Consider the following 72089-nt stretch of genomic DNA (forward strand, 5'->3'; position numbering starts at 1 on the left):
CCGGCCCGTCGCCGCTTAGACGGATAATCTCCAGCTGTCAGCCGCTAATGCGTTTTAGAGTACGTAATTTGAACCGTCGAGATCGGCGGTAATTAACGGCCGCAATTAAGTTAAGTGATTATTAGTAAGTACAGGCGAAAAACGTTCAATGCACTTGACATGACGAGCGCTATAAATATTGATGAATATCTCATTTATCTGATCGCTCTGAATCTCCAAGCCATGTTTACTTTAAATACTTAAGTTTAAATATTGAATAAAGCCCAATAGCTACAGCTTATTAAATGGACCCTCACTTAATACTCAGTTGTCTAATACATGGCGTTTGCAAAGTTGTATGAAGTGGTGTTTAATCGAAAATCGTGTTGAGTTTGAATCGATATATGAGTAAGCTATGTACACGCACAACGAGCTCACGTATCATGTGGCGTTAGGTGGTTACCAGAGCCCATATATGTACATCACAGAGTCACCCATCTTGAAACATAAGACCGAAATAATCGCTGTTGATACCTACTCTCGCGGGCTTAGAATACTCTTTAAAGCCAGTAAATGCCTATTGGTAACTTATACTCAGTACACTGAGAGAACTCCGTTGCCGATTCTCCAATGAATCTCTTAGTCGCTTTTTACGACACCAAAGATGATGGTCTTATGATGATATTTCAATTTTAAATATGTATTTGTAAGTAAAATACCGTTGAATCTCTTAGTCGCTTTTTACGACACCAAAGATGATGGTCTTATGATGATATTTCAATTTTAAATATGTATTTGTAAGTAAAACACCGTTTAAAAAATGTTAAACCTACCATAAGCTTAATTATACATTCAAATATTAATAAAAATGCTAATAACGAACATTAGATTTATTTGTTTACTTGGGTTGTGCTAAAAACGTTTGAAATAATATTTCAAGCTCCCAATAAAACGTAATTTAAGTGAATATTCACAAGAGAGTAAAGTGATGGCTTAACGTCACTTCAATTTGTGTTAGAAATAAGTGTGCGCGCCTCGAGTAACCCGGAGACAGGGGTAATGTATTCCCATACATACATAAGTGAAAACATTTTAAGAAGCTCTACGGACCCACTGCATCACCCCCGGGGTTAGGGCCTAAAAGCACTATCTCAGAACCAAAGCCTTACAACTCTTCTCGAATTCAACTTACTTTTCTCTGTATAGGTGCTCGGGTATTTTAAGCGAGAATTAATTCGTTTTGATACTTTGCGATCTTCGAATTCTTCAATAAAATTTCTTTATTTAATAACCATGCACTATACTGGTGGTAGGACCTCTTGTGAGTCCGCACGGGTAGGTACCACCGCCCCGCCTATTTCTGCCGTGAAGCAGTAATGCGTTTCGGTTTGAAGGGTGGGGCAGCCGTTGTGACTATACTGAGACCTAGAACTATATCTCAAGGTGTGTGGCGCATTTTACGTTGTAGATGTCTATGGGCTCCAGTAACCACTTAACAGCAAGTGGGCTGTGAGCTCGTCCACATATCTAAGTAATAAAATAAAAAACTATCTTGCATATTTCTGCCGAGAAGCAGTCAAGCATTCTAGTTTGAAATGTCGGATAGTCGTTATAGAATACTATTGAGGAGCGTTTGTTCATAGCGGGCTCCGTCAACGGTTTTACAGCAAATGAGCCGGGACTTCCTTCATTCCACGAACAAATAAAGAAAGTAAAAAAAGGTCTATTGCCCCCGAAGGAGATCTAACAACTCGAGAGCAGCTGCTTCGCGGATGAATCTACCACCGGATTGGAATCGCGACCCGCCGATAAGATCCGGTAAGAAACTCAGCGGGCTGTTGCATGGGTTAGGTTAGACGTCGAACTCTTTGTCGAGTTCGACTAGTACGGTTACCGGGGTCCCTAAGCCTACTGCTAGGATTAGAGCTGAAGGCGTCTAAGGCAAGGGTTACCTGGTATAACATACCTGGCGTACGGGATACCGTGATCAAAAACTTGTTATGAAATTTTGAGGTATCATTGGGCGGACACTAGATAATATAACGAACTATCTTTCCCTCAAACACTTGTGCAAGATGTTAAGAAACATAGCAGGTACTTCAAATAAATACTCATAGAGAGATATACAAATTTTAAATAAGCCAGTTAATCAAGTATTAAAACTGTTTAAGCGAAGTATGACACAGCGTAAGTACGTAACGAATTCAAGTTTAGTGCCACATAGGATTGAAACTCCTTAACCGAAGCTGCACCGGTCTCCAAGACCGGACCGCATTCTGGGTACTCAGCCAATTGACTAGAATGTGACTCTCTAAAAATACCATTTTTTACTAAAACAAAATATTCAACTCATTTCACAATAGCAACGGAGAGATCTATAGCACATAACAAGCGCCTAGCTACAAATTTTAATACCCATACATTCTTGATATTTATTTATTACCTCGCTATAGACTATTAAATTAATTGAAAAGTTTTAAGAGTGTAATTCCGTCTTCGCAGGCGTCAGGCGTCAGTTCGCGCCCGCGGCGGCGCGGCGTGGCGGAAGCGAATCTCGATGTTTTGTAATGGAGCTTTTTAAAATGGAAGTCGAACTTTTGTCAGACACTTTTAGCCGCGCCGGAGATACATTTAAGCTTTTTAACTTTTCCACTCCAGTAATGTATCCCGGCTTTCGTATATCTGTAGTCGAGGTGTCACATAAGTTTTTTTTTTATTTACTCCATTGAATTGAGTTGGTAAGTTTCTATTCCAGTTTAGTCTTATTCCATCCGACGTGATAAATACTTAGAAGTTGTTCATTTCATTGAAAAATTGTTACTATAACGTTTGACGGAAAGTAAACAGACCGATGTAAATTAATATTGCATTCGTAACTACTGCCTCATTTCCTAGAGACGCAACCGTAAATCCGCAATGAGATGAACCCATCGATAATTAAAATAAGGATCAAATAAGTCATATATTTCAACATTTCAAACTTCGGATGTACTTATGATTTTTATTATTAACTACACGTGCACCGTGGTTTCATTAGCGTTGAAATTACTATTCAAAAAGAGTGAAATATTTTAAAGGCTTGCCTTTAAAGGTGTCACTATTTAGTTCGTAAACCACTAGTCATATCACAAGCTATTCCGATCCGACAATAGATTCAGAAGCCGTGCTCCTGCGAGGGCTAGTATTAGCAAGCCTTCCGAAAGGTGAGCTCACCTATAAAACTGAGCGTAATTGGAATAGCCCCTTAGGCTACCAACTATTAAGTAGGAAAATAATATATGGCAACGGTAACCTTATCTATGTCGCTATTCGGCTCATAAACTTCTAGTCTAGTCTATGCGATGATAGATGTAAAATCTACACTATGTATACATATTTAGTACTTACGTAAATTCGAACGAGCGCCTTCGTTGTCAAAGTAGTGGTTATGCCAAATTTAAACTTCTTCGATCGGATAGTTTCAGATGTCTCGTGAAGGGTGTGCTTTTGTTTTATTATATAGATTTGAAGTTATGAATTTAGAGGAAAATTATTATGAAGACGTTAGGTATAGTTTTTATCAACAATGGCGGCAAATACGTCACAGGTCCCAGCCGTTGAAAATTAATAGCTCAATAATGATGCTACCTTTCTCCAGATATTAAATAATCTCTTTGAAAATCAATTGAAGGAGAACATCTCACAGCAACTGTGCACTTCCGAAAAAAGGATTGGTTGTTTGAGGAATAAATCAGGATTTTGAAAACATACTATACGCGAGGTATGTAACTAGTCAGGTCATAAGTATTGTCACACTGTAAAAACTTTTCTTTTAGAATGCCGGCCACAAAATAGTTTATTGAATTCGAATTTCGAATTGTTCATGAAAATAAAAATGTATACTTTTAGAATTTTACTCATTTTTAAATATGGAGTGGACGCTTAAAGAAGACCGTGTTGCAGTTATTGCGTTGCATCGTTGCGGTTACGCGCCAATTCAAATTTTTAACAAACTGAAAAAATTTAATATAACCAAAAGATTCGTTTATCGTACCATCAAACGATACAATGAAGACTCTAGTGTAGATGACAGGTCAAGAAGTGGTCGCCCTCGGTCTGTTAGGACTCCAGCAGTGATAAAAGCTGTGAAGGCGCGAATTCAAAGAAATCCCGAACGTAAGCAGAAATTGTTGGCCCTTCAGATGGGGTTAAGCAGAACCACGGTGAAAAGGGTGTTAAATGAAAACTTAGGGCTTCGGGCATATCGAAGAAAAACAGGACATCGTTTGAATGCTCGTCTAATGGACCTGAGACTGAAGAGATGCCGCGCTTTGTTGAAGCGGTACGCGGGAAAAAAATATCGGGAAATTCTTTTTTCGGATGAAAAGTTTTTTACCGTAGAAGAGAGCTACAACAAACAAAATGATAAGGTGTACGCACACAGTAGTGAAGAAGCGAGCAACCGTATTCCGCATGTCCAACGAGGTCATTTTCCATCCTCGTTCATGGTATGGTTGGGAGTTTCTTATTGGGGCTTAACAGAGGTACATTTTTGTGAGAAAGGTGTAAAAACGAATGCAGTTGTGTATCAAAATACAGTGCTGACGAACCTTGTGGAACCTGTTTCTCATACCATGTTCAATAACAGGCACTGGGTATTCTAACAAGATTCGGCGCCAGCTCATAGAGCGAAGAGCACACAAGACTGGCTGGCGGCGCGTGAAATCGACTTCATCCGGCACGAAGACTGGCCCTCCTCCAGTCCAGATTTGAATCCGTTAGATTACAAGATATGGCAACACTTGGAGGAAAAGGCGTGCTCAAAGCCTCATCCCAATTTGGAGTCACTCAAGACATCCTTGATTAAGGCAGCCGCATATTGACATGGACCTCGTTCGTGCTGCGATAGACGACTGGCCGCGCAGATTGAAGGCCTGTATTCAAAATCACGGAGGTCATTTTGAATAAACTTTAGTGTCATAAGAATCTATGTTTTGTTAAGTTCATTTTGGTATATGAATGGTTACATAATGAATAAACTTGTTTCAATTATTTTACATTAAACATGTGACAGAATTTATGACCTGACTAGGTATATAATTGTTGTGAGCTGCGCCGTTTGGTTGTAGTGTTGACCGCGGTAACCCCCTCACCTCATCCGGGGTCTGACCTCGGAGGGGATCGGACGCTTGGGCGAAGAATGCAGGGGAGTCGTTTAGTAGGTAGGCTCTGAAAACATCCTTGGGCCCGCGGCCTCGCAGTTGCGGACCAGTCCCACATACCACGCGCGTCCCCTAGACGCGGGGACCTTGTAGGAGGTTCGGCCCGCGGCCTGAAAAAAAAAGGTTTGTAAATGATTTCAAATGCATTTCGGAGGGTAGGGTGGTAAAATGATAATTATCCTTACATTATCTGTAAATATGCATCGGTCCAAAAATAAATTCTTTTTTATTGCCTTGTAGGCAGAGGCACATACGGCTCACCCGTTGAGTGGTTACCATCGCTGACGGAAGTCAGTAATGCCAGGAGCAGAGCCAAGCCACTGCCTACCGTAAAAAATGCTAAGAGGTTAATTTGGATATCTAGGAGACACATTGAATTAATTTTCATATACATACACACTAATCCCACGCCAAAAGACAACTGAAATCAATATTCGATACTAAAGTTTTCAAAATAAATAATTACATGAAATTCCTAAAAATCAATAAGTGTTTGTAGCTAATGTAAGCGCTTAACGAGGCGCGAGCGGGACTCTTGAGCGGATCAGCAAATGGAGTGCTTCATGCATAATGTAGCGCAGGCTGAGTGTTGTTTTGAAAAGCGTTCTGAATTTGTTATTTTCGTCACACCAGGTGATGCCCAGGCACCTCATGAAACATTTATCGATGTGTGTGAACGTAATGTATCAATATGTGTTTGCTCGAATTTAACGATTAATGTTTAAGCCCATAAATTAGTGCAATTTACCACCTGAGAACTTGTCCGTCAGACTCTCCTGATCCTAAATAATTTAATGAAGTAACCATTTTCAAGTCTAACATTATGGAACATGAGAAATCTCTAAAGCCTCAAGATTGTACATGCTTCAATTTTCATGTTAGAAAGATATAATGTTAAAAGAAAGAAGAGCCTTGAAAACATAAATGAAAACAAAATCGAGAAAATTACCAAAGAATAATCTGTTTGCCGTAAAGCAAAATTTCTATATAATTACGTACTATATTAAATGATAACAGAAGATAACCGGCACCTCAGAATTAATTAATCCACTCAGAGATTGCATCTAAAAGCCCCGCTGCCCGCACCCCCTTGCAGGGTCGATCCGTTTCCAGCCACTTAAACTTCACGCGGCGCTCTCTAGCTTCCGTTTTAATTACAAAATTAATTCAAAATGTAATTAAAGTTAACAATAAGCCAGCAAACAATTGAAGTTATTTATGTTAGTTTATGCTTTACGGCGAGTGCTGGTTCGTTTCAAACACGATTTAGTCTAGGGTTTTCATTATTTCGATGAAAGGTTTTTCGGGAGCGCCACTATAATTTGGTCTTATTTTAAATATGAACGAAATCTTACTTTAAAGAGTTAAGATTGAAAAGTGTAAGTAGAACGCGCTAGAATCTAGAGTTGAAGTTGTTGAAGCAATGAGTGAAAAGGGTTTCGGTAGATGTAAGGGCCGCAACACAGCTCATACATTCAACGTCACTGTACAAGCAATAAAGCTCTGTTGAAAAGCACTTAACGGGATTGATTCAGACCATTTACCATTCTATAAACAAACACAACCTTTCCATTATGGTAAATTATAAAACCTTTTAGCAAATCGAATTCAAAGAAAAAGGAGTGGTTTTATTGACAATTTTGGTATAGCACGACGGGAACAACTAGGTATAGTAGGAATAAAATATATTTTAAACGATACTTGATGACTTGCGAGGGATGGTCAGCAAGAAATAGACGAGTAGAATGGAGAAATGGTCTCACTCATATAAATTGGGTGAGACCTAGGTTAACTAGACCGTATGGTCTGATAGTAATAATGATAAAGAAAACTATACACCTTTATCCGAACTTTATTAATTTAACATTTACACGGATCATTCATACATGGTATTCACTAACCTGTAGCCTGTCCGGGATACAGACGATCCCCTAAGCCGCAATGGGAATAAGCTAGGTACTAATCTAATGTCTACATTTGGGAAGTGAAGCGACTAAGTTCAATATGTGTGATTTTTTCAGTTCATTACAACGTAAATGTTCTATATGAGATGAGATCGATTTTATTTTAATTCTCTTTTCTCCAATTTTATTTTACTTGTAACGGCTAGCCTGTCCTATTCTTCAATTAGGCATGATGATATTTAAAAAAAAAGTACTTTAAATTGAACCAAATTGAAGTCTTAAGAATCGATTTACAATTAAAAAAAGTGCGTAGACCGATTTCTAAAACATATATATTTTTAAAATTCATAAGACATTAATAACTCAACTAACCAACTAACTAATTAAGACATTAATAACTCAACTACTACTATAAGAATCAATAAGCAAGGACGCAATATTGACCAACATAACTCCAACTACAGATACTTTTACACAAGCAAAATTTTTGGTTTTCCTTAATCTGCTAAGATATTTAAGATGACAATTTTATATCTGTAATTGGATGTGATAAATAAATAATAGTTACTTATATCGCAATGAATTGGATTGAAATCAAAATAATTGTAAATTATTTATAGTCGTGTTAAACTACTACTAGGTATAACCATACCCATATAATACACAAAAAAATTATCCTCGATTTTGATTTCGCTTAAATGGTTAATATACATTTTGAAACGATCGGGGGGTCGGCGATGTGAGACTTGACGTCAAACTGTAAGGCCGAATCATCTGAACTATGTTTGCTTCGGTGGGGTACAAATCATAAGCCCGCACCAATGTTTTTGGCTCATGGTTGCCATACGTCATCGAACATTTTAAGCGATGAAGAAAGTCTCGGACTACTGCTTGCTTCAATGACCTAAGTCCAGGGATCCTGCGCCTAGGAGGTGCGCGGATATGTGAGGTTCCGTGGTCGAAGATGGTAAAACCCCACCCCCCAACTTCCCACTAAACGACGATATACCGTCAACCGGTCGCTCTTCCATATCATTTCTATACTCATGCAGCGCGCTAGAGTGCGATAAGCTAAACCCTAACGAATGATAGCTTCGGTACAGAAATATGCAGGATGGTGTAAGTGACACATGCCGCACAAGTGCATTTGGCTCACTTATTTATATATGTTCCACAAACTAATCTGAAACACACACCTCTTCAAGGATACGTCAATTACTAAAACAAATAGAAAAATGGTAGTTGGATGATATTTTCTACATTCTGCAATCAGATTTCATTAAATTGAATTATTTAATTTCGATAAGCGTACTTGCCGTAACAAGAGTGAACTTGATCATTTTTCGTTTTCCACAGTGTTGAAAGGTTAAGCTCTTTGCCAATCACTATGAAAACGTTTCTAATTTTTAAAATACCTACACCTAACTATTTAGAAGCAGTACGGTCATATTTCATTTTGCAAGTAATAGGATTATAAGAATTGTAATATACATATGGTTTAAGTTTTACGATCAGTGCTGTATGAGAAGTTCCCTGTTGTATTCAGTTGAATTAGTTAAAAAGTTAGATGTAGCGGATTTATTTTTTGGCCTACTAAGATTTTCTATGCTCTAAGAACCAGATACTGATCGAGATATTTACCTACACATTTACTTGTTACTAACTTCTTAAATGTACCTATACATTCAATCAAAAAAGTATGAGGAATGGATGGCATGTTTATCTTGATGATAGTTACTAAATTAATTTATTTTGTTGTTAGATTGGTATGACTGTTTTTCGTTTTCACAACAGAAACTTCAGGCAAAGAGTTTATCTTAAATTGTTGGGGACACTGAAAATGCTACAGAAGCCTTTCGGTGAATCAATTTTATCAATTACAGGTGCTTGTGATTGGTACACAGCGTTCAAAACGGTCGGGATATCATAGAAGATTTGTCTTACTCTGGTCGTCCATTAACGTCCGCAACTGAGGGTATGTGGTAATTGTGTTAGATAATAAAACATAATCTTCGGATGTATGTACATACTGACTTTTTATTTTTTACATAAAACTATTCTTTATTAAACTTATAATGGTTACATATAGTAAGAAGGCCAGTTCTAAATGCTCATTCAAGCTTGACAGAGATATCCGCCGAACTTTATGTTTCTGGCGAGTGAACTGATACCATTTTGAAAAATCAGTTGGGTTTTAAACATGTTGCTGCTTGGCTAGTCTCAAAAGATTTAAATTTTTTCCAAATCCCAGTCGCTTAAGTTATTGAGGACATGCTACAATGAGTTAATTTTGGCCCAACATTCATTTAACACATTGTTAATGGTGAAGAAACGTGGATTTACGACATTGACATGCAAAGTAGTCAACAAGCTTCGGTATGGTGCCTTCCAACTGAAATTAAACCGAAAAAACAACGCCAAAATAGAGCCAAAAAAGCCACGCCACGCCATACCAAAGAATTAAAAATGTTGTTGACTATATTCATCGACTATCGCAGTATTGTGCACTCGGATTTCTTCCCCCAAGGTCAAATGATAAATAAATAATATTATTTGAGCGTTATGCGGCCTTTAAGAGAGCAAATTCAATAAAAAAAGCCAGATATTTAGCAAAGAAACTTCTTGGATCAACATCCAACCATCACGATAATGCGCCTTCGCACAAGGCAATCATTGTGAACAATTTGTTGATCGAAACACTCAACAAATAGGTACCATTGAACAGCCCCTTGGTCACCAAATATCGCCCCAGCCGCCTTCTTTCTCTTTCCTAAACTCAAATAACCATTTCGTGGCACCCGTTTAAATTCGGTAGATAACATAAAGGAGAATATTAAGTAAGAAGGAGCTGAACTCAATTCCGGAAAAAAACGCTTAATAATGTTTCGATGATTGGATTATTCGTTGGTGTTAGTGTATAGTTTCTGAAGGAGCATACTTTGAAGATGATCAAATAAATTTGGACGATTAAGTAACATTTTATGTATTGACCTTTCCCGGTATTTTCTTTCATCAGTGGTACACGTATAATATGGCTTAGCTATGCTAACGTCTATGAGTGTAATGCCCATTCATCATCAAGTGGGACATATGTTTGTCTATACTGCCGTTAGAACTGCTACTTTTTTACGAAGTTTCATGTCCCAGTATTTAAAGTAAGTTAAACTAAAATAAATTCAAGTTAAAATTTTTACAGTCAATTGTTTCTCCTAAAAACACGGCCGTATTTGATTTCGTATACGGCAGTACTACAAACTAAACTACAAGTACGGAGTACGGGCTCATAAGGACTCGCATCCAGGGCAACAAAACAATCAAAAAAAAAATTTGTATAGATAGATGAGGCAGATATGGGTGAATGAAGTTAGCCCCTCAAAAAAAATTTTTTTTCCTGTTTTCTACTTATTTTCTATTAATTCGTTTGTTCATCATTTGTTCTTGATTGTTCACTGTTAATAACTGTTTGTTCCCCATTTATTTATTTTAAAAAAAATATTAAAAATATATCTAAAAGTTAGCCCCTCGATTGCAATCTTTAATATTTTTTCGTCCTTAATTACTCGTAAATATTCATTTTCGATTGTTCTTATATAAAATACGTTTGTTCTCTTTCGAAATTACTCATTTTTTGTTTAATTAATTGTATTAGTTGAATAAATGTATACAAAATATGTGTACTGCGCATGCCATAAGTGTATAATCTATGGCGCATGCGTCAACTATAATGCCTAAACTTTCTACGCGGTTTTAATCGTGAAAAAAAAACAATTATAAATCCTGAAGGATCAATTAATTGGTATACAGTTTAATTAAAAAAATTAAAAACAAAATAAATAAAATAATGTGCATTCGCGTAAAGTTAGACCAAATACATTTTTTCCATCCTCCTATATACCTATCGCTATGAAGGTATAAAAAAGATAGGTTTAAGAGTTCACATAGGTAATATAAACAAATAAGTAAATATGTTCATTATTTATCTTTCAAGAGATAATGTAGGTATACATTATAATAACATTTTGACACAGTCGAAATTATATTCCTAACATTAGTAAAATAACATTTTAATATTTTTTTTATAGGTTATGTATTGAAATTGTTGGAAAATTATTTCATGTTTTAGCTGGAAAACTACATGGAGAATTATATGCAATACAAGATAATGAGCTCCATCAAATGAATTCGAATGAAACCAAACTGTTTACCATCCAAATTCGATTGTCGGGCAGATAGAAAACGAAAATTCACTCATAGTGAACCTCGGCCTGCATTTGTGAAACGGCAAAGACTCACTATTATCAAGGAAATTGAAGAGACGACTAAAAATGAGATGTGTCGTATTATTATACCTTTGCCATCTTGTAGTCAAGGTAGGTGTAACTGTCAATAATTAGTTACACTCACAGATCTCCTAATCAAATAACAATATCAGAAAAAATGAGAATAGTTAGTTAGTTAGTGGAAGTAGCCAAAATGGGCAAGTGGATCTCAGTTCCTATTACATAAGGTACTAGGAAGTTTGTGAAAATGAAAATTTATCACAGTGTAATATCACTTACTTACTTTAACAGTGAAGGAAAACATTGTGATGAAACCTGCACACCTAAATGTTCTTAGGATTTTCTTAGGTGTGTAATCCACCAACCAGCACTAGGCCAGCGTGGTGGACTAAGGCCTAAAAACCCTCTCAATGGTAGTGAAGGCCAGTGTCCAGCAAGGGGATATATTATATGGTCTGATGATGATGACTAGGAAGTTAAATACTACTACTACTACTACGACAGTACACATATAATCCTATATATTTACAAACTATACGTTTGTTGGAAATTTCTAACATTATTTCATATTTCCAGATGTCCAGCCACTTGAAAATAGGTGTAGTAATGACAAAGCTATCCAAGTAGCTCCAGCACAGGAACACAAAGGCAAGGCAAGTGTGTATTGCCACATCACCCCTTAATATATCTGAAGCAAGTATAAGTAAACAATCAGAACCAGCAAAAAAAAAACTGTTGTTCCTGAGGACAAATTTGACAGTGATGAGTCAAATTCACCAGCAACAGAAGGATCAACTGTTGACTATGGGTTATAGAAGAAGAAGATTAATTCATATTTATTTAAATTAATATTAATGAATATTAATTTAAATTATTTAATGCAATACCCTATTATTAATATTAATGAATATTAATTTAAATTATCGTGCAAAATTCGTGGTCAAAACATATGTGTATTTTATAAATAAATATTCATTCTCAGTATTAATGTTGTTTTAATCATCGATTGAAAAATTGGTTCTTAATGAATTTAGTTGGAGCTAAATGCTGCTTGGAGCTTAATACTTTCGAATAACATAAACATGTGACTAAGCATAAACATATTTTTTAGGTAAATACTTTATTTAGCTTTGCTGGATTTATCCAAGATTTCGACATACCAAAATTTCATACAGGAACGACAGATAGATAGCTATCTGATTGAATACCCTTGTAGAATTGAGCTTCGAAGAAAAGTTTATTCTTATTCTTTATTAGACTTTATTCTAGTTGCAGTGTCGGTTAGAGAAGCTTGCACAGATACTGCATGCAATAAATAGTCATTATAATTATAAAATATATTTCTGTTTACATACCATACAATTTTCATAGTTCAAATATGAATTTGGATTGATATTAATTTATTTCGATTATCAAAATAATTTGTATTAAACATTTATATTTCCTCAAAATTTCTATTTTTATAATAATGACTGTGACCACCCCATAAATCACAAAATTAAAAATATTAAAGATAACTTATTTTTAAATCATATATTAAAAATTATAAACAGATCGCGAATTAAAATATTATATTATGCCTATCATTCTTAAATAATTCAGTAATGAATTTTCGCATCGCCGCGCCGTATATAATTAATATGAATAATAGGGTATTGCCCACTGTGCTAAAAAAAACATAAATTATATTTTTTTGATAGATCTACAAACAAGCAAGTGAGTAATGCTGTTTCCATAAATAAAAAGGCAAAAAAAAATTAAAGAAAGATATTATGCACAAGTTCAAATGCATATGTATTGTGCTAAAAGTAAAACTTGTTACTTTTGTGTAGCATCCAGCAACTTTGAAAAAACTAATCAGGTCACTATAATTAGTAGGTATTGATTTTGATTCCGAGTAAGTTGCACAGTTGTTAGATAATGTAGTTTCTTTTTGGAAGAATAACAATTTTCTAATCTTACACAAAAATGTAATGTTAAATATTTAAAAAAAACTTTATACCTATTTTCCTTTTAGGGAGTACAAAATATTGATGTGTACAAAGTGAATGTGATTTAATAAAAATAATATTTCAATTTAAATTATGTTTTATTAAAAATTATTCTTAACATACAGGTACAAAGGTTACATAACATTAATATTTATTCCTTTTCATATATATAAGCCCATATTTAGCACATTTGTGGAAAACAGAATCAAAATAATAATGAGTTGCTAGCCATAGAAGACCAGCATAAGTCTTATTAAAATCTGTTCAGTAGTTTTTGAATGAAGAGTGAAAATACTTACAAAACTTCCTATTTATAAGTAAGGATTACTTATTTAATTAAAGAGTTTTGTAGGTGGCAAACTATCTAAAAACTTTCTATTTTCCACCAAGTTGACATCAATTATCCTTCCTGCATAAATATTTATTGTATTGTTTTTTTTATAGTCTAACAAGGGGTGATATTACATTTGCAATTTCTGGGAGTTTGTTGAAAAATATATTGCTTGCTTGACTTACAGATAAATCGAAATCATCAGCCAATTGAGAGAATGTTCTATTTAATGTTATTCTCATCAGACATAATATAATATTTTGTTCAGAAACATTTGTATGTTTCTCAATCAAGCCTATTATGAAACATAATTCTTGTGGAAGACCAATATATAAACATTGTTTATTTTTCACTTTAGATAAAGTTGTTAACACATTCATTTTTTCAATTTTTTAGTCTTCTTGAGAGCTATAGTCTGAAGTGCACAAGTCTTTGATGGAGTGGAGATATAGAGAGATAACTCATAGTCAACAGTTGATCCTTCTGTTGCTGGTGCATTTGACTCATCACTGTTAAATTTGTCCTCAGGAACAACAGTTTTTTTTTTGCTGGTTCTGATTGTTTACTTATACTTGCTTCAGATATATTAAGGGGTGATGTGGCAATACACACTTGCCTTGCCTTTGTGTTCCTGTGCTGGAGCTACTTGGATAGCTTTGTCATTACTACACCTATTTTCAAGTGGCTGGACATCTGGAAATATGAAATAATGTTAGCAATTTCCAACAAACGTATAGTTTGTAAATATATAGGATTATATGTGTACTGTCGTAGTAGTAGTAGTAGTATTTAACTTCCTAGTCATCATCATCAGACCATATAATATATCCCCTTGCTGGACACTGGCCTTCACTACCATTGAGAGGGTTTTTAGGCCTTAGTCCACCACGCTGGCCTAGTGCTGGTTGGTGGATTACACACCTAAGAAAATCCTAAGAACATTTAGGTGTGCAGGTTTCATCACAATGTTTTCCTTCACTGTTAAAGTAAGTAAGTGATATTACACTGTGATAAATTTTCATTTTCACAAACTTCCTAGTACCTTATGTAATAGGAACTGAGATCCACTTGCCCATTTTGGCTACTTCCACTAACTAACTAACTATTCTCATTTTTTCTGATATTGTTATTTGATTAGGAGATCTGTGAGTGTAACTAATTATTGACAGTTACACCTACCTTGACTACAAGATGGCAAAGGTATAATAATACGACACATCTCATTTTTAGTCGTCTCTTCAATTTCCTTGATAATAGTGAGTCTTTGCCGTTTCACAAATGCAGGCCGAGGTTCACTATGAGTGAATTTTCGTTTTCTATCTGCCCGACAATCGAATTTGGATGGTAAACAGTTTGGTTTCATTCGAATTCATTTGATGGAGCTCATTATCTTGTATTGCATATAATTCTCCATGTAGTTTTCCAGCTAAAACATGAAATAATTTTCCAACAATTTCAATACATAACCTATAAAAAAAATATTAAAATGTTATTTTACTAATGTTAGGAATATAATTTCGACTGTGTCAAAATGTTATTATAATGTATACCTACATTATCTCTTGAAAGATAAATAATGAACATATTTACTTATTTGTTTATATTACCTATGTGAACTCTTAAACCTATCTTTTTTATACCTTCATAGCGATAGGTATATAGGAGGATGGAAAAAATGTATTTGGTCTAACTTTACGCGAATGCACATTATTTTATTTATTTTGTTTTTAATTTTTTTAATTAAACTGTATACCAATTAATTGATCCTTCAGGATTTATAATTGTTTTTTTTTTCACGATTAAAACCGCGTAGAAAGTTTAGGCATTATAGTTGACGCATGCGCCATAGATTATACACTTATGGCATGCGCAGTACACATATTTTGTATACATTTATTCAACTAATACAATTAATTAAACAAAAAATGAGTAATTTCGAAAGAGAACAAACGTATTTTATATAAGAACAATCGAAAATGAATATTTACGAGTAATTAAGGACGAAAAAATATTAAAGATTGCAATCGAGGGGCTAACTTTTAGATATATTTTTAATATTTTTTTAAAAATAAATAAATGGGGAACAAACAATTATTAACAGTGAACAATCAAGAACAAATGATGAACAAACGAATTAATAGAAAATAAGTAGAAAACAGGAAAAAAAAATTTTTTTGAGGGGCTAACTTCATTCACCTGGCAGATATAGGTTTCCTACTTTTTTTTTTTTTTTTTTTTTTTTTTTTTCCTTTATGGCAATAGTTTTAACTTTATGCCAGTTTCAAGTGAAAGGTAGGGAAACTACACGCGACAAAGTCATCAAAAGGAAACAAAAGGATAAGCTAGTTAAAAACAAGACATGGAAAATAATTAATAAAAATAAATTAAATATATTAAATCTTAATATTATTATTGATTATGAAAGAGGATAATACATTATAATACAATAAAGGATAAAGCAAAAGGCAGGAGATTTTAGTCGGAAACGGAACCTGTAGTAATTGTAAGGAATTCATAAAGGAGGTGCGGTCATATTGGGAGCAAGAAAAGAAAATATGGTCGAGATCACCAATATCTTCTCCACACTCACAAATATTGCTATCAACAATACGAAGCCTTGCTAAATGATGAGGTGTACATACATGTCCTAAACGCATTCTGGAAATGATAGAAGTGACAATTTTAGAACTTTTAGCTTTAAAGAACCATGGTTTACTGGAAATCGTGGGTTGAATTTCAGCATAAAGTTTGCCTTTGAACTTGCTGCTTCTCAACCAAACTTCATTCCATGACTCCCAAAGATAGGTTTTGGGAAGAGCAGTCAAATCATGACAATAATTAATGTATGGGACTATGTCTCCATCCTTTATAGCTTCTTTGGCAAGCTGATCGGCTTTCTCGTTCCCTTTAATCCCACAGTGACTTGGAATCCATGCAAAGATAATGGTGTGATTTCTTTGAGAACATATCAAAAGCTTATCACGTATTTCGCATATAATAGGATAACAAGGTTTCATTTGGAATGGAAATTTTTCAATAGTTCGTAGTGCACTTTTTGAGTCGGAAAATATGATTGTTCTTTTAGATTTTAATAAAATAACTAGTTCTACAGCTTTTAAAAGAGCAAAACACTCTCCAGTAAAAACAGAGGATTCAGGAGGAAGTTTAATCTTTTGTATTATTTTATGTTGCCAATGAACTAGACCGACTCCAACACAATCATCAATAGAGATTTTAGAGGCATCTGTAAAAATATAATCCCATCCACTCCAATTTTGTTCCTCAACGCTACTCATGAAACGAATATTTGTCTCCAGAATATCTTGTTTACCGACACCTATATCATATCTTATATCCGGAGCTAGAATTAAAGAATTGAATTGTGTCATAAATATGGATAATGATGGAGATCGATGAATGTGGCTGTGTATTGTTAAAAATTTACGAAAGCTTTTTATTAGACATGGTAACGATTTGTGACGCCAATAACGGGATGTCTGAATAATATTGTTCAATTCATGCAGTTTTCCATGAAGAGTATGGTCAGAAAACTGCATAGATTTGAACAAGTATCGATCGCTTAGAAATTGCCTTCTTAATTTTAAAGGAGGATCGCAGCATTCTACTTGTAATGCATTGGTTGGGCAAGATTTCATCACTCCTGTCACAATTCTCAAAGCTTTTGACTGAATGACATCAAGTTTTTTACTCCCCAAGACACTTCCACCATCTAATAGAAATGTGCCATAATCTAGAACAGATCTTACAAGAGCGTTATACACAAGTTTCATAGAAAACGGATGAGCACCCCACCATACACCTGAGAGGCATTTCATGATATTAAGTAGCTGTGCACATTTCATATCAATATGTTCATAATGGGCAAGTCCAGACAATTTTGAATCTAATATAACTCCTAAAAATTTAATTTTTGTTTTATATGGCAAAGATTGACCATTGAAGGTCACATTTATGATAGGAGTTGTACGTTTTTTAGAAAATACGACTATTGAACTTTTGGATACGGATAAATTTAAGTCATTTTTAACCAACCACACATTTAAACTATTAAGTGAATTAGACATGAAATTGCAAGCGATATCTATAGATTTATTTACGGAATAAAAAAGCAGATCATCTGCATATTGTAGCACATTTATGTGGGAATATAAAGATGATTCTAAATCATATGTATAAATGTTATATAAAAGTGGGCTAAGTACTGAACCTTGGGGAAGGCCTTTAAAAACTGTACGCTTTAACTCAGTAGTATTACCGTCTTTCTGAACGAATAATGATATGTATCTACAGGATAGTAAATTGATGATAAAATGTATTAATAATGTAGGAACCTGTAGCTCTAATAATTTGCGTTGTAAAATAGAAATGTTCACATTATCATAAGCGGCAGCGATGTCCAAAAAGGCAGCTACAATATCTTCATCGCGCGAAAAAGCTAAGCGAATATCTGTGGTTAATATAGCTAAATTGTCTATTGTAGATTTTGACTTCCGGAAACCGTATTGACTATTGGCTATGAAATTATTGTTTTCAATAAACCATTCCAAACGATTCTTCACAAGATGTTCAGCAACCTTAGTTAAAACAGAGGACAGCGCAATAGGCCTATATGAGGCAACATCATTGGTAGGTTTGTTAGGTTTTTTAATCGCTATAACTTCTTGTGACTTCCATGTTTCAGGAATATTACCTGTGACCATGACTGAATTTATTAAATTTAAAAAATACATTAAAGCACTATTACCAAGATGAGATAAAAATGAGTACATAATACCATCCTGACCTGGAGATGAATCTTTAACATGTGAAAGCACACCTTTTAATTCATGTAGTGAAAAAGGAGAGTTTAAAGAGGAAGAGTCATCTGTCAAAGATGATTCTAAAGGAAAGTAGATCGATTCATCAACTGATGGAGGAGCTAATCTGTCTAAAAAGGCATTTGTTAAAGAAGGGGGAAGTGAAGATGATGATAAAGATTCTTTGAAAGCAGACCGAAATCGTTTAATACTGCGCCAAACTTCTGTAGGGCACGTAGAAGGAGATAAAGAAGTACAAAATGTTTTCCAGCCTTCCTGCTTTTTATCTCTGAGGAATTTACGTGTAATACAAATAACTTCATTGAGAATATCTAAGTTTTCATTGGACATGTCCTCAGCATAGACTCTCTCAGCTACCTTTCTTTTACTTACAGCATCCATACATTCTCTATCCCACCATGGAGGATATGGAATCTTATTAGATGGATTTCGTTTAACAGAAAAAATCTGATCGGCGGATTCTATTAAACATGTAGCCAAAGCTCTAGAAGAATTGGTCTCATCACCGCTAACTAATTCAGGCAAATCTTTTATTTTAGATTCGACAAGGTTCTTAAATGCAGACCAATCAGCATTATTTAATTTATATTTCACACGAGGTTCTCGTTTTTGATAAGGAGGGCGTCTAATAGGAGAGGATATGATAATCGGGAAATGATCACTGCCAAAAGTAGATGATGAGGTGTACCAAGAATGAGAAGAAGCAAGATCTGGAGTACAAATTGATAAGTCAACTGCACTAGGCTTCTCATTAGGCTTTGTGCGTCTGGTTGGTGAGCCAGTATTAAGTAAACACAAGTTTTGTAAATCTAATATTTCTACTAAATGTACACCATTGGTGTCAGTGGTGCCACAACCAAACATTTGGTGATGACAGTTAAAGTCACCTAATAGTAGGAATGGATCACTAAGTGAAGAGAGTAAATTATTAATGCTATTGAGAATAATAAAAGAGGAACGAGCGAGATAAATGGAAACTATAGAAATATTATAAATTTTGATGCCGACAATATTAATGGCATCATTAGAGATTAATGAAGAAAACGATATTCTAGAAAAATCAATTGAGTTCCTGATGAGTAATGCTACACCACCATAGCCATCGTATCTATCATCACGTAAGCAGGTATATCCAGGGACCTTAAATAGGTATCCTGGCTTTAACCACGTCTCAGATAATGCGACAACAACAGGAGAATGTTTATTTAACAAATATATTAAATCATGTTTCTTTGGAACAATACTCCTGCAATTCCATTGAATTATTTTGCAATCCATTATTTTTATTAACATTAATTGATTTTATTTTTTCATTAATAGAGGCAACGTGGGACGGTTTTAGTAAGTTTGAGTTTATTAAAGTACTTAATAAAGCTAGTATCATTTCTAAGACATCAGAGTTTTCTTCCTCTTTACTTTTATCTACCAGAGCACAGCCATTTTTAGGCTCTGAAACCTGGAAATCTTTTAATAAATTTTTATGAACAACACGATCATAACCATATTGATGCTTAGGAGGAGAGCGAGGTTTTAAAAATACTGTCTTTTTATAAGATGAATTAATAAAATTGTTACGAGATGCAGACTTCGGTGTGGGAACATATGCAGGTTTCGGTACTTCTGGAATTGTTGAGCTTAGTGCATCTGCGTATGAAGGCTTAACAGAAGGAAAACATTTACTGGCTTCTGCGTAAGACATGCAGCTCTGAGCCATTTTAAGTTTGATTTCTGTCTGTCTCACAAACTCTGGACATGACTTGTCTATCGCTGAATGAGACCCTTCAACTTTACACATTACACAGTATACAGGATCTTCATCTGACCTGTCACATGAGACACCTGCATGTTGACCTCCACAGTTATAACATATTGGAGTCTTAGAACGACATTGTACTTTGGTATGACCATAACGACAGCATTTATAGCATTGTATTGTAGGAAAAATATATATCTCTACTGGAAGAGCATTATAGCACATAAAAATCCGTTTTGGTAAAACTTGCCCATCAAACGTTATTACAACGGATTCAGAGGGTTTCCAAGAAACCGAGTCATTAATTTTCACCTTGCGATTCAAACGTCTTATTTTAAGTATTTTGCCGCAGCCTATAGGAACGGATACATTTCGTTGAACTTCCTCTACACTCCAATCTACAGGGACCCCACGAACTAGCCCCATTCTTGTTATGTTGAAAGTCGGAATGAAGGCTTTTAACTTTTTCGTTTCCAAAAGATTGCAGTTAAGAAAGTTATTGGCGTCTTTATAATCGGAAAAGCCAACTACGCACCTATTTCTTCCTATACGCTTTACACTACCGGGAATAATATTTTCAAATTTGTTCTGCTTTAAAAAATTGCCGAAAGTTATAGGATGGAGAACGGTCCCGTCATCAGGTGAACTTTGTATACGTTGAACGTGTATCAAATAAGGGGAAACATCAGTAAGAACATATTCAGTCCGGCCGATCCAACGGGAGTCTGTATTGGTTACTGTAGTTTTCGTGTTATTTGAATTTCCCGCGTTAGAGTCTTGAGAGATATTTGAATTTCCCGCGTTAGAGTCTTGAGAGATATTTGAATTTTCCGTATAAGATGTTGATGGTTGAGAGGACGTTTTATGTGAGTTAATATTATTTTGCGAGTGTGAAGATGACGTCGATTGAGATATAGGTTTAGAACTTTTAGAAGTAATCTTTTTTATTAAAATTGACTCATCTTCCATATTGCATAAACTTTCGCACTGACAGTAATCACCGCTAGAACCACCTTTCTTATTTCTCCTTTTCGTACACTGCCGACAAAGGCGTAGATAACGTGTTCGTTTACGACTTCCTTCACCTGTCTGAGATGATAACGAACAATCCGTATCCATTTTATCAAATTCATCTTGTGAAACAACAGTTACATATGATCCCACGGGGAGATTCAGGCCAACATAGCCATCATCCCCCCGATCGAGATCGGGGGGCTCGTTCATACAATATTTACAAAAATTACAAAAACTTACCAACTATACGATGACACTATACACAAATATGATACAAAGATTACATATATTACAAAAACTTACACTACCAGCTTATCCTCCGCGTTTTAACTATAAAATTAAATTAAATTTTCACCACCGTGAAAAATACGTCTACCATAAACGAAGTTTCCCGCGCTTTTTTCGGGTTTCCTACTTCAGTGGGCAGATAGCTGATTTAGACAAATGTCAACATTCAACAAATTGAATGACACTTTCATCGAATACTCTTGTGCTTGCAATTTAAATTAGCGAACTTTGAACAATTCAAAAGCTCTGCTTCAGGTGGATTAAATTAAAACAATAATATATTGTAACATGAGAACATGCCGGTAACAAGAAAGAAGGTTATAAAAACAGTGTACAAACATGAAGATAGTGATGAAGAAACCGGTGATTTTAGTGACTCAGGGTCAGAAGCGCACATTTCTGATGTGCCAAGCTCTGAAGATGAAGCTGAGGAATTACCAGAAACGTCTGAAGATGAATTTGTCACAAAAACCAAAAAGAACGCCACGAAACCTAAACCATCGAAGAAACCGTTCGCCAAAAGATTAATTAGCAAAATAAATAAACAATCTCTCGAAATGGAAAATACATCTCCAACGATCTTCACAGTTAAAGACCTTACAGATGAAGATAAACTTCTTCCACCCATACTCAATTTATCTGAAAGTGGTCAGTAACTAAATCTCGATTGTTCTCTTTCTATACTTTAAACCTCTACCTTTATTTAAAAAAGTATTCAGTATTCATAAGAAAATATTTTAAACTTTTTTCCGATTAATCTACTTAATTCCGACATGGGACCTTTAAATTTTTTAAATAAAGTATAACTGAGTATGTAATAAAATCTACAGTGCACTAAATCAAGGATGTGACTAAAACGGTGGATATTAGTTTTTGACACATATTACATTATTTTTGCAACAATAACAAGCCACAATGCAAAAGTAGCCAATTAATGAAAAAAGGTTATTGTGTGAAAAAATCTTTAAAAAAATACATTTTAAGCTAACCTAATAAAATACTACGATTTCAGATAGTAATGATGAAGAAACTCCAAAGGTAGCTGTGAAAAAATTCACACCTCCAATAGCTGATGTCAGAGAACAAACCACTGACAGTGATGAAGGCTCTCAAATGAATTACAAAGATGTAAGACATATTTTAGTTAACTTTTTATAAAGACAACAAATAATGAAAAAACCCATGAGTTAGTGACTGCTTTATTTTGGTGCTGAAGACTTGCACTCTACATATTTTTATTTCATGTCTCACAGGGTAATTATGTCCTAATAAATGGAGCTTGTTTCACTCCTTTAAGTATTTAAAAACATCACACCACTTAAAAGTGCTTGTAGATTTCTGATAGAGCCGGCAACTTATCAACTTAAAATGCTTTCTTGTGTATGAGGGTAAAGCAGCTTGTCCAAATCTCTTCAGGTTTCCAACTGTCTTAGGTCATAGGAATATATGAAGCACAGTTAAGAGAGTAATCCTCTACCAACCATTTCCCTCATTTTATGGAAGGAGATGACTATAAATGAGATCACAATATATTAGATTCCCACTATTATGTTCCCCATAACTTGAATTCACTGTATATTTTGCAGAGCTGTCTTTATTACAGAATATTTTCCTTTTTCATTGCAACAATACTGAACATGTATAAGGTTTATACCATATATTATACCATATCAAATATGTCGATATAAAAAAGACATCTGTAAAGGTTTTAAACCACAGTCCAATCACTAGAATACAATACAGAAAAGTGAACAGCTTCTTATTTTTAAACTTGGAAACTACAAACAAGATTTGCAGTGCCAGTTGGTACTGGATAGGAAAATGATATGAAAATAGGAAAATAGACACAAATAGTGTTGTCCAAGGCCACTAGTAGGAATGTGTTATTTCTGTGCTTGTGTGTTTACCTTAATTAAATGTAAGCAGATGATGAGGTACGATTAATCCTTTTGGTCCGGGACCTAAGAGTTCGATCCCCACACAAGACAGAACCTTGAAGAAGTAGTGGATTTATTGCAGCGAACACTGATTATCATCGAGTCAGTGAGACGAATTGACGACTCAGTCTCGGCCCTCTTGGTACAGCGGCCCATCAAGACTACCAAGCGGAGCCGCTGGTTTTCCAAGATACCCTGTTGCACCAGAACCGGCGAGACAGAATTATGCTTGAATAAGTGATTTTTGTTCATATTCTGTATGTCTGTGCATTGTTTGTCAGATAGAATTGAAATAAGTTGCAGTGGATTTTTTAAAGTAGGTTCTATCATAATACAAGAGCTCAAGTCATTTAGAAGCGAATAAAATACATTAAATGTTGCATAAAATTACACTAAACAGCAAATGGATAAGTTTTGCAAACGCCAAATAAATTTTCAGCAATATTAAAAAATTATGCCCTCCTGTTTTCCGTTTTTCAGGTTTGGTCACAAAATGTTGATCAGAGTGAGGAAATAGCAAAGAAGGCCTTCATGGAGCTTGAACAACACAAAAATAAAATAGAAGAGGTGAAAGAATCAATACAAAACTACAAAGATATTAAGGAAGAAAAAATATCTGATGTAAAAGATCTTTTAGCACTTGGCGAAGAGGCTGCTCCACCTACAGAAGATACTGTAAAAAAGAAAACTAAACCGAGAAGAGTCAAAGATGAGAGTGATTCTGAAATTGAAGACTGGGAAGAGGTCACAGGTATTAAGACAATAAGAGAATCTCAATACAAATAAAATTTAACAGATACATATTTATTTCATTCCAAAAACAATAATTTTCGTATTACATGTTTCAACAATTCAATAGAACATTTCAATTTGTTTTGGTTTGGAATTATTCTTATAATTATTATCAAATTTCAGAAGTGAAAACTGCCTCACAACAAGGTATACAACTTATTGTGAAATTTCCTGAGGCTGGCTGTAAGAAAAAGAAAGCCATTGATGTGGAGATGATGATGAAAAGAAAAATTAATAGAACAAGAAAAGAAAATCAGATTTATATGCATAAAGTTCATGTACTCTGCTGGTTAGGTTACGGTAATTATGTCAGTCGCGTTATAAACGATCAAGATGTTATGGCTGTAGCCCTTTCTTTGGTACCATCAAAAGAATGTTATCCTAAGGACAGAGTTGATATGAAGTATATAGAACAAATCACAAAATGGTTTCGTGAGAAGTTGAACTTAAAACAAGATAAAAATGAAGATAAATTCAAACCTAAAGCCCCTCCACTAAAAACACTTGTACTAGAACAAATCAACAGAAGAACTGTAACAACAAAGAAGTTTTTTGTTTTTGTATTTGTTGCTTTATTGCGAGCTCTCGGCCTACAGTGCCGTATCATGATGAATTTTGTTACACTGCCTCTAAAACCATCGACATTCGAATTATATTCACTTTCAACAAAAGCAAAAGACAATAAAAATGAAAAATCCAAATCGGAAGTTGTTGAAGAAAAACAACAGAAACACAAAGAAGATAGCGAAAAAAAATCTAATTCTAAAAAACCATCAAAACCGAAAATTCCGCAAGTGGATGGAAATGACGATGATGAAAATATATTTCAAAACATAATGCAAGTTGATGGTAATGATGACATCCTTGGCGTCAAAACCAGAAGTACGAGATCTGCAAGAGCTGGTAATGTCAATTCTCTTAAAAATAAAGAAGAAACTGAAGATGATTTACCTCAAAAACGATTAAAAAAAGACCCTGAACAGTCTACACAAAATCCTTCCCGAGGTGATAGAAAGCAGACTAATAGATCATTAAAAGGTGTAAACAGTAAACATGGAAACCCTACAAACGTTTTGATTGATGAAAATAATGATAATATTGCAATGAAAAGATCTACAAAGCTGTTACCAAATCGAGCAATTAAATCAATCATCAGTGACAAATCAGATGGTAAAGAAAAAGACAAAACACCAAAAGAAAATGCTTCTTCAAAACCACAAAGCTGCAAAATTGTACCTAAACTTGAATTAGAAATTACAAAAAAGACTCTAGCGAATGCAAAACCAGCCAAAAGAAAAGCAATAAAAGATATTCCCCTTGTGTCTGATGAAAACAAAAAGTCAGTTTCCAGCAAATATTTTCAAACTAACACAGCTACTGTTGACGAAAAGAAAAGCAGGACTTGTAGGAAAAGATCGCACACCTTTGAATCTAATAAAACGAATAAAAATAACAGTTTGGATGTTAAGGAGAAGGTCACTAAAGCAAGGACGAAAAGTGCAATTAATGAAGTAGAAAAAAGCAAATACTTTTGTGATACAGAAATAGAAAGTAAACGATCTAAAGTAACCAGACATACAAGGTCAAACAATGTTCAGGTCAAACCTGAGCAAAGAGTAAGTCATAGAGATCTAAAGAAAATAAGTGATAAATCTAAAAATGATGTCACTGAGGACCTTGTGACAATAATAAAAAGCAGAATAAAAGAAGCTAAGAGTGACTCAAATAAGTTGAGATCAAAAGGTCAGTTTTATTTTTTATTTCTTTTAATCGTTATTTCGTCCATTTATTAACAAAATGAAAAATACATTTTTAGCAAAAAAAATAAAAGAAGAATCAGATAGTGACAGTGACCTATTACCAGAAGAGGAAGTTCGCAAAAATATACCAGAAAGTGATGATGATTTCAAACCACCTAAAATTAGTCCTCGACCCAGTACAAGTAAGAAAATAGATCGTCGTGTACTTTCCTCAGATGATGAAAAACCTAAAAACAAAATCGACATTTGGTGTGAGATTTTTGCTGAAGAACTTGAACAATGGATATGTGTTGATGTTGTTAGTGGAAAAATACATGACACAGATACAATTTATGTAAGTGTTACATTTAAGCCAACTCCCTTGCTTTGTTCGTTTGCATAAAATATTAAGAGCAAAAAAAATGTATTGACTCTATATGCTATAAATATCTTGGTTAGGCTATGCATACATCGTTTTTTCTTTTCTTTTAATTCAGTTATTGTAAAAGTATACAAAATGAAAATAAAAGCAACGGCTAGTTTAAAAATTTAATTAAGTAGTTCATTCTCAACAATCTGAAAGGGCACGTTATGAGAGTACATATGCATGGTTTTTACTTTATTTACATGCTGGTAATAACAAACAGAGCGTTAATGCCATTGTCATTGTAAAATGATTTGACTTCGGCAGAAATTTATATTTTGGTAAAGCAAGGGAATATTGATTTTCAGCTTAATAAATACTAGTACCTATGTTGTGTTGTTAAAAGTCTAGTATGGAATTACATAATTTAAAAACTACAACAGTAAAATGATTGCATTTAATTCCTAGACTCGTGCTACGCACCCGGTGTGCTATATTGTTGGCTGGGACAACAACAATTATTTGAAAGACTTGACTAGAAAATACGTGCCTCACTATAATACGGTGACGCGAAAATTACGAGCCGAACTGGATTGGTGGGAAAAAGCTCTAAGCCCGTGGGTTGGACCTAAGACTGCACGGGACAAAGAAGAAGATGAATATATAAATAAGATGCAACTTGAAGCACCTTTGCCGAAAAGTATTGCCGAGTAAGAAATTTACAATTACATACCATGCCTACATATTAGTATAGTATCCATTAAATGTAATTTAGCCCACACGTGCTTTTAAGTAACTCAAGCACCGGTCATCGTTCTCGTCGAACCCGTCGCTTGTGACGAAGGGCTCGGCGAGTGAATTAACCCACAGCCACAGCCCACTGAGTTTTTCGCCGGATCTTCTCAGTGGGTCGCGTGTCCGATCCGGTGGTAGATTCTGCGAAGCACGGCTCATACTAGGGTTCGTGTTAGAAACGTCGTCAGATTTGAGCCCCGTGAGCTCAACTACTTGTTAAGGTTACGCTGAATAGCCTCTCAAGGCTATCAGCTTAGGTAGGAAAAAAAAAGTAATTTGTGGAAACATGAAGTGTAAATAAAAATTACTATCTAACATGTAATTAATAACAATTTCAATACAAATTATGTAATACCTCTCAGTCGTGTATATGTCGTGTTTATAGGTACAAGAATCATCCTCTGTATGCTCTAAAAAGACACTTATTGAAGTTCGAAGCTATGTATCCATCAGACGCGGCAACATTAGGATTCGTACGCGGCGAAGCGGTATACTCCAGGGACTGCGTGTACGTATGTAGATCACGAGATCTGTGGCTTAAAGAGGCCAAAGTTGTCAAACTTGGTGAAAAACCTTACAAAATTGTGAAAGCGCGGCCGAAATGGGATAAGGTAAGTTTCAAATTAATCCAGTTAAAATATGTTTTCTTCATAACTATAGTCCCCGGCACGTAACTTAGCAAGAGTCGCTAGATGCGCAGAAGTCGTTTTTTAGGTCTCTTTGGTTGTCAATGCGGGGAAAGACGTAGCACCGTTCCGAGCGCGCGATTGGTGAGTCAGTCGACCTTCCCCTCCCGCACCGCGTCCACGTTCCGTTCGCTCCCGGTTACACATGCGCCTACTAAAGTTGTAGGAACCCTTTGTTTATATTGAGTTTTTGTTACGAGTTGTTATTATTGTTTTAAATTTAGTTTTTGTTACGAGTGTTATTGTTTTAAGTTTGTTTGCAATGCCAGGACCGAATACCAATGACCATATAGTCGATTCAGTCACTGAGCGTTTTATTATTTACGCCAGTGACGACAGCGACTCTTCGTTACGTCGACGATGAGGAGCCAACTCCTTCCACCAGCTCAGGTGCTACCATAAATTTAATCCAAGGGGTAGCACTATTAGAAAATGATAGTGACGACGGCGACACATAATTTTTAATATTAAGTATATTTTTTTAAATAAACTTTTTAACTTTTAATTGTATTTTATTTATAACACCTAATACGCTTCACGAATTCCTCTCTTTTCTTTAACTTTCTTCTAAACACACAGGCTTAAAAATAAATTATGGCAAATAAAAAATTTAATAAAATTAAATTAAATTATATGCGGGCAATAAAAGTGACCATTTTTTTGTTGCAATGTGCATTATGCGCGACATTACCCCCACTACACCAAAACCTTGCCAACTTACGTGTCGCTTACTATACCATTTGTTTACTAATTCTTTATTTGGGTACATGCAGTGTCTTCACCAATATTCTTTATCAGTAAAACAACAATATTACCCTTGTAGTCGTCGTGGCCCAAAAGATAAGACGTCCGGTGCATTGGTATTTTGAGATGCAACGGTGTTCGAATCCCGTAGGCGGGTACCAATTTTTCTAATGAAATACGTACTTAACAAATGTTCTCGATTAACTTCCACAGTGAAGGAATAGCATCGTGTAATAAAAATCAAACCCGCAAAATTATAATTTGCGTAATTACTGGTGGTAAGACCTCTTGTGAGTCCGCACGGGTAGGTACCACCGCCCCGCTTGTTTCTGACGTGAAGCAGTAATGCGTTTCGGTTTGAAGGGTGAGGCAGCCGTTGTAAATATACTGAGACCTTAGAACTTATATCTCAAGGTGGGTGGCGCATTTACGTTGTTGATATCTATGGGCTCCAGTAACCACTTAACACCAGGTGGGTTGCGAGCTCGTCCACCCATCTGATCAAAAAAAAAACCTCTGTTATATGATACTCTCACAGATATTTAAAAATTTTCCAAAGGCCCGCAAGTCTCAAGATAGGCAGCAGTACATATGCTGTATGCAACCCCAAAAGAAAATTACAAATTAAATGTGAATAAATTATACCCACGATTCTCTTTTCAGTTATCAAATACATTAATCAGAGATAAAGTTCTGGAATTGTATGGACCATGGCAGGTTCAAGACTATGAACCACCTGTAGCTGAAAATGGAATAGTGCCTCGGAATGCTTATGGAAATGTAGAACTGTTCAAGGAATGCATGTTACCTAAAGGAACAGTGCGAATTAAATGTTAGTAAGAATATTACTCAGGATTCTGTAAATTATAAAACGGATCGAATACTTCATATCAAGAGATAATATTCTTTCATCTATCTGTATAGAAGGGGCTGGGTGATGTTTACCCAGCTAAAAATGATTACTATAATATCAATTTTCTAAGTTAAACATAACATAATTAACATAGGTTCTGAAGCTCTAAAGCTTTGTAATCTAAATTGGAGGCAGCAGATAAACGCCCTCACCCCACATCACACGAGTTTGTTGACTCAGTGTGTCAGCTGATGATAATGTGTATCAAATTGCATATAGTAGTACCAAAAACCATAGTAGAATCTATTTTTTCGGTCTGTCTTACGTTAAGTATTCTTAAGAATCACGAGTGATGTAATAGTCTTGGTTCATGAGACCCACCGGTCCGAGTATCTATAATGTTAGTATTTTGCCCATTCTAAGCCACTTAATAATTCACCCGATGATCAAAATTTGACCATAGTTACAGACGCCTCAAGATTTAAATTCGCGTAAATGCACTACGTTTTATTTTGTTAACATTGTTAAAAGAGAGAATGGTTGTGGAAAAAAACAAAAAATTTCATTTTACAGTTTTATCTTTAAATATAGGTTATGGATAACATAATTTTTTTATACTCTTTGTATAAGACAATTTATTTTATCTTTAAATAAAGGCTATGGATAACATAAATGTATACTCTTTTTGTATAAGACAATTTATTTTATTTTCAATCGATTCAATTAAAATCACCTTTACATATTATAGTATATCACATAGTCAAGACGTTCAAGATATTTGTTGATATGAATTTACTTTTAATTTTTAGTACCTGGTTTAAATAGAGTGGCAAGAAAATTGAACATAGACTGTGCACCAGCGATGACCGGCTTCGACTACGACGGTGGCTGGTGTCATCCTGTTTACGACGGCTTTGTTGTTTGTAAAGAGTTTGAGGGAGTGCTCACAGAAGCCTGGGTCCAGGTATGTGAAAATTGTTCAGTTGTTAAGCTACGCTCAAATATCCTATACTACAAAACGGAACGCTTGTTCACTAAATAATTGGAGAATATGAAGCGGTAGGCAGCGGCTTGGCTCTGCCCCTGGCATTGCTGAAGTCCATAGGCCACGGTAACCACTCACCATCAGGTGGGCCGTATGTTCGTTTGCCTACAAGGGGCAATAAAAAAAAAACTTATCAGCTTTCAAATGGAGATTGACAACACCAAGCCGTGCACAACAATAATTACGCTGCTTTATTGTGCCACCATGAATCTATGAGAAATATAACATGATTTTTATTTCAGGAACAAGAAGAACAGGAAAAACGTGAACGCGAAAAAACCGAAGCCAGAGTCTATGGAAATTGGAAGAAGTTAATCAGAGGTTTGCTCATACGAGAAAGGGTCAAAGATAAATATGGTTTCGAAAAACTCAGTGCGTCCCAACCAACAAAAGGTAAAGGAAAAGCACCTCGATTTGTTGTAAAGAAAAAATAGCTTTTAATTTTTTTGACGTGACAACGTCTTATAATTCGATGGAGCCGGCTGCACGCACGAAAAAACATGACTCATGCGGCGTTACCTCGCTCTGAGGCATATTTTCTTATGACGTTGTCACGTTCAAATATCGTCAGGAAACCGACTTTACAGACAACCGATTTTTTAAGAAAAAAGTAGGTTTCTGATGAAAATGTATAACAGGTTACCTGAGCATCTACAATTCAACAATCGTTTTTTAAATACTTAATTTTCATTATTTATATATATATATTCATTATATAACGTGATGTTTTGGATAGATTCGGTAAATATAAAGTATTTGGTAATTCGGATTCGAACATTTCATGAAAATCACCGATAGTAATCGAATGTGTTTAAATAGTATGTGAAAAAAAAAATTGAAGTTGATGAACATGGAAAAATCGGTCATGCCTGGTTTGTTTTATTAATATTACATTTTTACATGTCAAATCCCTTTTACGGCTTATTTTCAAGTTTTCGAAAAAAACCCGTAAAAGCGTATTATTGTCATAGTGTTATATCATTCATAAAACGCGACTAATTTTATTATTAAAATAGTCTGCATTGGAATCGGAAGCTGTCTTGATTATTATATTTCATAGTATTTGATGAATAAGTGAATAAGCATTAAGAATAATAAAAAATCGTGTTATTGTTGAATATTTTTTAATGTCACTAAGCAGACGGATTCGCGGTTCAAGTATATATCCATGTTTTAAATTCATGCTGCTGTCATATTTAAGACTCAAAGTCAAAGTAATATTGTTTTAAATCATTCTGAATATTAGTTTCTAAGGCCTTATATATAAAAAGTAAATAAAAAGTAAGGAGCTGTATATTTACAGTCTAAATAAACCAAGCCAAGCTTTACCTCAACCCTGTTGCCGCCTCTTACATAATAATAGTATAGTTAAGTTCAAAATGTACCCGGGCGTAAATCGCATATCTATGCCTCACAAGAAAGTGTCCGACTTAATGAAAAGTGATGTTCAATCGCTTAACATACAACCCCCTGAATACTGTTGTCATAAATTTGTAATCATTATTAAAAAACTAGGAATTTATAACATAATTCAATAAGTTCCGTATGTTCCTTGTGGGCACTTGAGTGCTAACAACTGGTAACACTGACGCAATCATCATAATAAAGCGTCCAGTGTAATATGTGGAAGGTAATAACAAATCGGCATAGGTATACAATTACGCTCGACTTAAACTAAGTTTGTACATGAGTCGTCTATTATCAAAGGTGGCAATCTGTGCATTTGGACAAAAAAATGTTATTGATATGTCAATACAGATTGATTTGAATATAATCGTCTCCTTCAAAGAATACGGTTCAAAACCTGCATTAAATAAAGGTTAATAGTTAACCTGTTATTTATATAAGATGTCGTTCCGAAGAGTTTTGTGACTGCCAATGGAATACAAAGTCAATAATTCGTTTTTCTGATTTACCAATTATTATCCAAAAGTCAGATTGCCGGCTTTGATAATAGTCGACTCGACATATGTAAAACACTTACATCACATAATTAAAAAATAATGTACCTGCACGTATGATAATTATTTTTAGAATTCGTATTAAGTGTCTTTTATTTAATTGTTACCAGAATCGCTATTTGTCGAATTCCTAAAACGGTTGAAAGTGTTTTAAAAATCACTAATGCACTACCATACTATTTTTACACTAGCAATGAATATGTCCATAAGAGTATTTCAAACTACCTCCAAGCTAGATTTTTGTTAGAAGTTGAAAGAAATTTTCTGAATAATTTGAATTGTGATACGAATAAAATTTAATTGGTTGTGGATTTTGTATTAAATTTAAATATAGAGAAATGCCACTGCTAGAAGACTTTTTGTTAAAACCTACCGTGCCATTTTTGCTGGTGCTAAAGATATCGTGAACGTGAATACCACCCACCCACCTGGAGGTCTGAGGTTAAAGTATTATACAACGGCTGTATACCTTTTATTTTTATTTTTTTTTTTTTTAATTTATTTACGGCCAATGGTTACAAGACCTTATAGCCTATCTTAAATTAATTTTCACGCATGAAGTACGTAAAAATTTACAAGTAGTTATTAAACAAAACAGCATCAAATTGAAGTTCTAACATTACTCGTTTGTTTTTAAACATTTCCTATTGTGTTAACGATATATCTATAAATTGGTTTAAAGTACAACGGGTTTGATAAAATTTCTTCTAAGTCCATCCTTACGCCTGTTTGTAAAGGCGAGTCACCATTAGAAACATCGTCCAGCTCAGACACTAAAATTAATCTATTTATACTATATTTATGACATTTCATAACAATATGTTTCAGATCAGCGACCTCATTGACACAAAATTGACAGTTTTTGTCCGTTGCTAAACGTAGTTTAAACAAATGAGCAGGAATTCTACAATGACCGAATCTCAATCTATTAATGGTGGTAATGAATTGTCTGGAATTAGCTTCTTTAAATTTGTTATACCAAGGTACATGTGGCGGGGTATTCTGTATCTTTGTATACCATTTCCCTTTTTCTTGGCTTATAGACCTCCAGTGTTCATACCACAGCGTTTTAACATTTTCCGATATTTTCTGCTGGAAGTCAGTAAACGGTACTTTTGTTACATTAGTGTGGTCTTCATCACATGCACCTCGCACTGCACAGTCTACAGCTTCATTGCCAAAAATACCACAATGAGCAGGTACCCATTTAAATTGGACATTCTTTCCTCTTTCATTTAAATTTGCCAATATTTCTTTTATTCTATAAATAATATAGTTCATATTAAATCTAAAAGGATTACTTTCTAGTGCTAACAATGAACTTTTGCTATCAGTTAAAATTAAAAAGTCAGAACTATTTACATTATTAATATACAAAAGTGCTGTATAGATAGCGTAGCATTCAGCAGTAAAAATACTGCAGTGAATATCTAGCTTGAAGCATCTAGATTTCTTCAGTTGTGGATCATAATATGCTGAAGCTACTCTATCTGAACATTTTGATCCATCTGTATATAATTTATAAATATTTATGTTAGGTAAATTGTTAATATATTCAAAAAATTCAACTTTAGACCCGATTTTTTGGGAATCTGTTTCTACAGTCATATTTACAGTGGTATAATTGTTGATTTCATATATAGGCAAAAGGTTAGATGAGTATATATTTTTGAATGTATTTTTGATGCTAAGAGAAATTTGAAGCATCTCTGGTAAATGATCAGACACAAAACTGCTCATACTGATATTAGAACTGCCCATAAAATCAATAGGCAGATCCTTAGGCATTATCCTGTCAATAACAAAAACATTATCAGTGGCCAATAGCTTCAGACAAAATCTCTGTGCGATCTGAAGACGCCTAAATTTTAACGGCATAATGCATGCTTCAGATTCCATGGCATTAATTGGAGTTGAGCACATTGCTCCTGTAATAATTCTTAGTGCCTTGTTTTGAATTACATCAAGTTTTCGTAGATATCTAAGATTTGCATTCATGTAAGCTAATGAACTATAATCAAAATGACTCCTGACAATGCTTTTATATAACAGAGACAAAACCTTAGGGTCAGAACCCCAATGAACCCCAGCCAGAGATCGCAGAATATTTAGTCCTTTGCAGGCATTTCCAATTATGTTATTAATGTGTGTTTGAAATGTCAGTTTTGTATCTAACCAAACACCCAAGAATTTTTTATGTAACAACCAAGACAATGGACTATTGTTGTATAATATAGGTGATATCTCATTTAGGTTGACAACCTTTTTACTGAATAACATTGCCCCACTTTTATTTACACTTATATCTAAATTTAAGCTATTGTAAAAACATTGAATTTGAGACAATCCATTATTCAAATTTCTAATGGCATTGTTAACTTCTTTATTTACACTATATACAACAATATCATCAGCAAACAACAGGCATTTGACAGAGGGGTCTACTAAATATCTGTTTATCTGTGAAGTGTAAATGCCATATAATAAAGGAGAGATTATAGCACCTTGCATTGTGCCTTTATAAACATATCTAGGTCCATGTAGGATATTGTTATATTTGACATACATTAACCGTTCATATAAAAAATTAAATATCCATTTACAGACTTTGCCAGGGACACCAATATCACTAAGAATCTGTATAAGTAAAGAGGGATTGACATTATCAAATGCACCACTTATATCAAGGAAAGCGCAAGCTGTGTATGAATGGCTGTGAAAAGAATTTTTAATATCTGTAACCAGAGACATATAGTTTTCTGCTGCACTTTTACCTCTACGGAAACCAAATTGTTGTTCAGGTAAAATTTTAAATTTTTCACTATAAAATTCTAATCTCAATTTGAGCATGCATTCAAATAGTTTACCTACACAGGATGATAGTGATATTGGTCTGTAAGAATTGTAATCATTTTCAGGTTTATCAGGTTTTAGTACTGGAATAACACACTGTGTTTTCCATGAATCTGGAATCATTTGTGAGGACCATAATAAATTATATATCTTTAATAGAGTCATTTGGGCATTAGGGTGTAAGTTACTAATTAATTTATAAGGGATGTCATCGAGACCAGGAGTACTATCTTTTCTAGATTTTAAAGCTATTTTAAACTCATTAATACTAAAAGGGTTTGACAAAAAACAGCCTTCAATATTACCAGGTGAATTAAAAACTTCATTTAACTTAGTCATGTCTATATACTTCTCCAGTGGAGATATTGGAGCTAGTTTATCTAAATAAGAGGTGATCCATTCATCATTCTTAGGTCTATTTTTTAGTCCTATCCTTTTAAATTTCCGCATGTAGTTCCAAATAATAGTAACAGGAGTGTATCTATTAAAATTCTCACATAATAATTTCCAACCACTCTTCTTTTTTTCATTTAGTAGCTTTTTCTTAATTGCATCAACTCTTTTGTATTGGATGTAATTGTCTATTGAGGGGTGGACTCTGTAGTTTTTTAGAGCTAATCTGGAATTATTAACAGCTGTGAGACAGTCATTGTCCCACCAGGGAGCTGGACTTTTTAGTTTATAAGGAACCTTGTTTATAATTTTAGGTATATTTTCTGATTTTATTCTATTCAATATGTTACAAAATTCATTATAAGTTTCTAGGGGATTGTCTGATTGAAATTTTAAATTAAGAAATGACTTTTCACTTGCAGAATGGTATGTTGACCAGTTGGTCTTTCTATATATGAAGCGCTCTGATGGCTCACCTATTACATACTTTTCTATGGATGTTTGGATATGTGTGATTGTAGGGAAATGATAACTCCCCATAGGATCGCTATGCACTGTCCATTCACATAAAGGTGCAACATTTGGACTAACACACATTATGTCAATTGCAGATGGGTTGTGATGAACTGTACCTACGGTGGTTGGAGATCCGGAATTTAGAATGCAAAGACTACATTCATCTAACAGATTGAATACATCGTTACCTCTGGAATTTGATGAAGCACAACCAAATGCAACATGATGTGCATTCAAGTCGCCAGCCAGGAATACTGGTTTTGGCAGTTTATTGATAATGGTTTTTAAAGTTTTGTATTGAAACCGTCCACCTCTAGGAGGACTATATGCACACAACAAGGATAAATTAGCATTCTTGGTTTTTAGAACAACTGCAGCTGTTTGTAAATATTCATGGTAAGGTGTACAAATCACCTGATATTTAAATGTGTCTTTTAATAAAATTGCTACACCGCCATGACCGTTGGGTCCATTTTGAAGAACAATATTGTATTCAGGTATATTGAAGGGACTGTTTTCTCTCAGCCATGTTTCATTTAACATACAGATATCAATATCATACTCAGAAAGAAAGTTAATCAATAAAGGTTTTTTGTTACGCACACTTTGAATGTTAAATTGAGCAATTGTTAGAAAAGATTTTAAGTTAGTCTGTAAATTGTTAAAACTAAAATTTGCCATTGTCTAAACTAGGTTTTTTAAAAATATTTCCTTTATTTTATTAATTGTTATATTATCATCATTAGATGAGTTCGCTAAAGTAACTAGTGATCTTACAATAGCGTTTAATATAATGTCGTTGTTGGCAATCTGTTCTTTGTTCATTATAATATTATCTTTCTTGTTAAATGAATTGCTATTGTTATTTACAATAGGTTTTTCTTTAGTTTTTAAAGGTGGAAAGTTTTTATCGTTACTTATTATTGATGCAAATGTACTGTTTTTGGGAATTTCTGACCGTTTTAATTCAATTTTTTTCTTTTTTATGGGGCAGTCCCGGGATACAGCTAGATGTCCCCCACCACAGTTAATACATACTAAAATGTCAGACACACACTCTTTGTAATGGTGATCTCCTGCACAATATGAACACATTTGCTTACTGCGACATACTTTAGCGGAATGATTAAATTTGAAACATTTGAAGCACTGTATTAGAGGTGAAATATATGTCTGTACTTCGCAGCGAAACAAGTTGAGATACACATAACGGGGTAATGTAGTTGTTGAAAAAGTTATAGCCACAGAGCTCATAGGCATTAACTTCTTGTCTGCATTTCTTTTCATAAACCTCTTAATAGATATGATTTCAGCATCGCTACTAATATTTTTATAGATGTCTTCATTGGATAAGTCTGTAGGCACAAATTTAATCACACCCACCTTCTCTACTAAGTGAGCAGGTATAAAGGCGCGGAATTTGTGCTTGCTGAGAAAGTTGTCAAGTTTGATAAAGCTATTAGCATCTGCAGCTTTTTGGAAATTCACACCAATTTTATATGCATTAATTCGTGAAACACATGTAATGCCTTTGACATTTTCATTTAATAAACTTGTTAATTTTATTGGATTTTTATTTCCGAGTTTTTCTTTTTCCTTTGACTCCACATAAACGGTATAGTTTGCAGAGTCGTTTTCCAAGAACAATCTAGTGTAGGTCGTTTTAAAATATATTTTATATTTATCTTCTTCAAAACTATTACTTACATCTTTGGTGTTAGCGTATTTTCTTTTCTTTTTGTCTGAATGCTCTTCCCCGTCACTATGCTGTCCCATTTTATTAAATGGGACGCAGAGCGTCAAAACTTAAAGTTATTAACTTAGATATCAGATGAAAATTATTTAAATTCAATTACGAAATTAAAAAAGCGCGCCTTGTTTGACTTCCCGCCAAAAAGTCTGTATACCTTTTAAACCAGAAAGTGTTGCTACTTCGCAGCAGAAATATACTATATGTTGGTACCTTCCCAAGTGGTCCTACAATACATGTTACCTATTTTTGTCCTGTAAAGGCCATTTATGCGGTACATTTTTGTAGGCAACTTGCCACAGATAGATGTACAGCAGTCATTGTTTTTAGATTCCATTAAAAAGCTTTATAAAATCTGGCAACATAGTTAATGCAATATATGGGTAATAATTTAGAACTAATATTGTTTGATAAATGAAACGCAAAGGTGTGACGACCTATTTTAATGAAATAAAATCATCTTATACATTTTTTTCTAATACAATATAATGTTATTATGCAATAAGCTGACTTAATTTTACATAAACCGAATTTATAAATGAATGTTATATAGCGAAAGCTTTGAAAGCGTATACATAGTCAAAATTTATTCCTGCACTCATTGTGCTCGAAATAATAGAATTACAAAATTATATACAAAAATCTTTGGTGTATAAAAATATACAGACACTTCAGATCTTCTTATAAAGATCTGGTCGGTCGAAATGATTGCTTAAATGCAATCTTATACGCGTTTACAGGATAGTTATACCTCAATACCCAAAACATGATATTAAGAGGTTACAAAAATCACAATGCCGTATTGTTCTTGTTAGGTACATACCTAGTATATTCTTATGTCTATTTGTCTTAAAACTACAATATTTTATGAAGAATCTATAAACTAAGGGCCCAGACACATTCATCATCCATTTGTACATTTGTGAAAGGAATGTAACCTTTAATTTATAAGTTCAATACACAAAATATTAACTTTAAAATATTATTTCAATCCTTTAGTCTCATGTAAGCATAGTATCCACCATTATTAAATCCAGTTTAACAAATGGTAAGATAGTTCAATAGGTAGCAGCAGTTATGTCTTATGTAGATTAAATTCCTTTCAAGCTACCATTTCTTTTTCAAATGGTTCCTATAAAGTCCAGCTTTATATTGATTTCTTATGCCATGGTCAATGTGCCTGCACCCAAACCGAAACCAACTCCTTTGGGTCCGAAGTTTCTACCGTAGCAACCTCTGCAGTAAATTTCGCCATTGGGTCCATCGTTCAAGTTAGTAGAATCCTATAACAATAAAATGTTCCATTATATCTCGCTTTTTTTAAGTGATTAATAGGTACTACCTTTACTACAATTAACTAATTTGTGTGTATTATCTATAACTATAATGCAAATGTATATTTTATTACAAATGAATTAAAAATATATCTTACATATTTAACTAAAAAATTAATCTTCTACAACTACATTACTTCGTGTAATGTTCAAAATTGTAATGGGAGTGTTCTGTATAATCTCCCACAAAAGCTTTGTGGTCCATACGTTTCCCTTTTCCAAATAAATAATTAGCAATGATATCTTAAACGTCAGTGTCAACGTCAAAAAACGTCATTATGTTGAAAGGCTCATTGAAGTCAAAAATTTGTTTGAAAATTATTAAGTTCGTCGAAAGTGCGAGGAAATAAGCGTTTAGGTAGTAAAAATGTATTGGAAGTGTTTCGTTTTAGCCGTGCTAGTGACATATGATGGAGCTGTGGCAGAGTTTTCAACAGAAGACTGTGCTTCTCTAGGTTTTATTAAAGCTAACCTACTTTGCTCTTCATGTGATCAATTGAAAGATTTTAGCTTGGAACAACTCGTAGATCACTGTAAGGAGTGTTGTCATTCAGATGAATCAGCTTCAAAAGAAAAGAAATACGCTCGAGCCATATTAGAAGTCTGTACATGCAAATTTCCAGCGTATCCACAAATCCAGGCTTTCGTAAAAAGTGACAGGCCGGCAAAATTCCCTAATCTTCAAATCAAATATGTACGTGGCTTGGACCCAATAATTAAACTACTTGATAAGGATGGCATTGTAAAAGATACCGTAGCCATCGAAAAATGGAACACTGACTCAGTAGAAGAATTTTTGAATACTCATCTCGATAAAGAACACGACGATGAACCTGATTTCTTAAAAACAAACCGAATATAATGCTTTAAGAATAAATGTTTTACTTAATTTTATTTGTTCTTTATTAATTTTACCTACAAGAGTATACACTTTACACATTTTACTTACAAGAGATCTGTGGCAGTCTGCACACGAGAAGCACCGCTTGTGCCACGATCCATTCTTTGAATGCATTTGTTCAGCGGCATAAACAGGGAAGCCACACCGAGGACAACCTTGCCCTTTGGCTGCCTTTTGGCCAGTGAATGGAAGTTGTTCTGTGCTATAAACAAACATTACAGTAAGAATTAAGTTATATTAAGTGTATGCACATAAAATTTATAAAAGAAACACCTATTTGCTAAATTTCTATTAGGTTCTGTTTCAATTAAATTAATTTTTTATTGTTTCAATTAAGATTGGGCAAGAAAAATGAATATCAACCTTTTTTCATCTAAACTTTTGTCATTCGATCCAGCTTAAAGGATAATATAGCTATGTTTATTTTATTGTATGTATATTGTAATTTAAACTTTAATCTCAATATCTCTAGGAGGTGGCAAAGTTCAAGTGGTTCTCTCATTCATAGAACAACAAGTGGGATGTAAAGCTATCTTATATATAAATTGATAAACAATAAATGATTACTATTTTATAGTGTATTACATATTGCATTGTAATACCTAACAATCTACTCAATACAAACACTTGCAACAAAAAATGCCATTCAAACTTTATAAACTATTTTAGAATAGAAAATTGAAAAGCTAATTTGGAGATACACTTTTGCAACACCCATAGAACATATCTACATTTTTAAGAATGTAACGTTGTAACTATACTGCGACCCTAGAACTCATATCTCAAGGTGGGCAGCGACATTTACATTATATATGTCTATGTGCTCCGGCAACCATTTAACACCAGGTGGGCTGTGAGCTCGACCACCCATTTATGCAATAAATAAATAAATGGCTCTACTACTAAATGTCGCTTAAACCAAATCACCCCTCGATATATTTATACACATAGAACTTTACACGTACAAAACAAAAAAAACACTTACTATGTAACTGTCGGTTCAGAGTCTGTAGAGACGAGAGTAGGGGCGTGACCGTAACCGAATCCCTTGGGCCCGAAAAGCTTAGCGTAACAAGCGCGGCAATGGATCTCCTTGTCGGGACCGTCGCACGCTAACATCGAGTCCAGTGGTCGATGACATTCCGCACAGTTAAAGCACTTCTTGTGCCACATCTATTTGGAAAATAAAACATTTTAATAAATAGATAACCATCTTAAATGTCCGACTATTCGATTTCCATTCATATTCAGGGTTTGTTTTCATTTTATTGTGAGTGATAGGTAATGTCTTTATATAAAAGCTAATCCTATCAAACAAACAGGCGGGTTACACACGCTCATTCACTCATAACGATTACATCGTAAAAACAATGACTTAAAAAAAATGTGGATGTAAATTTATTGACTTGATGATTGTATTTGATCTTGGATGCGTAAAAAAAGTTCATAGGCGTTATCAATACTCTGTATAAAGTGCAACTTACAGTGCCCTTGGCCAACTGCTGCTCGGCAGCAAAGACCATCCCACCACAACGAGGACAACCTTGGCCCTTCGGAGCCTTGATGCTGGTCGTGTCCGGATTGTAGAAAGGACGGCTAGCAGATATCTCTTCCTCACTAAGATTTAAAACAAATCACGTGTAAATTTATTTAATTTAAATATAATTATTACTAATTATCGATGTGATGTTTCATTCTCGAACCAGTTAATTGATAGTTTCTATACCTACATAATATTGGAACATAACTCGCGCTAATGTGGACAAGCCTTTCTTACTGTACTTTTACATATTAGACCTAATTAACGTCGATAACTTACTCAACATCCATCCCAACCTTCTATTTATAGTAAATACATATATAACTAAATAAGTTAAAACTTACGTTAAGCCATCGGTTTGCAAGAAGCCAGAGCCGCAAGCGAATCCGTAACCATGAGGTCCCCATTTCTTTCCGTAGCAAGTTTTGCAATAGACTTCGCCATCGGGTCCATCGCAAGCAATGATGGAGTCCAAAGTTCTTGTGCAATCGCGGCACTTGAAACATTTGCGATGCCACTCGCGGCCTTTGGCCAAAACTTGTTCAGCAGCGAACACAACTCCACCGCAACGCGGGCAGCCCTTGCCAGGCGGGGCTTTAATGGATGCAGTATCAATCACGGTGGTCTTAGGTGCTTGATCACTATATAAAATGTAATAAAAATTCAATTAAAAAGAATGCGAAGTAACAATACGTTTTCTGTCTAGGTATCTGTGTAAATATTTATAAGTATCTTTCTCATCTAAGTATATGTTCCTAAACCATTCGATCGTGATAAAATTCGGTACTGTTGTTACTTAATATTGTAATTTTGTGTATGTCTATAGATACATTTATATAATAATATGTTCTTATTCCCATTTCCATTATTAAGAACATAAAAACTATAACGTATGTAAGTATGTAGGTAGGTACTTTAATATCGTGAAATATAGTTGCAATGCAATTAGTTCAGTTTTAAATTTAGAAGTGCATACGGGATGCCTATATGTTTATGCAATATTCTGACGCAAACGAATGCCATTGCATAATATTCGTGCACCATTAATAAAGAAGAGTTATGCGGTAGATTACATGTTGCGGGCTTAAAACGCGTGGCCAGTCTCGCCTATATTAAAATTAGTACGATCGAGAGCGCAGAGCCCATTCTATTTTCACATTGGCAGGTTGCCATCGCTTGTTTGTATTATAAGCTGTTTTTATGAAAGTGACTATGTGATGGAAATAACCTAAACCTGTCGTGTAACCTGAGAACTATACATAAATACTTGTTGCTAACCAAAGAATTACACTTACAAAACAGTTAATTAATGACAAAATTGTAAGTTGTAGTTAGCACGGCATGCACACGTTTCTTTGCTGAGGCAATCTAAAAGCAAATTATAAGTGTTAGTAGGTAGTGTGTTACTGACTAGTCTATACCACATTTTAATACAGTCTTATACGTATTCTATAGTGATCCAGGAGGCACTGTATGTACCTTTGCCATTCCAAGTCCTTAATATCACACATAAGACCCAAAGATGACATTCCTCCATGTCCGACACCTCTGATTCCAAATTTTTGTGCGTAGCATCCTATAGCAAAAGCAAACTAGCGTTATATTTACATCTGATGAGTACACAGCGTTTATGCATATTTTTCAAACTTTAAGTAGATAATTAGTTGGCTGTCTAAAAGCTGTGCCCTCGCCAGATGAGTGTAACTCCGACCATTAAGCTGTTCTTACCCATTGGCGTAAGGGTCACTCTGCAGCACACCAGCGCCTTTTCCGTAACCATATCCCTTAGGACCAAACTTCTTGCCATAGCAGACTAAAGACAAAATTCACATAATGTAAATAAAATGGGACATCACAGGATCAGGTATAAAACATGCAATAAATGACATTAAAATGTATGTACGATATTTTCTATAGTTTAATTAGTTTGACAAAATTATGTTTTTATTTATTTCTAATGGGTATAATGTACAATGAAGAAAACACGAACCTTTGCAGTAAATATCTTTGTCGGAACCTTCGCAACAGTTGGTGGAGTCCAGCCGTTTCATGCAGTCGCCACATTTGAAGCACTCCTTGTGCCACGCCTGGACATACAGTGACAATAATGAGGAATATCACTACATGCAGGGACTTCACAAAGCTACCTCTAGATGAACATTCGGTTACCACAAACAATAATTTATGATATTAATTAGCAAAGCAATGCATAATGAACGGGGAATCCGTATTAAGTATACATTTAGATACCTTTACAATATATTTCGTTATCTGGCCCGTCACAGTGAATCATGGAATCGAGCGTCTTGTTGCAATTTAAGCATTTGAAGCATCGTTTATGATAGCCCTAAAGCATAATATAACTTATTAATGTCTTATTTGTTTTCTAGATAAAACAAATGTACTCCACGTATTAATTTAATTTCTAAAATACTAAGCCAATCAGTCCAGTACTTAAATATGATTGAAGCAAGTTGACTGCGTACCTATAAAGCGGATGAATTGTTAGATAAAACTTCAGATGTATATTGCTTTAGCACTCACCCGACCGCGAGCCAACATCTGCTCTGCAGCGTACACATAGCCACCGCAGCGAGGACAGCCCTCGCCGGGAGGAGCTTTAGCGATAGAGCGGGGCTCCAGACAAGCTCCGTTCGTCCTCACACCCCCCCTGTCGCATACGAAGTTTTTATTATTTTCAGTTTTTCATTTAAGTTACAAAAATCAGCAACCAAGGTAGAAGAGTAGTTAAAAGCCTTTCAAGAGCAGAAGAGCTCCAGATGCCAGTACTATCTAACATCGTCCACACCGATCGCGGCGAAGCAGTTGATGCCGGCGGCGCACCTCCGCCGTAATGGGAGAAGGTAAGGGCTCCCGGCCGCCCGCTCCGCTCCGGCCTCGCTACAGTACTATTACAATTTGATATAGAGGGCGCTTTCCTTATCCCATCACATTTATCGACCATCAGTTAAAGCCAAGACGAAAGCGTTAGCTCAGTGTTAGAGACAATCAATAGCGAGGAAAGTTAACTAAAGATAGTGGATGCAGATCATGCATTTTACAGTTGGCCTAGGTGCGTTGGAGCGTTGCTAAGCCGTGCTGAGGCTTTACAAATTGGAATCTCACCGTTGCTCCTGTGTGTCTGGTTGCCCATTAGGGGAGGAGGGATTTGGTACAGTCCGGGGTACTTTCGAGACGACACGTGCCTACCGATAGCGCTCGTTTAGGTTTGTGTCGACGCGAATGTACTCTGGTACTTGTAAATACAACTAACTCTAGATAGGTAGTCGACTCCTTTATTACATTATAGTATAAATTAATAAATAATAGACCGATAAACAAAATAAATTAAGCGATAGCGAATAAATAATCCTAACTAAAGTAATTTAAAGTACAGTATGGCGTGCGATCGCGAAGCACCACTGGTTGGCCGAGATGTGTGTCGGCGATCCGCAACTTCTGCTGCGACGCTGCTCGCGCTCAATTCCTGTTGCGACATAAACGGAGACTGGTCATGCACGTGTCAGGCGACGCGTAATTTACAGCCGAGCGCGCGTTTTCTACTTTATGTATAGATTTAATTTTTATATACACGCGGTTAATGTTGTTACGTACGGGCCCGTAGGCCGATTGTTGATGCGACCTTAGATAAGGAAAGACCCTCAGTGGCGCGGGCGGCGGGAGTGCGAAGAGGGTTGGTACTTACGCATTCTCGCCCTTCAAGTGGTCGCCGGTGTCCATAGAGAGGCAACCAGCGCCGCCACCAAAGCCGTAGCCTTTGGGTCCGAATTTGCGTGCATGGCACACTTTGCAGTACAGTTCACCCTCGTGCTCTGAGCAGTTGGTTGAGTCCAGCAATTTTTGGCACAGACCTAAAAAATTATATTCAACTTAAGTTTTTTATTGCCCACAAAAATATCACTATACTTAATTTTGTCAACTTATTATTCTTATTCGTGGTAAACAAATAAATATTATTATCTGCTATTATGAATCACCGCATCAAGCGTCTTAAGTTTTTTGTTTTAGGCATTTTATTATTTAATGGGAAATCAATTTGCTGTGGTAATTTATTAATTTACCAAAATAATACTTCAACCATAACCAGACTTGATATGTAATTAAACAGATTACGTCCTATTGACCTGGAATAAATAGTCTATGAGCATAATTATCACGTATTCCGTTTTTAGGTGTAATATTTCAATCGGTTTGGATATGACAGACCAAATTTTTTCTGTACTTATCAAATTAATATTATTCGTTTTCTCGTAAATATTCATACAGTACGGTACAAATTCAAATATTCTGTCTATGTTTTTAATTCCATTAAGTTTCAAGCTTGGATCAAATGATATTTGTAAAAACAAATATTTAAAAAAAAAAACCTGCACTGGATTTTTATTTTGCAATATACACATACCACATTTGAAGCACATTTTGTGCCATTTGAGGCCACCAGCCACGCGCTCCTCAGCGGCGTAAACTGATTTGCCACATTTCGGGCACTTCGGGTTATCAGCGGGTTTGAAAGGCATTGTGCTCGCTTAACTTATCCTGTAATAAAATAACTTAAGATAAACAAATGAATTAAAGAAGTTTATGACGCTTAAAATGATTGACCATAACTTAATTTGAAATTATATTCTTCTCATTAAATTCCACATCTAAACCTCACAAGGTTTTTATTTTATTAATCGGAAACTATCTATCGCAAAACATTTGATTCGTTATCAATTTGAATAAATCATTGGCTGGCCGTGATCCAAGTCGTCTGCACTACTTTCATTGCATTAGATTCGACACTGACTGCAAATCAATTAGGTACTTGTTGTAACTACACAACACTACTTTGATTATGCATCGGTATATGTAATACTTTTTTTTCAATTTGTTAAAATTGCTATGAAAACGAATGTTGTCGGCTAAGACAAACCAAAGGGCGGGCGGCGCGTAGGCAGTTTGCGCCTGCGCTCCTAATTTGGGGCGTTCAGGTAAAGTTACTATTCTGGAGCGCGCCGTTGCACTGCTAATAATAGCTTACACCCGGAAGAAGCAACAGTTTCACTCGCGATTCTGTTAATTATAATCTAAAAATTAAAATAGTAAAGCACTTTCACCGAGTCACGGACCTGTTCGTCGAGTCGGAACGAGAGTCGAGCTCCCGGACGCGTGTACAGTTCAGGGCGGTGATGCCGAGACTGCTGTGCGCGAAGTTCGAATGATACCAGAGGGCAACGCGCGGCCGTAGTCTATACGCGAGTTGCACACGGCCCCAGTGGAGGGGCAGCCGGCGTCCGCCCTCGCCACCGCCCTCACAACTACCCCTGAAGTGCTTTTAAACAATACTTGCTTCAACTTAACTATGTGTGAGCCTAAAATCTCACTTGACTTTCCAATAAATTAAAGCAGCCAGTATAGTATACATTAACGTTGCCAAGTTTATGGGATGCAATATGTAAATAAAAGATTTCTTGTCTGTCTCTTATATTTGACAAATGCGATCCAATTATTCAGCTTGACCGCCGATTGTACTGCTGTATGTAATGTAATGCTTTGTATTTGTGTTTATTTTGCAGTGCAATGATTATGAAATGTCGTTAAGAAGTGTTCACAGGCTGCTAAAAGAACTTTAAACTTGTAGACACATTCACAAGTAAAGCATTATTTTTTCAGACCTCAGCAATTATTATTTCCAAATAAACAAGAATCGAACAAAATAAATGTAAATAGAAAATTGTAGCGTGAACGAAAATTTTGTTACATTTTAAAACTGAATTATTAGTTACCATTACAGTTACCTAAGTATATGTACATAGCTACGCGCAACAATTCTATTTAGCTTTTGGCTACAGAATCCTAAAAAAAAATTTAATTTACATAATGTGAAGATAACTACCATCCACCTAATTTTAAAGTATACGGTACCCTGAAGCTTGCAAAACATTTCAAATAATTATTTTTTCACATTTGTGGAACGTAGGAAAAGCTGATGTCAAATTATCATAAAAAATAAATAGTAGGTATGGGCTATCCTCTGAGATAGGTAAAAAAATATAGTTAATTGTTGAAAATCACTTTTGATTGCAATCAAAAAGTTTTTTGATAGATGTATTTATTAAGCTTTTTATTTATTTATTTCTTAGGTGGGTGGACGAGTTCACGGTCCACCTGATGTTAAGTGGTCACCGGAGCTCATAGACATTGCTACGTAAAAGCTGCGACCTACTTTGATAAATGAGTTCTAAGGTCTCAATAGTTACAACGGCTGTTCCATCTTTCAAACCGAAACGCATTACTGCTTCACGGCAGAAATAGGCAGGGTACCTACCCGTGCTGACTCACAGGACGTCCTACCACCAGTAATTACTCAAATTATAATTTAGCGTAATTACCGGTTTGTTTTTTACTACACGATGTTATTCCTTCTGCGTGGAAGTCAATCGTGAACATTTGTTAAGAACGTATTTCATTAGAATAATTGGTACTTGTCAGCGGGATTCGAGCATCGGTGCATCGCTACATACGAATGCACCGGAAGTCTTTTCCTTTAGGCCACGACGACTTCGTGTGTCCGTGGTGTGTCTTCTAATTTTGCAACCATATGGAACAAAATTGAATTAAAAATGTTTATAAACACACAACGATAATGAATTATTGCATTTTGTGGTGTTTGAGATATTAATTTTGAATTTTATCCATGAAGCGATGAAATTTGAACCACCTCGCTACGTAACCCGCTATTGGGCGTAGTCCGCCACGCGCTTCCTCTTTTCAATTTCTTGTAAGAATTATTATATGATAAAACATAAATATTATAAAATAGTTTATTACAAAGAATAAAGATTATAAAATATCCTATACATAAAGAAATATATATCCTAAAATATTTTATAGTCTTTTTTTGTGACGATATTAATGAAACCGTATCGGCCTAAGCAAAATAAATGTTACACTATTTACATTTCCTTACTTTTCGAATACATGACAGTGTTCATGGACATCGAAAACTGAAAATGTAAACAATAATAATTAAATATAAATAACGGGATTTTCTTATAATAATCATAAAATGCTTCAAATCAAAAAATAGTTTTTTAATCGTAAAATATTCTATAATGTATAAGAATACAAGATTCGATAGAGCTCGTGTATGTTTACACGTAAAAAAATCTAGAAAAGAGCATGCAAATTCAACTTCAAGAATTCACTAAATCATCCAGCTACTATGTTCAAGGATAGTGAAATCTCTACATCGCAAGCTGCACCAAAATAAATATCTACGGACTACCCGTGTATAGTAACGTGCCATTTAAACTTTCCCCAGAAAATTAATAAAACAAGATTTTTTTAGATATTATTGCATTGCCTTAATTGAACAAAAATAGGATGAACAAGAAAGATGAGTGATTCACCAGTTTGGCAACACATAACAAAACTAGTAATTCATATGAGTCAAAAAAATTTGACATGTAGCCATAATCTAACAAATAATGACCACTGTGCTGTCAGTCGTTAAAGTGTAAACACATCAACAAAATAATCTGACTAGACAAGGTAGTGCGGTATCCGCGCTTTATATTTACATGTATAATTATACAACAAAGTACATTTTGATATTACTTTAACAATTAGCCCAGCACCGTGTCCATATGGCAACCCTGCCAAAATGCTCACACCTGTTCCTCTATTAATATTTTCCCCAAAAATAACCATGTACCTATATATAACAAGTCTTTGCTGTAAACGCGGTCTAATCCACACTAATACATCGCATTAATCCATCAGTTTATTGATTTGTTTATGGAACTGTCCGTTTTGTAATATATACAATTAATTAAAAGATATATCTGTTGTTTATAATTGGTTACGTTCCGTTTTTTATCTTTCATTGTAGTTTTATACCAAATGAGTTGGGTGGTATAACAGATTCAAAATATTGTTAACAATTCTGACGTAAGATTTATAAAAAAAATGTTTAGAATAAATGGCATTTAATTCCTTGATATTAAACTGTCAAAAATAATACAAAAATTGCAATAATTAAAGTGGACAGTTAAGAAAACGTACTAAATAAAATTCGAAGCATAATAATCGGCAGCAAACAGGAACATGGTCTTATACCTTATTAGATGTAGTCGGTCAATGTCATTCACCACATGTTTGTTGAGGAACCAAACGACCTTCAAATAAAACATAATTATTATTTTTTTATCCCTATTTAGAAGCGATAAGAAATAATATTAATGAAATAATTGAAAATTACATGTTAAAATTTTAAATTATACTAGTACGGGTTTTTTTTTATTGATGAATAAAAAAAATGTATTTTTAAGTATATGTATCGTATTGTCCGCACATTGTACGAGTATATGTATTAGTTTGTATATATGTATTGAGTCAGTGTCGTTAAACTAAATTGTAGGAAAACACTTTGGGGAAAGTGATACGAAAATGTAAGTACCTTTTTTATACTTATGCTGATAGCCTTGAGAGGCTATTTCAGCTTCGCCCCTAACGTGTGTAGGTGAGCTCACGGGGCTCAAACCGGAGTGTTGCTAGCACTGACCCTAGCAAGAGCAGTGCTTCGCAGAATCTACCACCGGATCGGAAACGCGACCCACTGAGAAGATCCGGCGAGAAACTCAGTGGGCTGTGTCTATGGGTCAATTCGCTCGTCGAGCCCTTTGTCGCAAGCGACGGGTTCGACGAGGACGGTGACCGGTGCTCGTGGTGCCTAAAAGCACCGTTAATGGATCAGGAGGATCCGTAATGACTTGCTCTGGGCGACGTCGACGGTTTACTATTCGGTAATGTAAGTACCAGAACTTCACGTGTTACACGAACGTGTTCTTGCGCTATTTTACGTTCAAAATTTATCTGAAATTCGTTGTCCGTCATATCGGAGAAAACTTATTTTTGTAAAAAAAAATTAGCATGGGCGACAATATTTTACGGTTGAGAAACGATCTACAAAAATGTGTTGCGGTAAAATTCATCGTTGGCAAACGTTCAATCTGTCTATACCTCAAACTTGCCCCTTTGTACTATGTTCTGTTTCATAATGACAAAGGTGACAAATTGTCTCCAAAGAGAGATTCTAATTACGTCGATATGAAATAATTTTGAATGTCTCTGGCAGATCATTAGAACGTATCTCATGTATTAGCACAAGGATAAACGCAAGCGTATTTGGCATTTGTGACGCATTTTGGTAAATTTACTGCATCCATCACAGCTATTAGATTTTAATGCCTTCCAGCCAGCAGAAATCCCACTGTCTCAAATAAGTTATTGGATTTATCGATTTATAGCGGTATTTATATTTTTAACTACACGGATTTTTGGTTCGATGGATTGTATGGCCCTTTTGTATTATCAAACAAACCCGTTCGATGTTCGAAAGCAGATAGAAATATAAAATAGTACTTGTTTAAAAACATGTGGAATGTTTTAATCTCGGATTAAATAACATTCAGGTGTTTATGAGTCAATCCGGTGCCGCAGGTGTGGCGGATCTCCATGGAGCTTCGTGTGGGCTGTGGCTAAAATAAAATGGTGTGCCACGAACGCAACAGGCGGCTTACTCAGTGCTACAGAACTCATCGCTGGCCAGCATTACTCATGCAACTACCGTGGGTAGACACACTCCCACGCCGTATTAAAATTTCAGAGGTAGTTACTTTTAGACGAATACTACTGAAATAAAATGTTAACGTTCAGTTATTATTTTGCACTGGACGTGGTTATCGACTCCTGTTTTTTTTAAGCGTAAGTTTAATTTTACTGTTTCGTTAGGAGTTGACGTGTTCAGAAAACTTTCGTAGTTTATGCAATATCATTTTTTTTTTTAATAAACTTACAAATGATTCAAGATTAAAATGGCAAGATTCACTGCCACTGATTTATGTTTGATTAGAAAAATATGTTACAAATTTAAACATGCAGCGTAGGTATAACATTTGGATCACAGTTCACATTTGAGAAACTATTTTCTAAGCGATTATATTTCAACAAACAGGTGTAAGTTATTCATCGGATGAAATACCGAATTATCAGGTAAACAAATAATGGCTAGCACCTAAAACAATTTGTGTAGTTTTTCATTCTCTTCCTAATCGTTGGTAACCTAAGGGGCTATTTTCAGTACTCACGGACGATCGGCAGGTGAGCTCGCGAGCTCAACCTGAGATAATTGCTAACACCAGCCCTAGCAAGAGCAGTGCGCAATGGAATCGCGTGTATTAATTATTCAAACATGAAATTAATTATGACTTGATTGAACATAATAGCGAATCAATTGATTTTAATGCGTGGATTGTATGTTTCCGAATTGTTTAAAATCTTATGCATAACCATTATTTGATAATTGTGAAACAAACCTTAAAAGAATAGTAATGCAAACTTGTAATCCCGACCGCATATAGTTATTTTTAATTTGAAACATTTTATTCATTGATTACTGATTATAGTCCTATACCATCTAAAAAAAAATTCATAATTAAGCTCCTTAATTATCTATATAGGACAGATCAATAGAAAAAGTGTTCCAATGAAGTCATTTTATACATAATTGTAAAGCTATTTCACAGATTTAACGCACTAAGATGATGATTAGCAAAAGGAAGACTACGACGAGTATTACACTGAAAAAAAGTTATTTTATTCTGTTGTACATTAAGGTAAGGTAAATAGTAATGAGCTGTAATGGCCTAAAAGGATAACATGCCCGATGTAAATGTATCGCGCGATTCGACTATGATCGTGTTCAAATCCCGCTGGCAACTACCAATTTTAGTAACTGAAAAACGTACATAACATATGCCTACGGACGACTTCCACATTGAAGGAATAACATCGTGTTATTAAAATTAAACCAGCAAGGGTAATAAAATTTCATAATTATCGGCGGTAAGGGTTATTTTTTTATTTATTTCTATTGCCCTTGAAGGCAGACGAGCATACGGCCCACCTGATGGTGAGTGGTTACCGTCGCCCATGGGCTTCAGCAATGCCAGGGGCAGAGACAAGCCGCTGCCTACCGCAAAATTATTATTTACCCATTTTTGCTATAAAGATAAAATGTATGCCTTAACCTCATTTGCTTATTTGGGTGGTACCGTTCACGTTGCTATTTCGATGGGCCCCATTAACTACTTAACGATCGGTGGTTTGTGAGCTCGTTAATATAAACAATAAAATAACTTTTTTTTACAGCAACGCTACATTTTTAGTTTAGGTGTAACAAAACATATTTTTGTTAGCGTACCAGACGTTTCGTAGACCATCACTCTTCACGAGAGTAAAACTACCACGAGAAAATTAGCGCCCATTGAGTCACTGAAGAAGTCGAAGATTCAAACTGTGTTGGAAAACTGTTTCAAACTTCACGCCGATTTACCAGCATTATCAATGTCATATGAGAGTTTAGTTTATTAATTATATTAATGTTAATCGTTGGTCCTAACAGGTGTAATAAAAATTCTCACTCTTGTAATAGTTAGATCTAGAATTGATCTGTGATTTTTTGCGACTACAGCTATTAGTATCGCCGGTGACTTATCATAGTTATTACGACACTAAAATTATAGATTTAATTTACGCATTTCCTTTCCTTTATGTTTCTAGATGATTTTCTAACGTCTTATTATAAATCTAAAGTTTTGTATTTTAGAATTAGTGTATATTCCTAGACTTACACGTATTACGGGATTACATAATTTATTCTAGACAGTATTAAAAAGTTGAAATTACAGTACGCGGACGCATAAATTACTTCAGCACATTCGTATTATAATAACCCAGTTGGCACCTATAATGCGACGAAATAAAAAACGTAAAGAAGTTTTAAATTCAAGATCAAACTTCAAACGAATCAGGTGAAGTAAAAACTAATATTATTAAATATTAAACCTAGTTTTATTTCCTACAAAAAATTGTCTAGATAAAAGAAATATTTGAAATTGGCACACACGAGCTCTGCACCAGGATATATGTGTTCGTTATTCTGCATCTTGTATTATTTTTAGAACTGCTACAGCCCAATAACTCGATGGATAATTTTCAAATTACCTCATAGTTAAAACTTGTAACGCACTGAGAATCCGTGGTTTATTCTTGTATCGGGCCCACGATGAAAACAACACGATAATCTTAAATTTTTGTCAGCAAGAATAGCATACGGGCACAAGAGTCTTCCTGTTTCCAGCGGCTTTGATCTTTAATCACTGACGTTTACTTATGTGTTAGCGAGGGCCAGATGTTATATGTATTCACTATTATAATAGTAAACGAGTTTTTGATAACACTTTTTGTTATTGTCAAGCCACGAAGAAATAGCTTGGATTTGTACCACAACTTCATGAAACGGTTACTAAGGAACAATGGTGAATGAACGCAATGGTTTCAAGAAATATGGATAAATTGGTCTCTAAGTTATAACTAAAAGCACATGAAGAAGTCTTCTTAGACAGATCCTTAGAGCAGTCTCCGTGAAACAGACGGTACAGTACGCAAAGAAAACTAAATCTTACCCGTGAGCCCCGAAGTACTTAAAATAAGTTTATCAGTTTGTTATTGTCCAGACAAGTAAAAATAGCATTACAATAATTAATCGCCAAGATTCGATAATTACTCAAATGAAAGCTGTTAAAATACAAATAAAGCAAAAGAGTTTTAAGATGAAAAAGATACCCCCTACAGGTAAATGAATGAAAGCAAAAGTTATTATTAGTCCTGTCGTCGTTATTCAAAATCAATTGTCATAGAAGTCATTGTTCAGCCGCGTATTTATATAACAAATTTATGATGGCGGTCCATCGTACGAAAATATTTATAGAATGTTTGTTTGGTAATCGGGACAGGAATAAAAAGAAATGAAGAAAGCATATTTCCTGGCAGCGTCGAGAAACCAACAGTGTCCGCCGGACTCCTACCAACCTACCAACAGATCTATTTTGGTCGCGCGGCTGACTGGAGTCTGAGCTTTTCTCAGAAAATACAGATTACAAAATACACCGGGGATTAATTTGGTAACAGTGAAGAATCCAGTCTGACTATAATATCCAGGTGAAGACATAATGGTAACATGAACCTAACTAGGTTGAATGGAAATTTTCCGTCATTACTATTTTGGTATTATTATAGTCAGTTTTAATGTTATTGATGACGACTTGTTATTGTACTGAAATGATTTATATTTTTACAATTCAATTCCCATCACACTCTCTAGTCTTTCTCAACTACTGTTAGTGTTGTTAAGAAATAAGTATACAATGAAAAGGAATAAAAATAGCTTTTTTATAATTTAAAATAATCGAAGTCATGACATGGCTTAATTATTTATTTAATTTTAAATGCAAACGATAGTAATAGATATAAGTTGTAGGTACATATTTTTTGTTTAAGAATTTAACGTAAACTTAAATTATTACTAGTTTGTGAAAAAAAAACTGGTAGCTCATAAGCCAATGATAAAAATCATAAACTTAACCACAAGTACATTCTATGGAGAGTTCAGAGAAAAAATCACTGTGACCTGAGATATTCACCTGAGTTTTGGATTCGAAATCATTAAGGACTGATATTGATTATTTCGTGTGACATTAAAACCAGTTAATCTTCGTCTTTAGAAGGATTCTACATTATTTCACAGGTAAGTTCGTTGACAGCACCTGCATGCTCGCCGTGTGCGTCATACCTAAAATTCGACATTCGTGTTTGACGAATAACTAAAGTATTCGAACCGAGAATCCGTGCCAACAATGAGTTATTTTTGTGAAGCACTTTGTAAATAAGTATTTATTTATGTAGCTATCTATTTTATGAGCTTTACCAATAGTTTTACTATGCAGAAAATATTTATAAAGCTTCTAGATTTTATACGATATTGTAATATGATACTTTGGTCTTAAATTAACGTTCTTCAATTCGTGGAATGTCAGTGCGCTTTTGTTTGATTTTTTTTTAAGTCTAATATGCCAATTTTGAGGCTAATCAACAACTGATTAAGGGCGGATTCGACCAAACTTAAATTTAAACTCGAGTAACTATACGAGGAATAACCTATTCCATGATTTTAATCTCGAGTAAATTCATAGTCGTTTTTCCACGTATACTTGCGCTAGGAATAACAATACGCGAATAGCAGAGTGAATGGTGAACAAAAATAAAATCCGGCAAATAAATGTTGTTGTACAACGGCATAGTGTAAGAGCATACAAATCGTCAACTCGATTTTGCCGTATTTTAGTGTGAAAAAGTAGCTGTTGTGTAAGATATCCAGCTGTCAAACGTATTATTTTTATTTCTTGTTTGTTTGAGGGAATTGTCAAGTTTTGTCGTCTGGTTTTATCTTTTTTCGTTTAAACGTTGCATTCAGACTATTAATAATCATTTAGTGCATTGCGTTGACTTGAAATTAAAACAGAATAAATATTTATGAAATGACAGAAATCAGATGTTGGACTGACAGACGCCATTACTTTATTCTAGGAATAGCTCCGTTATTCCGTGCGAAACGGCGGTATAGTAACAATTCCCGAATAGGCCCACTATTCTTAGAATTGTAGTTGGTAAAACGTAAAATTGATTTACTCTCGATTAACTGACGAGTTATTCTAAGAATAAGATTTACTCTTGTTTGGTCGAATCGACCCTTAGATTACTATGTTAAGATTTATGCAAACTCCTTTATGTCCTTAATTAAAAATTATTTAAAAATAGTACCTTAATACTTTAATTTAATGTAGAGCACGTGTAATATTTAAATTTTTCTTTTTTCGTTGTGACATTGAAAAGTTCTTGCAACGACCGTTTCACCTGACAAGTACCTACAGAAATGTTTAAATATTTCTAGTGTATTATTACCTCTTGGGCGTTATAAATCCGAATGACATCGTTGAAATATTTAGGTTTTTGAGTTTAATATCAAGTGGAACTATAAAAAAACCATTTTTAGGCGTCGACGATGTTTTGAAAATATTTTTGCAGATATTTTATTGTTTCTAGTATTGAACAGCTTTCTTAGTCTCTGAATACCAATGTACATTTATTTTCTTTAAGTTTTCAAATTTACAAAATGTAGAAGTAAAAACATGTTATTTTTCCAATTTTTATCGAATTAGTATACGGCAATCTTATCAAAAAACTTAAGAAGCTAAATAATATTCTGTTAAATTTGATCAAACGCATTGCTGCGTTTAGGCTACAAAGGGACTCTTACAGGAAGACTTGTCAAGCCGTCTGTTAAAAATAACGCATAGCCGCGACGTAATTAATGACTTTCATAATAATTGACGTAAGTAGGTATCTGCGTGTATTATGAAATTTATGAAGATGTTATTTCCGAATCAGGACAATTCACTTGACGTTTTAAAGACGTCAAGATAAATTTAAACAAGTTGATTTAAGTTTGTTTTCTTTCACTTCAATATTTCGTACATCTAAAGCAGTGTTGAAAAATGAAAACGTAAGATATACTTTTTTCTTTCGAAATTCAAATGAAGTTTAATAAATTAAGTATACCTAAAAGTAATTGAAATATCTTAATGGGATTTTTTCTACTGGAATATTATTCAAAAGAACTAATTAACCAACCAACCAAAGACTTCGAGTTTCGCCTAACATATGACGAGCTTTCATCAGGACATGGTAGATATCTTATGTGTAAGCCTAGACTTGTTTACATCTAGTTAAATAAGTATGGCGAGCTTACACGAGATGGTATAATCGTTGTGTCTATTTTGGCCGCAAAGGATCATAGTCATCATGGGCTTCACTGTGAATTATGGATAAGGAAGTAAGAATAAAGTTTTTCTTCATAAAGAATTAAAGACTAAAGTTTTTTATTACTTTTGAAACGTTTCATGACGAACAAAAAATGTTGATACCTACACATTGAGTGGAAAATTTATTGATACTAAAATTGCTTGTGGTTGAAATTTGCCAATTTGAATTTATTGATTAATCAATATTTTTACTTTTTTTTATAGACAGTCAGTAAAAAAAAATGTGAATACAAATTTAATTTCATTGCACTGCATTTAATTGGCAAAGGCAACACAGACAACTAGGGTATCATCTTTTTTTTTCTTGCTCTTCTTAGTTCTATAGTTTTTACTCAGTTTTTTTAAGGTATCAATTTTCAAAACAATACAAAATAGAAAATTTAACATATTAAAATTTATCTAAATTTTGATATATCAATGACTACGGTAAAATTCCCGTAATTGGACAAAAACTAGTGTTGATATAATATTTTACTAAAGAAACAGACTTCATAAATTTCGTTGTTCATTAGTGTTAATAAAATGATCTATTGTTGCTGTTTTATTAAATACCTTCATAGACCTAAAATATAGTTACGTAATACCTACTGAATACTCCTCCTTAGCATCACAAAATGGCAGGTTAACCAACACCGAGGTCAAAGTAGTGCAAACTTATACAGCTGAATTTTTACAGCGTTAATTCGAAGACATGTTTTTTTAGAATTCTTCTTGAAAATCATTTAATATGCAAGGATGAAAATATATTCCTTTGTCGCGTTCGTGAAAACTAGTCTATTACATTATTATATTAATATATAATATTTTTATTGAATATTTCTTTTGTAATTGAATATTTTGAAATAAAAACAGGCTACGTATTTTTCACTATTCTAAATTCGCCCTTATATTAAGCAATGTGTACAGTGAAAATGTCATTGGCGTTCGATAGATGACGCTAAACAAGCTTCGCGAACCATGCCTAACCATGGTTCTGTCAATTCAATACATTCATACTCTTATTGTTTTCCCTAATAATATTACGGTACGATTTACGAGCGAATGCATTAAAAACAGTTGGCGATGATGAACAGAATAAAGACATAGATAAAACACGTCAAAAGAAGAAAATTAAGTATAAAATAATGCTAACAGAAAGAATACTATGCAGTGAAGGCAGACTTATTACCAATAAGCTATTAAAATTGACTGAGCATCAGGAAAATGTAAGTATCTAATATAAATGAATTGAAGTATCTAAAATAAGTAAAAAATCATACAATAGAACATTTTTTGACAGTTTTAAAGGTCTTAGGGCAGAGGAAAAAACTAAAAACTTACTAGATAGTCAGTCTTTCGTTGCTTATAGTTCCATCTAGCGACAAAACTCTAATACTATTTTCCAGTTCGGAATAGTATTAGCAGTTCCATCTGACGGAACCTAACAACACCAAAAGACTCTGGACCACTGCCTGCGCCATCTGGCTGCCGAGCAACGGTGCTGAAGGCTCCACTGCTCTCGTCAGACTGAAAAAAACAGGCTTCAACCTGTCTATTAGTACTACATGTTGAAATAGTAGAAGCGAGTGCAAAACCTATTTCGAGGTTCACCTCGAACGGCGGTCGTTACCCGTAGCGCTGGTTGGTCGTTATTCTCGTTATTCGTTACCCAGGACGTGTTTGGCGATGCCGCCGTTCCTCGTTGCTTTCGACAGATGGCGAGCTATTTTGGAACGACGACGTTCTTACGGAATTGTAACGGCGTTATAAATGTTTTTTTCGGCGAAGAATGATTTGAAAGTTGTAATGTAAACTAACATTTCATGGAGATTTAGATCATTCGAAAGAATGCGCTTACAAGTTTTATTAAAAAGTAAATCTTACAATAAATATTCTGAACAACTGAGAAATTATTTTCATAATAATATATTTATTATAGGTATTGTGTTTTTTTTTTCACTAAAGACAAATGATGTCAGTCAAATTAAGAATTGAAGAGAGATTAAAATGTAAATGAACGCAAGATAATTATTTTTGGACAATCACAGTATTTTATCTAACGTGGTCATAATGATATACATAAATCTAGACAAGTATATGTACATTACATTTTTGAAGCTTCATGAAGCTTTGAAGTCGTCGTGGCCTAAAGGATAAGACGTCCGGTGCATTCGTTTCGAACGATGCAAAGGTGTTCGAATCCCGTAGGCGGGTACAAATTTTTCTAACGAAATACGTACCTAACAAATATTCACGATAGACTTCCACGGTGAAGGAATAACATCGTGTAATAAAAATCAAACCCGCAAAAATTATAATTTGCGTAATTACTGGTGGTAGGAACTCTTGTAGGTTCACACAGATAGGTATTACCACCCTGCCTATTTCTAACTTGAAGCAGTAATGCGTTTCAGTTTGAAGGGTGGGGCAGCCGTTGTAACTTTGCTGAGACCTTATTACTCATATCTCAAGGTGGGTGGCGGCATTTACACTATAGATGTTTATAGGCTCCTGTAGCCACTTAATACCTGGTGGGCTGTGAACTCATCCACCCACCTTTGCAATAAATAAATAAATATAGGTACACGCTGAGATCTTCAATGTGATCTTCATTCTTAGGGTTTCCCTGAAGATGTTTCATTTAGAAATAAGCAATAAATACCTACGTTTATTCAACTCTCCGTTATACGTTAAAAGGATATAAAAGAGTACATCAACATAAAAATAAACAAAAATTTCTTGCCATTTTATCTGACTGACTTTTCAGGTCGACAACAACAGCTGCTACATTGTTCTAGATATAAAGTTGAATGAGCTTCAGGTCATTTGTATCATTTCAAAAGTCAGCATATGAAATGTTTCATACAACATTTGTCAACTATAGCGATATGAAGTCAAATCTAAAGTTATCCATAAATTCGAATGTAATAACTTGTCGGAATCCATCCATGCACATTAAAGAGATTTAAGTTAATGTCATAAGGACAGGCCTATGTGAAGGTCAGTTCATAAATCTTCTTCATAGAACATCTTGGCTCTGGAAGCACCAACACAATATGCAGGATGTGCTGTGCTGTGTGGAAGCAGTGAAAAATATTCATAACGTATGTGAAGAGTGATGCTCATAGAGAATGAGACAAAAAATCCTAAAAGGTCAAAGTGTCGGCGAAATATCAGCTAGGTGCATTTGCGAAGCAGCTGCCCTTGAGTTGTTGGGTCTCCTCCGGAGGCGCTCCTGCAGCTGTTAGCAAATTCCAACCCTTCTGGCTGAGCATTTGCTCGCCCATCGTCCCAGTTAAACTGGAAAGGCCTTCGGGCCACCTGTAATCCTACTTTCCTATGAAAAAAGAAATATCTGCGCAACCCCTCAAACAGTAAAATGAGATCAGTAAATTAAATGTACTAATTGTTTGTAAATTTTCATTTTAAAATATTGCCCGCATATTGAAAAGTGCTGCCTTTTGACAAAATATTTAAAAAGATATAATCAGTTATTGTGTAGCTGAAGAAACGAGCTCACTTGATATTTTGCGACTAACGGAAATTATAAACCACACCTCAAACACGAGGGCGAAGTGAAAGGCTTTAATTTCTTAAATATGTTGTTCTTGTCGGTTTTATCACTTTAAAACGACTTCAAATGAAATATTGAAATATACGCGGTCTTCTTCGTATTGCCGCGTATTTTGATTATTCTACAGTATAATTTTGTCTTGTAGTCGGCAAAAACAGGGATTGTGTAGTATAAAATAATTCTTGTCCTATACTAACACTATCGGACCTCCAATTATGAGGCCAACCCTGGTTGTCCTAATTCAGGAGTCATCACCAAGAAAATTCCTTTCGCCTTTTTCTTAATTTATATTTAACAATAAAGTTTTTCAGATAGTTGAAAAGGATTTTATGAGCACTTTCGAGAAGGTCAACCATCTGCCTCTAAATAACTATACTAACCAATAGAGAGTACAACTATGACAACCTTGAGGTCATTGCGTCATTCATGTTGTATTTTGAATATCCAATGCTATTGTTTAATGTCACTAAGAAGCCTAAAGTGACCTGCACATCTACTGTACATTACATGTCTGTAATATCAGTTATTGTAAGTCAATGTTTTTTATTTGGTAAACAAATGTCGTTCGTTCTTTATCAGAGTCATTTTAGCTATTGCTATTGCTCCGATTTTCAAATCATATTAGGTTTTCACCGAAAAATCATATGAACATTGGGTTTTGGAATTTTCCTACAATGCAATTATGTATATAATGTGACTGCGTTGGTAATTTAATACAAAAAAGACATTCTAACCAAATTACAAAATAACATGGTCAGTTGCAATATGCGCACTTTAAGCACTAAAAGCCCTCAAGGTTTCAAGTAAAAAGCCCGTCCGCCCGAATACATATATGATTATTATAGATTGAGTTTATCCTGTAGCATTTACCAATTTATGAATTTATTGAATTTATGATGTTATTATTTATGATGTTGTTTTGAAATTTTATTGATTTCTATTGTATCTTTTTGCATAAATTGTATATTTATTAAATTATTATGTACCTATATTGTGTTCTATATTATTATGCGTTGAGGTATGATATTGACATAAGGGTTCTAGGAAGATGGCGGTCGTGATCCTTAGATGTGCACAATACGGCTTAGAATCGTGAACAATATATGTGATAATGTGGTCACAAATGGCTTATGCAATAATTAATTGTTTATTTACTGGTTATTGGACAGCACGCGTTTCGTTTGGTTAAGGGGATGGGATAGACTTTTTCAAGATAATTAACTGGAATCTCATAGTGTTTTAATGTGTCCATGTTGTGATGTGTAATTTAATAGCAGATCGTGATAAAAACCCGATAGAGTATAATTAATCCAATATGACGTTCTGGATTCTAATGGTTATCACTTTATCAGTCAAGAAACTCACTATATTGGATAAATTCGTTACTAACTCAGATTATATTGAGAGAAGCTGTAAGAACGTCGAAGTATTTTGATCCAAACTCTATTTGCAGATTATTTAAATAAAACCTAATTTATATAAATCTGCAAAACATGTATTGTAATGAGAAACAAAAAATTTTATTACAACATAATTTCTTCTTCCTATTCGTACACTCTTGACAGAGTGGTCGTGGTCATGCATCAGTCGGATCCTGCGATACCGATGCTCTCGCGATGCGACGCCATGTGGCATGATGTTTCGCAGAGTGAGAGCAAACATTTATGTTGGAGTGAGTCACAGATTTTACGAGGTCGGTCCATCGTGTTGGAGATCGTCCGCGAGATCTTTTGCCCTCGACTTTCCCTTGCATCACCAACCGCTCAATGGAGTCCTCATTACGAGTGATGTGCCCGAAAAACTTGAGAATTCGTAATTGGACTGTTGACGATAGTCTCTCCTTGATGTTGAGCTCTTTCAAGATCGAAATGTTAACATAATTGCAACATCATACTTGCATTCAATAAATTAAGCAAACTGTAAAGTATTCATGGTAAATCTTAGTAATAACTATTCAATAGACTAATATTTATAATGGTAATTACGGTGTTTAAATAAGAAAAGACGAAATTGCGTTTCTTCTAAACAACAAGAAACAACATTTAATGCCCTTTCTTCAATAATTCTATAACACACATTTCACAACGTCCATTAACCGAAAAATTATTTAAACAACTATCAATTGTCATATGACAGATTGACATTCAATCATTCATTACATCTCCCCCGCTGAAAAGACAATTGTAAGAGGCAGTGAATGGTTTTACAATTGTTTATCATATCAGATAGACACTGGAGACAACTTTGTTATATGGTAGAGGTTTGATTCTGCTTTTTTGTGTCCGGTGTCAACTTCATAGATCGATTCTGAAATCTTCTTTAGTATTTTGTATGGCCCTGTTCTCAATTCATCCATTTTTTTCCTGTTTAGTTTATTTCCATTCTCCACATAAACACTATCTCCTTCTTCCAATTTATACCCTTCTCTGTACTGGTCAAATATATTTTTATTATAATTGTGAGATTTTATTGTGTTTTCTAAGGCTAATTTTCTATCTCTTCTCAAATCTTCTGTTGTACAACTTGTTTTCAAATGTAGTGGTAGAATACTCACATTTTCACCCTCTAGAAGGTACCTGGGAGCAAACTTTGTAACTGTGTGTTCTGTTTCATTATATTTTTCTACGCATTCTTGTGCAATTGTTGTCCAAGATGTCTTCTTATCGCTTTCGTTTATTTTACATCTTATCTTATTTGTTAGTGTTTGATTTAATCTTTCGTTAAGCCCATTCGAAAAAGGCGCATCAACAGCTGTGAAAACTATTTTGATATTATTATTCTTTAGAAATTCTTTAAATTCTTTTGAATTTATGCCAGGGTATTGGTCTGATAATACCATATTAACGTCATAATTTTTTGTTACCTTTTGCATTAGCTTAATGAAATCATTGGAGCCTTGAGTTTTTGATGTACAAATATAGGCATACCGTGTGAAATGATCCACTAGAAGATGCAAATACCTTTTGGTTGATCGGGATCCTCCAAAGCCCCCAATAGTATCGATGGATACAATTTCAAACGGGTGTGTGGCTGGTCCCAAATGTGACATTAAACCATATTTCGACTTCCTCCTGGACTTGTTTTTAATGCAGGTTTCACACGCATCACACATTTTATTAATGTTTGCTGTAATATTTTTGGCTGAAAAGAATGGTGTTATTTTATTTGTCATTTGGGTTCTTCCAATGTGGCAGTACGTGTCATGGACTTTTTTTATTAGAGCTTTGCTAAGTTTTTCTGACAGTATAATCTTATTTCTTCTTTTATTTTTCTTGTAATAAACTTCATTCTCTAATATGTGCTTATTCTTTTCTTTTTGTAGGTCTGGATTTGTTAGCTGGTCATTCTTTATTTCTTGTAGGTCGATTAAATTTACGACCTTTAAAAAATCGTCGTTATTATCATTTGCTTCTAAGACTGGATTTCGGCTTAAGCAGTCCGCTTCTTGATTTGATTTTCCTGGGTTGTATTTAATTTCAAAATTATATTGTGATAGATAATATGTTAAATCACCTAGTTCCTTATCAGTTCGAGCTTTAATGTTCATATTTTCCAGGGGTTTATGATCTGTGTATACCATAAATTCTTTTCCCATAAGCCAATGTTGCCAGTATTTGACTGCTTCTTTTATCGCCAGACATTCTAAGTATATTGCCTTCTTCTTTTTCTGTGCTTCTGTTAATTTCTTCGAAAAATAAGCAACCGGTTTACTCACGCCGTTTTCATCGTCTTGTTTCAACACTGCTCCAACTCCTTTGATACTAGCATCTGTGTAAATTCTTATCGGTGAATCTGGGTCAAATATTTTTAGGATTGGTTCTGAGCAAAGCAATGCTCTAATTTTATCAAATGCTTCCTGGCATTCTGCCGTCCATACAAATTTCACATCTTTCCTTAATAAGTTATGTAATGGATCGAGGATAATTGAACTATGTGGTACAAACTTATGATGAAAATTTACTTTTCCCAAAAACTGCCGTATATTTTTCCTTGTTTCTGGAATTGGGAAGCTTTTGACAGCAGTTAAATAATCTTTTAGAGGTCTAACTGAATTGTCTTCTATTATATGACCCAAGTATTTAGCATGGTGACTTGCAAATGTACATTTTGAAAACTTCAGTCTAAACCCTTCCTTTTGTATTGCTTCCAGTAGTCTCGATATGTGTTGTATATGTTCCTCAAAAGTTTTAGAAAAAATTAAGATGTCGTCAATAAAGTTTACTGCAAAGTTAGATAGTCTGTGTTTTCTTATAATATTGCTCAATATTCTTTGGAAAATCGCTGGTGCAGTCTTTAACCCAAATGGGAGACAAGTCCATTGAAAATGTCCTTCTTGTGTCACAAAAGCAGTCTTATGTCTATCTTGAATTTTCAATGGGATCGACCAAAATGCTGAGTTTATGTCTAATGTAGAATAATACTTACAGTTTACTGTTTTGGTCATTAAGTCCTCTATAAGTGGGAAAGGTTGTGATTGTGGAACTACTATTTTGTTTAAATCTCTGAAATCTATGCATAATCTTGTTTTTTTATCATCTTCTTTCTTATATGCTAGAGTTACAGGAGCAGCAAACGGGCTGTAAGATTCCTCTATCAAATTTTTCTGTAGTAGCTTCGATATTTGACTTTCAATTTCTGTTCTGTCTTCAATTGTGCATCTGTACGGACGCTTATAGCAGTATTTATCTACCATCAAGTCTATATGGGCTTCATAATCCTGCACAGAGCCAACATCATATTTGTCCTTAGCAAAAACAGATTTGTATTTATCTACTAACTTCTCAATTTTTTATTGCTGATATAAATCTAGATGATTTACAGACATTTGAAATTCATCAATGTTTACATGTTCATTGAAATTAATTTCACACAATTTGTTGGTATTTATAGTAGTACCCTTTTTTACTATCTCAGAGTATAGTTCCATCTCTATCTTCTCTTTCTCTTCTATTCTCTCTTTAAATGTTTGTTCTTTATTTTTGTCACCTAGTACATCAGGAATTCCGACATTTGTTACATTATTCTCATTAAAACAATGTTCATTTGAGATTATGCTTTTCTTTTCGGGATATTGTATGATGTTAAGTTCTTCATTTTGTATTAATTTGAATTTTTTTATACAATCCAAACCAATTAAGAAGTCATAGTTAAAATTTTCATTATCCACCACAAAAATATCCATATTTCTTTCAATATTGTAGATTTTTATTTTTAGCGTTACCATACCTTTCGTTTTTTTCTCACCATTAATAGTTTTTAAGTTTACAACTTGCATATCATTTGTCTTCTGTTTCTCTTGTATTTTCAATAATCTTGCATTAATTAAAGAAACATTAGATCCAGAGTCATAGATTCCAGAAACCTTCAAAGTGTCATTTATTTGTAAACTTATTTTTATTAATGGTGGTATTTCTAGTTTTTTGGATTTTTCTCATTCAGTTCTATTTCCAATTCTGAATTATTTACTGTTTTTACCACAGCTTTTTTATTTTTTTCTTTGAACCAACAGCTGTCTTCTGGGTGGAACCGTTTCCCTTTTTTTTCATTTAAACAGATTGAGCATGGTTTCTTTTCGTCAATCTTTTTCCCTTTATTATCTAAAATATATGAGCTGTTCCTTTTTTCATATTTATTTTTCATCACCAGATGTTCCAATTTTCTTATCTCATTGTAAAGGTCTTCCGTTCTTTGTAATGTTTCTTTGTCAATCTTGTCCGCCACATAATTGGGTAAACCAAATGCTATGAGATCAATAATTGTTCCGGTATCCACTGTCTTCCTGACTTCCAACAATAATTTCTCCTTCTTTAAAGCATACTCAAGTAAGGATCCCGATTGATATTTAAAGGCAAGAGCATATCTAGTGGAGGACCAACCTTTGTTCGCAAATGTCTCACAAAAATTTTTCTCCCATTTGCTCCATTCTGATTGTACTGTAAGCTTCATCAGCATACAACTGTACCAATCTACACTAGCATTTTCTAAGAAGTTCTTCAAAATTTCAATTTTTTGTTTATCCTCGTTTATTTGAAAACGTTCACATTCTTTATTAAAATCTTTGATCCACTGTAATGCATTTGAATTACGGCCGTTGAATTTTTCTATAATAAAATCCTTTGCAATTTTCCCTAAATTTTGTTTTTCTCGTTTCTGCTGTTTTTGTTCTTGTAGTTTTTCTAACAGTTTTTCAAGCATGTGATTAGAATCACTAGATGTCGATTCATAACTAACAGGTTGTTCTGAAATCTCTTCCAAATAACAATCATTGAATTGCAAATTTTGTTCTTCATCCAAATATGTTTTTGAAATTTCCTCCGTCACAGTTATCCATATTTTCCTCGTTTGATGCCTTTTTACTAAAGAGTTTTTTACTCTGGTGTAGTTAGGAGTAGTTGTGATCACCTTATGAAGATTTACGGGTTGATATTCGACTGGAATTCCAAAAACTTGTCCACTTGGTGTAGCAATGGAAGTTATGCATATGACGTTTGTTTTTCCATCCGCCATTGATTTCATTGTAAAATCAAATCTTAATTTCTCCATTTTCTCAATATATTAGCAAAAATGTTGTTTTATAATGGTAATTACGGTGTTTAAATAAGAAAAGACGAAATTGCGTTTCTTCTAAACAACAAGAAACAACATTTAATGCCCTTTCTTCAATAATTCTATAACACACATTTCACAACGTCCATTAACCGAAAAATTATTTAAACAACTATCAATTGTCATATGACAGATTGACATTCAATCATTCATTACATATTTATAAAATTACTTATTTTCTTCATGACTCAAATACTTAGTTTTGTACGTTATAGTACAAATATTTAATAGTAGTGAAAATTTAAATGAAGCAAGGTATATGACAAAAGTCGAAATATAAACAGGTTTGTATACAAAATATTTTATTATAAAACATATAATAAAATGGAAATAAATATTTTAACTTAATACAAAACTTACTAAGCTTATGTACAAATTCATATCAGGCGCTACTCAACTTTATAAACAAATAAAAGTATCTTAACCAGCCATTGATGCTATGGTCCCTTTGCTATTGAATGGTATATTATTCTATGCTGATCTAACCAATAGCATCCCCGTTAATAACAATTCATTGTAAATCTGACTATGACGCAAACTAAATCACGTCAAAGTTTACAACCCTCTAGTCCTGTTTGTAAAGAGACTAATAAATCTTCAGCTATCATTTCAGAGTAGATATTCACAAAGGCTTACAGTCTCACATTAGCGTCCATTACCACACAAATTTGTACAAAATTATCTTAAAAATTAATATCACTTTGTGCTGGTGTTGTGTTCACTTGCCGATCAAGATCTTGCGGCCGGCGCCAAGGTTCTGTCCGGATTGAGTGGCTCCCTTGTTAGATCCAGCTTGCAGACCGATCACAGTTTGCCCGGCCTTCAGGACTTCATCAGAAAAGTCACGTTTGCATTCGTCAGCGGGCTTGGGTCCGAGGCAGGGGCCGCTCCATTCCGCGTGTCTGTAAGTCTGTGGAACAACCGTGCATAATAAGCATTTAAGGGTTAACAACTTTTTTTTTATTGCTTAGATGGGTGGACGAGCCCATAGCCCACCTGGTGTTAAGTGGTTACTGGAGCCCATAGACATCTACAACGTAAATGCGCCACTCACCTTGAGATATAAGTTCTAAAGTCTCAAGTATAGTTACAACGGCTGCCCCAGCCTTCAAACCGAAACGCATTACTGCTTTACGGCAGAAATAGGCAGGGTGGTGGTACCTACCCGCGCAAACTCACAAGAGATCCTACCACCAGTAGTCCTACCACCAACTTTATAAAATAATCAGATATAATCCCTGGGTGGCCTCAACTAAACCACGTGGCCTTGGATATTTATGAAAACTGAGGTAATATCGGTCATCCATTGCTCGATGCTCGTTAAATTTGTTGAAGTTGGCGAACGTCCAACTTTTCAAATATATCTTAAACTAAACAAATTTTGCACACGCTATTCCGTTAAGAACAAGATCCCGTATTACCCAAATGTTTATGATACATGATTATACTGTGTTGTAATATTATTTTTTTATGTTCCTATTTTGGGATTTGTTCGATATAAACGAATGTTTAATTTCGTAATATCATATTAGATATCTTAGACGATATTAATATGATATTACGATATGTTATGATATCATATTAATATCGTCTAAGATATCTAATATATATATTACTCGTAATTCATTTGATGTCGCTTTTCATTTAATATTTGAACGAAGCTTACCTCACGACCGAGGGCAAACAGTGTGCTGACTACTTGGGCGATGTCTTTTTTCTCCCATAGATCTACGGTTTGGAACACATCGATGTCGGGTACACCGTATGCTTTGATTGCAGACTGGAAGCTGTGCAAGAAATTTAAAATCAGGAAAACATGTAATTTATCTCAGTAAAAAAAAATAATAGTCTTTCCGTAAAAATTATTTGAATTAGATGGTTTTACGATACTAAAATTGTATATTTGTATTATCTGTATTATCGATAAACAAAAGAGTATTTATTGAAGATTCATGATTTTTTCATAAGCTAAAATGGGCACCTAAACTTAAGTCTCATTTGACATTAAGTGATTACCGGAGCCAATAGAAACAAACTTAATTTTTATAACGCTAATTTAACTTACTTTGTGATGTTCTCCATCATTTTGAACTGTCCACCGGTGGTGTTGATCTTGGGGACAGAGCCAGGCTTCAGCTTGTTGATGAGCTGGCAAAGAACAGTGCCGTCCTTGAGGACATCCTCAAATAGTTCACCAGGGGGGAATTTAGCTCCGAGGACGCCCTCAATCCACTCTTGGGCTTCCTTCTCCTTCTCAGGGTTGCGCTTGGAAGCGATCTATAAAGTTTAAATAATTTTTAATGGAGAACATAAAATTCGACGAAAATTGAATGGAACTTTTAAATTAAATGTATTGTAGGTACCCCAAATAAATAAATAAATAAATATTAAATTGACATATTACTGAAAAATAATAATTGAAATCAGGTATACAATGTTTTGAAAATTCAATTCAGTAAGTGTTACATCGTGTGTATAAGTAAGTGGCTTGAGATAAATGTGAGTGTGGTCTGACCTTAGCGCGAACTTGACGTTCCAGAGACATGTTGTGTGATTGTGTGAGTGCTTTTTCCGAGTGTTGAGATGATGCGCCGACGATAGCACAGCTAGACTGAATTCAGTAAACGGAATCCACGTATTTATAGAGCGCCGGCGCAGGCTGCGCCCTTCTGGAAAACTCGCTACAGTTTTGCTACCCGATGACCGGCCTGTTACAAAATAAGCGATGACTCAACCTACTGAAATTAAAGTTATTACTAATAAAATAATAACTACATATTAGGAATTTTCTCGAGGTTTTCGTGTACGCATTCGCGTAACCCTATTACATTTTCTTAGTATACTTTAAAATTTTAAAAAAATTCGTGCGTGTGTGATGACATTTCACAGGTACGTGTTATCGTAATAATAAATGAATAATTGGATATATTAACCAATTTGTAGCCACTATTTAGTTAGTGGTAAGGGACACAGCTTTTTTCGATTCGTTTGCCAATTTTAGATGAAGGCTGTTCTTAGATTTAGTATGAGAAAATTACTAGATTATATTCAAAATAAGAATACTTGTTTTCTATAAAGAGGAGCATAAGCTTTATCTGCTCACTAAGTTTTGAGTGATTGCCTAACCTTGAGACGTGAGAAATGTCCCAACTCGTTTTGTCTCAACACCTTTGAAATTGAAACTCATAATGCTTCATACTCATAGATGCTTCGTGTCAGAAACTCACCACCTTTTTTTAAGTCGGTTGAAAAGAGAGCTTTTTAAGATTTTGCAAGTTGTCGCTTTAAAGATAGAAAGCTCGGTATACTGGTATTAAGCGAGGTATCCTTTTTTATTGCGATTTCGTCGTCGCATCGCAAGAAAAAAAACTCGGCCCAACATACTTATGGCCTACCTGGTCTTAAGTGTTTATAGTATTCCATAAAAAGCGACGTAAATGCCGCGATCTATTTTATTTTATTTTTATTTATTTATTTATTAGGCACACAATACACAATATAAGCTAAGAAGATACACAAAAAAAAAGGAAAAAAAAAACTGGCTTGCAACATAAGCCATGTGCGCGTGATCCTTATTGAGACTTGAGGTCTACGTCCCAATTCATACTACAGTTTTCGCGGGCTTGTATTTAGTACAAGATGTAATAATTTCTTTATTGTGGAAGTCATTCATGAATGCAAGCTAAGTACGTCTTTTACTGGAATTGGTAGAAGCAAGCCGGACTTAAGCACCGGTGTAGACGCATTGCTTAATACGAATATCCCAGGGGTCTTATCGTTTAGTTCACGACAAAATGACATGACTATACCGGTGGTCCAACTCCGCAGGTATGTATAAAATTTATCTAAGAAAATAAGTGCTTCACATGACGAGTTCACTAACGATTTAAGCGTAAAAATATATAAAGCAGTCACTTATTATAATAAAACCCGCAAAATATATATGAGTGTGTGTCATTATTGGGGATTGTAATTAGTACAGTTCCTGTTTGAGGGGTGGAACAGTCTATAAACGACTCCACTGAAGCTTCTAGATCGTGTCATTGACGTTGTGTTGTATATGGAATCAGGTAGACAATTAACTCGTGAATTCTTTCATATATCTAAGAAATAAATTTAAAAAAGCTACGGTCTTTTTTCCCTACCTATGCTGATAACCTTGAGAGGTTATTTCATTGTCACCCTAACAGGTCAGCTCACGGGGCTCAATCCGGAGTGTTGCTAACACTGACCCTAGCAAGAGCAGTACTTCGCAGAATCTACCACCGGATCGGAAACGCGACCCACTGAAAAGATCCGGTGAGAAACTCAGTGAGCTGTGTCTGTAGGTAAAGTTACGCTGTGAGAATAAGGAGCTTTA

At 34.6% G+C, this 72089-nt stretch overlaps 4 protein-coding genes and 3 long non-coding RNA genes across 14 annotated transcripts; 4 read left to right on the forward strand and 3 right to left on the reverse strand.

Annotated features, from left to right (window-relative positions):
• Nucleotides 1-10594: 10594 nt before the first annotated feature.
• On the forward strand, nt 10595-13446 carry LOC134199979 (uncharacterized). Of its 4 annotated transcripts, none has more exons than XR_009974693.1 (3): nt 10678-11026; nt 11208-11454; nt 11941-13446. It is a non-coding gene; the product is annotated as an uncharacterized LOC134199979 (long non-coding RNA). The 4 variants fall into 4 exon arrangements; XR_009974694.1 differs by having other exon boundaries at nt 10678-10880; XR_009974695.1 differs by lacking the exon at nt 10678-11026 and adding an exon at nt 11065-11079.
• On the reverse strand, nt 13435-15888 carry LOC134199978 (uncharacterized). Of its 4 annotated transcripts, none has more exons than XR_009974689.1 (3): nt 15440-15631; nt 14866-15112; nt 13435-14379 (listed from the first exon to the last, which is right to left on the reverse strand). It is a non-coding gene; the product is annotated as an uncharacterized LOC134199978 (long non-coding RNA). The 4 variants fall into 4 exon arrangements; XR_009974690.1 differs by having other exon boundaries at nt 15294-15631; XR_009974691.1 differs by lacking the exon at nt 15440-15631 and adding an exon at nt 15241-15255.
• A 5935-nt stretch (nt 15889-21823) lies between these two features.
• Nucleotides 21824-32498, forward strand: Rad4 (nucleotide excision repair protein; the record flags this gene model as incomplete). Its single annotated transcript, NM_001190211.1, is given in 12 exon segments — nt 21824-22227; nt 22592-22707; nt 23997-24137; nt 25037-26051; nt 26125-26402; nt 26880-27121; nt 27592-27817; nt 29300-29468; nt 30299-30453; nt 30777-30968; nt 30971-30975; nt 32218-32498. Coding segments are annotated over 10 exon segments (2886 nt in total). The 5' UTR covers nt 21824-21875.
• Nucleotides 32499-38435: 5937 nt separating this feature from the next.
• Nucleotides 38436-46988, reverse strand: LOC692826 (muscle LIM protein; the record flags this gene model as incomplete). Of its 2 annotated transcripts, NM_001110292.2 has the most annotated exon segments (11): nt 38436-39290; nt 40291-40444; nt 41228-41415; nt 41727-41859; nt 42127-42423; nt 43511-43595; nt 43773-43869; nt 44327-44453; nt 45489-45654; nt 46206-46339; nt 46915-46976. In NM_001110292.2, coding segments are annotated over 10 exon segments (1485 nt in total). In that variant the 3' UTR covers nt 38436-39167.
• LOC101740785 (selenoprotein F) lies at nt 39286-40235 on the forward strand. The gene has a single exon (XM_004927801.5). It carries the CDS (start codon nt 39709-39711, stop codon nt 40201-40203), a length of 495 nt encoding a protein of 164 aa, XP_004927858.1. The 5' UTR covers nt 39286-39708; the 3' UTR covers nt 40204-40235.
• Nucleotides 46989-58509: 11521 nt separating the features above from the next.
• On the forward strand, nt 58510-59491 carry LOC119629348 (uncharacterized). Its single transcript, XR_009974696.1, has 2 exons — nt 58510-58775; nt 59223-59491. It is a non-coding gene; the product is annotated as an uncharacterized LOC119629348 (long non-coding RNA).
• An 8527-nt stretch (nt 59492-68018) lies between these two features.
• Nucleotides 68019-70327, reverse strand: LOC733016 (muscular protein 20). The gene is made up of 4 exons (NM_001047011.2): nt 70245-70327; nt 69795-70006; nt 69396-69516; nt 68019-68639 (listed from the first exon to the last, which is right to left on the reverse strand). Exons 1-4 carry the CDS (start codon nt 70272-70274, stop codon nt 68448-68450), a joined length of 555 nt encoding a protein of 184 aa, NP_001040476.1. The 5' UTR covers nt 70275-70327; the 3' UTR covers nt 68019-68447.
• Nucleotides 70328-72089: the final 1762 nt, after the last annotated feature.

The sequence above is a fragment of the Bombyx mori genome, chromosome 13, assembly GCF_030269925.1.
Source record: "Bombyx mori chromosome 13, ASM3026992v2".
In the NCBI taxonomy this organism is placed as follows: Eukaryota; Metazoa; Arthropoda; class Insecta; order Lepidoptera; family Bombycidae; genus Bombyx; species Bombyx mori.

Bases quoted from the DNA above. Each gene is read 5' to 3' on its own strand.
- LOC101740785 (XM_004927801.5), top strand. From the start codon at position 39,709: ATGTATTGGAAGTGTTTCGTTTTAGCCGTGCTAGTGACATATGATGGA.
- LOC733016 (NM_001047011.2), bottom strand. From the start codon at position 70,274: ATGTCTCTGGAACGTCAAGTTCGCGCTAAG. The intron at 69,517-69,794 runs GTAAGTTAAATT...TTTCTTGCACAG, and splicing joins ATGATGGAGAACATCACAAA to CTTCCAGTCTGCAATCAAAG. The intron at 68,640-69,395 runs GTAAGCTTCGTT...GTTGTTCCACAG, and splicing joins TGTTTGCCCTCGGTCGTGAG to ACTTACAGACACGCGGAATG.